This window comes from Zingiber officinale, chromosome 3B (assembly GCF_018446385.1).
Source record: "Zingiber officinale cultivar Zhangliang chromosome 3B, Zo_v1.1, whole genome shotgun sequence".
Classification (NCBI taxonomy): domain Eukaryota; kingdom Viridiplantae; phylum Streptophyta; class Magnoliopsida; order Zingiberales; family Zingiberaceae; genus Zingiber; species Zingiber officinale.
Genome location: NC_055991.1, coordinates 97,339,718 through 97,411,806, shown reverse-complemented (window position 1 = coordinate 97,411,806; position 72,089 = coordinate 97,339,718). Strand labels below are relative to the sequence as shown.

General features: G+C 38.6%; 1 protein-coding gene and 1 non-coding gene across 3 annotated transcripts; both read right to left on the bottom strand.

The window, feature by feature from the left end:
- Positions 1-12,648: 12,648 nt before the first annotated feature.
- Positions 12,649-29,752, bottom strand: LOC121967148 (calcium-dependent protein kinase 18-like). Of its 2 annotated transcripts, XM_042517198.1 has the most exons (12): positions 29,262-29,751; positions 27,778-27,908; positions 26,588-26,629; positions 26,270-26,381; positions 26,070-26,148; positions 25,819-25,988; positions 15,374-15,500; positions 15,041-15,156; positions 14,854-14,961; positions 14,501-14,563; positions 13,449-13,622; positions 12,649-12,955 (listed from the first exon to the last, which is right to left on the bottom strand). In XM_042517198.1, the coding sequence occupies exons 1-12, from the start codon at positions 29,580-29,582 to the stop codon at positions 12,818-12,820; spliced, it is 1,581 nt and encodes a 526-aa protein (XP_042373132.1). In that variant the 5' UTR covers positions 29,583-29,751; the 3' UTR covers positions 12,649-12,817. The 2 variants fall into 2 exon arrangements, with proteins under 2 accessions (XP_042373132.1, XP_042373133.1); XM_042517199.1 differs by lacking the exon at positions 26,588-26,629 and having other exon boundaries at positions 29,262-29,752.
- A 3,633-nt stretch (positions 29,753-33,385) lies between these two features.
- Positions 33,386-33,491, bottom strand: LOC121968764. Its single transcript, XR_006108301.1, has one exon. It is a non-coding gene; the product is annotated as a small nucleolar RNA R71 (small nucleolar RNA).
- Between the last annotated feature and the right edge of the window lie 38,598 nt (positions 33,492-72,089).

Here is a 72,089-nt window from a genome sequence, read left to right as displayed (position 1 = left end):
GCCAAGTGTCCGGTCAATCCCTTTGACCTACTTGGACTTTCCAACACCAGAAGTCCGATCATCCCTGATCCATCTGGATTTTCCCTCGGCTTCACTCACGGGACTTTCACCTGCACTCACCAGGATTTCCACATTGCCTAACATCCCAGTTAGGACTTTCCCACCGGCTTCACTCACGGGACTTTCCACACCCCGGCTTCACTCACGGGACTTTCCACACCGCCTAACATCCAGTTAGGACTTTCTCATTCACCTAGCTTCACTCACTAGGATTTTCACCGGCTCACCAGGATTTTCCACACCGCCTAACATCCCAGTTAGGACTTCCCATTCACCTAGCTTCACTCACTAGGATTTTCACCGCTTCACTCACCACGAATGCCTGGCTTCACTCACCGGGACTTTCACCTTCACCTAGCTTCACTCACTAGGATTTTCACCGGATTCACTCACCAGGATTTCCCATTGCCTGGCTTCACTCACCGGGACTTTCCGTGCCAACTCCTGTTTGGACTTTCCCCGTGCCAAGTCTCCATACTTGGACTTTTCGCGTGCCAAGCTCCCTGCTTGGACTTTTCCGTGCCAAGTCCCCATACTTGGACTTTTCCAGTGCCAAGCTCCCTGCTTGGACTTTTCCGTGCCAAGTCTCCATACTTGGACTTTTCCCGAATCAGGTCAACCAGGTCAACCTTGACCTACGGTTGCACCAATAATCTCCCAAACATCTATTCTTGTCCCACATCAAGAATAGAACTCTCTCACGAGTGTCAAACATCAACATGCAACACAACTAGGTCAACCTTGACCTAAGGTTGCACCGACAATCTTCCCAAGTCAAACATCAAAATACAACTCGAGTCACGTCAACTCGAGTCGGGTCAACCAGGTCAACCTTGACCTAAGGTTGCACCAACACTAATTTCTAAGTAGCTCTGTTGTTCATCATAGCAAGCGTTGCTATCCAACTTTGCTCATTGTCAGAGCTAAAGGCGAGTGCCACCCGCTCTCTTTTTGTCCACACCAAGTAACCCTTTAGTGTTGAACCATGTAACACTGAACCTAGGTCAACCGATCTAATTCTATGAAAGTTTTCTATTGACCACTAGGATAAATCAGGCAGCGCTCACTGCAGGCAACCTAGAAGCCAAGTTAATTTGGACTAATTATGATTAGTTGTATATGTTTGATTGATTTAAGCATTTCGTATCAACAGAACACCTTCGTTGTTTTATCCATCAAAGAAATATTATGAGATAGCAGGATCAAGATTTGATCCATTTCGTGTTATTATGGATATTATTTTGAGTATTTATTTTGATATTATACTTGTAGATTTAAATTCGAGTGGAGCACGGTGATCCGTCAAGACTTTAATATTTTGTTGTATATAAAAATAGATAATTTCGATCCTTTGGCTCTTTATATATTTGCTTGTGAATGAATAAATAGACAAAATGAATTATATATGTTTGTATAATTATTTCTAAAAAAAGGATTAAAATGCTATTTAAAATAATAAAATGAGTTTAAAATAATTATACTACTGGAGGGTAAATAATTGATATTATTTACTATTCACATGTGTGTTCATATTAGGATTAAGATGGGAAAAATTATTTTAAAAATTAAATGGATATTCTAAATTACTCTTTTGTTGGTATTTTAGATTTGCTTGACTTTCCATATTCCAGATTGTATACAATTGATATGTACACCTTTATATTGAATAACTTGCTAATCTTATGATGATACTTTACTGAATTAACATGATTCACCTTTGGATTTGTCATTTAGACTAACCGATAAGATCTAAAAAAAAATTGAATAATTGTGATAAATGAATATAAAGGAATCTTAAAAGTGAAAACTCTAAGCCTAATCTTATACCAGAGTACTAGAACGTCTACATGTTTTGTTGTGGTAGCGTGTTCACTCGTGATCTAAAGTATCTGACCACCCACATGTTGTTGGTGCAATAGACCTCCAAGGTTTTAATGTCAGACAAATATGTTTAAGTATGTTTAAGTATGGAGCTTGATCTAGGGAAGTCCTAGTTGTAGGCTAGGCAAGGGAAATCTCGATATATCATGGAAGCTAGGTGGATAGGTCTGGAGGACCTGATCCCTGGGCAGCCGAATACTGAGGCAAGGGAAATCTCGATATATCATGGAAGTCAGGTGGATAGGTTTGGAGGACATGATCCCTGGGTAGCCGAATACTGAGTCTTGGTAAGTGAAGTCAGGTGGAGAAAACCCTAGGGGGTGATAACCTTAGGTAACGAGAAATCTTGGAGGAGTGAACTCCAAGCAAGGTTGATCGGACCAGCGGATCTCGATAAATCTAGGTTTAGGTTTACCATTGTATTCTGTATTATTATTGATGTTGGCTAATATAGTATTGCAAGAAAGATCTTAGTGGATCAAGTGATCAGACACTGAGCAGGCAAAGTCCAAACATGTCTGGAGGACCATGTTTGGCAAGTAAGTTGAGGTAAACAACTGGAGGAGCGACAGTGAGGTCGGGTTCCTGAAGGAAACAATCTAAGGTCGCTGATCCAACTCAAGAAATTGGGAAGGTTTTCAAGTTGAGATCAAGACAGTTCTACTATCTAATATTACTCATGCATTATATATTACTGTACTAACCTTTGTGTTGCAGGGATAGTTTGCTTAACTCTGTGTTGTAGGTTCGGTCAGATCGGTCGACCGAACGTAGGGATCGGTCGACTGAACCAAGATGACTCAGCACAGTCCAGTTCATCAGCATCAATCAGAAGCAAAAGGAAAAAGAGTTGATCGGTCGACCAAACCCATGGATCGGTCGACCAAACCAATCAACCATTAATGCAGCATTAAAAGAGGATCTCGGCTAATTGCGACGAACAGGGAAAGAGCCTGTTCGGTCGACCGAAAAGAATGATCGATCGACCGAACCCTTAATGAGCAGTTAATGCAAAAGATCGAGCCAGCGTCAGACTCCAGCCAGGAAGGAAGAGAGCTGGTTCGATCGACCGAACAAAGGGATCGGTCGACCAAACCTCAAAGACACTTATAAAAAGGAGGTCAAGTCTGAGGCAGAAGAGACTTACTGAAAATCTGAAAACTCTCCTCTATGCAAGCCGATTGTGCTACAAGTCCTCTACAAGTCTTCAAGTTACTATGTCCGGAAGTACCGACCGAGCTTCAAATTCTATATTTTGTCGGTATATCATTTCTTAGCTTGCATTGTATTATTTTGTTTATAAGATAGTAGGTTGTTACTATCTTATTCATTTGTACGATCTGCTTCTTTCCGAGGATTTCGAAAAGAAGGATTATAGTGGATTGCCCATCGGTGCGGTCAAGGATCGCGAGCCTTGGAGTAGGAGTCGACCTAGGCTCCGAACCAAGTAATTGAATCGAGTCATTTACTTTCCGTTGCTTACTCTACTTGTTTTTTAAATACAAAAAGAAAAGTTTTAAAAAGTGCGATATTCACCCCCCCCCCCCCTCTATCGCACTCATCCGATCCAACACATGTTATGTCGTACCATGTTCGTTTGTGGTCAGTGTTTATTATGCATTCCAATGGTGAGGGAGCTATTATCCCATACGTCAGATATCCAGCTCTTTGAACTAACTAATCCTGGGGGTGACTGGCTCAGCCCCACGGAAGTTTTCTATCGACCACTAGGGTAATTTGAAGGCGCTCATAGAGGTCCATCCATATGACCAGCGTTCTTAGCCCGCTTCTCACTAGAGGAAAAATATTCCGTAGTGTGCTATAGTTGAGATTCGAACATTAGATCTCTTGATTATTATATTGGCTCTAATCGTTCACTTTTTAATTGTTTTATCAAATTTGCTTATGACATTTACCCATGTTGGTATTATATTATGGATCACCAATATACTCGCTGTTTAAATAATAAGACCCAAGAATTAATCTTAATTCATGATAATAAATGACGATAAAGTTGAAATTCCATTGATACTCATGTGCTTATGACATTTACCCATGTTGGTATTATATTATGGATCATCAATATACCTGTTGTTTAAATAATAAGACCCAAGAATTAATCTTAATTCATGATAACAAATGATGATAAAGTTGAAATTCCAATATAAAAATATTATATGATTATAGATGATGATAATCGAAGATGACTACATATATATATATGGAAAATGTTAGGTAATTAAAGTTGTAATTGTTAGGGTCGCGCTTCATTTGCTTACTTCAGTGTTGTTGATATGCAGCGGAAAGAACTCGAAACAAGACTCACAACGCTAACACGTAGATTTACTTGGTATCCACCTCAAGAAGAAGTAACTAATCCAAGGATCCACACGTGACACACACTCCATTAATAAAAACACTCCTTCTCGGTAACTACCGAAGGCGGAGAAGCCTTGTACAACCTCTCAATGCAGGAAGAAAGAAAAACAAGCTTATACAGTAACAAATCTTACAAGATTAACAATGAGGAAACCCTAGCTTGCTTCTCCTTCTTGTGTGGAATGCCTCTTGACCTTGGAAGTATAGCAACACCTTGCTCTAAAAAGCTTCAAGAACTAGCGTAAACCTGTGAGAATCGTGAGAGAAGAGAGCGTGGAGATGATCCGAGTCGCTGCAAGGAAGACGACTTTAAACTCGACACTTCCTTCTCAACGGTCACATCCCAATCGATTGACCAATCGATTGGAGAGACTTGAATCAATCAGTCGATCGATTTAGAGCGCCTCTATGCTCTGCTGGAGAAGGTATGAATCAATCGCCCGATCGATTCAGTCTTCATCGCTTATCGATTGGGAAGATTTATGTGCGCGTGATATAAGCTCCCAATTGATCGACCAATCAATTGGGATGTTGTTTATCGTAGCACTCTCCCAATCGGATAGGTTGATTGATTGGACTTTGGTTCAATCGATCGGCTGATCGATTGACCACCCTTGACTTGCTTAACTCAAGCTCAAGGGCCCCTAATTCCAACATCCGGTCAACCGTGATCTGTTGGAACTCCTCATGCCTAGCATCCGTCAACCTTGACCTACCGAGACTTCTTCACCAAGTGTCCGGTCAACCTTGACCCACTTGGACTTACCGCCTCCTGCCAAGTGTCCGGTCCTCCATGACCCACTTGGTCTCCCTTCCACCAGATGCCCAAACACCCTTGACCCATCTGGATTTCCTTGTGCTAAGTATCCGGTCAATCCTTTGACCTACTTCGGCTTCCCAACACCTGGTATTCGGTTAACCTTGACTCACTTGGATCTCCACATGTCTGGTTTCACTCACCAGATCTTTTCATCTGCCTAGCTTCACTCACTAGGACTTTTCATTTGCCTGACTTCGCTCACCAGGACTTTCCATCTGCCTGGCTTCACTCATCAGGACTTTCTATCTACCTGGCTTCACTCACGAGGACTTTCATCTAGCTCCACTCACTAAGATTTTCCCATTGCCTGGCTTCACTCACCGAGACTTTCACTTGCCTAGCTTCACTCACTAAGTCTTTCACCTGGCTTCACTCACCAGGATTTTCCAATTGCCTACCTTCACTCACTAGGTCTTTCATCTAGCTTCACTCACCAGGATTTCTAACTATCTAGCTTCAATCACTAGGTCTTTCACCTGGCTTCACTCACCAGGACTTTCCCTTGCCTAACCTCCAGTTAGGACTTTCCCAGTCAAGTATCCAGTCAACCTTTTGACCTACTTGACTCTTCTTCACATCAGGCTGGTCAAACCTTGACCAGAGGGAAATTGCTCCAACAATCTCTCCAATCAGGTGATCGCTCCTGCAATCTCCATATATTGTCAAACATCGAAACTCAAACATCAAGACTCAAGCTTGAGCTAACTCAAACTTAGTCAACCTGGTTAACCTGACCCAAGGGATATTGCACCAACAATCTCCCCCTTTTTGATATTTGACAATACCTTTAAGTTAGGCTAATCCCATAGCCTTAACTTTTTCTTCATGTCAATGCATGAATGAGGGTTTCCTTCATTCTCTCCCTTTCCTAGAGGGCAAACTCCCCCTTTGGATAATGAAGGCATAATTTAGATCCTACATTCTCCCTCAAACTTTCTTAAAGGGGCAATGAAGGCCTAACTTAAACCCTACATTCTCCCTCTATTGGCGCACATCAAAAACTTTTCCCCTGAAGAGTTACTCAATGTTGTTCACAACCTACCATGTTAGTCACAACACTATAATAAAGGTCTCATACCCTTCATTGTATTCAATGCTCACCCTTGAGCATTAAACCTCTTCATAATGCTCATCTTAGAGCATTCATCATTCCAACAATGAAGGTCTCATACCCTTCATTGTACCTTCATTGTAGCCAATGCTCATCCTTGAGCATTAATCCACTTCATAATGTTCATCCTTGAGCATTTGCAACTTAACAATGAAGATATCATCTCTCCATTATTTTTCAATGTTTAACCTTGAGCATTTACTCTAAAGAAGGTTAAACCACCTTCCATGGTTTTTGAAAAAATTAATTTTCATGTCCTTAAAAAGTAACTCCCCTTAAAGACATGCTCCAAACTTCTATCATTGCACCAACAATGATATGGAATCCCTAAACCTTTAGAAAATCCAAAAACTTGAAGTTTTGATGTTTAATAGATTCAATATTGAAACCAACCTAATACTAAACTTCAATCTAGTGTCCCTTAACCATTTCTCCTTGTTTTCATTATGAAAGCTACCCTTAAATGTATATAAATATATTCCAAGGGGTTTAGGAGTGGTTAAAGAGACTAAAAGTTGATTATAGTGCTGAAATCAGGCTTTCCCAGCCAAAATCAGTATTTTCAATCGATTGGGTTGGGACTCAATCGATGGCCACTCATTTTAATCGATCCACTAATCAATTCCGCAAGCTTCTACTTGCAGAAAACCTGCTTGAATTGATCGACTGATCGATCCAGCAGAGTTGAATCGATTGGTTGATCGATTCAACGAGCTTCTGCTCACGATAATACTCTTTCTCAACCGATCGCCCGATCGATTGAGACACTCCAATTGATCGGCTAATTGATTGGAGGTCTGATTTCCTGAAATTCAATTTCAGCGAAATTCAGAAATGTCTTAAAAATTCTACAAAATTCTAAAAAATCATGAAACTTCTTGTAGACATTATTTAAGGTATATACTATCATGGAAAAATAATTTTATAGGAAAATACATCTTATTTTCAAAGACTGGCACAAACTTAAAAACTCTTGAAAACTTCAATATTTTCTTCTAATTTGTATCCAACTTTTCAATGATGATTACTATCAAAAGATAGCCTTCACCAAGGTTTTCCAAAGTATATTTAAAATAATTTTTAAAACTAATTTCCAACCATGTTCTTTGGGCTCAATGCACATGGCTTGTACATTAGCTTTCCCAATGATTGGAGTACACATAACTATGTATTTTGATGAAATCAAAACTCAAATAGATGCACTAAATCAACATCTTGAGTCTTGTTCATCATTCTAACATCTCACTTGTATTTAATGTATAATAAAATACATACAAGTCACCTTATAGTCTTTGTAAGATGTAGATTTTGGTTTTGTCCTAAACTAGGGATCATGCATATCTATCTAGGCATTTTAGGAATTATGAACATCCACCTAGGATGCCACTTATTAGTAAATGTCATTGTCCTTAATTACAAGGAAACTAAAACGATGCATGATGAGTTGTGGCATACATCAAAAAGAAATAATTTTCAAAAGAAAACATAATATAGCTACATGATGTATGTATGACATGACATGACATTTTTGTTGTATTTTTTATAATAAGCATGAATGTAAAATATGATGTCATAACATATGATGAGCAAATAAAGCATGACAATTTAGCATAAATAAAATATACCTAGATAATTTATCTAAGTACCCTTAATCCTTAGCTAAACTTAGAATTAAATCTAATCCTAGATTGCCCACATTTCCTCAAGAGAATGTCAAAACCCAACTTGACATTTCTTTTGCCCCTTGATTTGTTGTGCCAATTAAAATTAAGTCCAATTCTCAAATTTTGGTACATTTTACTCTTCCAAAGAGTAAGAAATTAATTCTTTTCATTTTCAAAGGTTAACAAAAACCTTGAAAATATCTCCAAGTGTTAACTTTATCAGGGTTGGGTTAACCACCCTACCCATTTAGAGTTGATACTCTCTAAACTCATCTAAGGCATAGAGAATATGCTCCTCGGAACTCAAAACCTATGGTGCTCCTTGGATGCTCTAAGTACTCACTAGGGATGACTTCTCTAGATACCTTCCTAATAACCTTTTTAGGCTTTGTAGAAGCCTTGGTCACTTCCTCTAGGTCAACTCTAGGGATAGCTTCCCTTGTGACCTTCTTGGTGACTTTCTTTGACTTCTTAGAAGTCTTAGTCACATTGGTTTTGGCAAAAATACTTCTAGGGATAACTTTCCTTGTATCTTTGACTTGACCCTTAGACCTAGGGTTAGTTCCATAATTATATGGAATCCTGTGGTATGAAGCCACATCCTTTTTAGCCTTAGGTTTGTATTCCAAACCTCTATAACTATAGGATGTCTCTTGTTTATCTAAACTTAGGTTTTGCTCATTTTGATCCTTAAAAATATTTTCCATTTTTTTAGGGTCTTTTCTAATGTATCAAGCCTTGACCTCAAGGCTTGGTTTTCCAACCTTAAATCCTTAGATTTTGATTTTTCTTGATTCCTATGAGCATTTTTATTTTTAGGCCTATATCTAAAATCCTTAAGAGTTATTGCCTAATTTGTTATCTATTTTTCTAACCTTAGATTGAGTAGTTTTAGCATGATAAGCCACGTGTTTTTCTTTAATTCTATCATGCCTTTTATTTTTTATGATAAATAGCATTAAAATGATATAAACTATTCCTAGCATGCTTTTTATCATTACTTAAAGGAATAAGCTAAATAAATGATACCTTGGGTTTGCTCTTGAGAGCTCTCCCTTGACTTGTACTTCCTCCTTTGACTTTGGTTGGCTTCTTCCCTTTAGGACATTGACTCCTATAATGTCCTCTTTGATTGTAAGAGAAGCACACAATGTGCTCCTTGCCCTTGCGTTCCACGGGACCGACTCTCTTGGGCTTCTCCTTGCCCTTGGGTGCCACTTGGCCCTTCTTCTTGGCCAATTTTAGACACTTGCTCTTATAGTGTCCATGTTCCCTACGCTCAAAGCAAATGATATGATCGTTATTATTTAAACTTGAAATTATTATACCTTTGCTTGTAGGGGTGTCACATGATCCTCCATTTGATCTTTCTTGATTTGTGGAGGTGGCACCATCTTCTTCTTCTTCATTTGACTTGGAAGTGGAAGCCTCTTCTTGTTCCGGTGTCAATACATGACACTCCCCTTCAATCCTAGAGGTGGAGGAGGCTTCTTCATCTTCATCCTCTTGCTCATTGAACAAAGAGTATGCTCCCTCATTGCCCTTTTTGTTGCATTCCATTGAGAATGAAGCTTCTTGTTCTTCTCCTTCAGAAGTTGAGCATCTCTTAACTTCAAAGTCCTCTTCCTCTTAATCTTGATCCAATGAGTCACCCTCTTTGGATTCTTCTTGGTTTGGTACAGTGGAGGGGACCTCATGGAGTTTAGCCAATTTGCTTCATAGCTCCTTGGCATCTTCAAATTTTCTTATTTTCTTCAAAATGTTGCTCGGCAATATGTGGACCAATACTTTGGTCACTTTGTCATTAGCCTCACTTTTTTGAATTTTCTCTTGGCTACACTTGTTCTTCTTGAGAATTTTACCTTTTGAATTTGTTGGAGCTTGAAAACCTTCCATTAGAGCAAACCATTGCTCTATGTCCACCATAAAGAAATTTTCGATCCTTGATTTCCAAATATCGAAACTTGTTGATGTGTATGGTGGAGGCACCCTCATGTCGAATCCGAATCTATCTCAGAATTTCATTTGAAGTTAAGCCTTTGATGAAGTCTTTGAATTTGTTGAACTTTGCTTCAACTTCTTCTCCCTCTAGCTCGTTGCCCTTTCCGGTGGTGATTCCGGTGAAGAGCGACCTCGCTCTAATACCACTTATTAGAGCTTATTGATGCTAGGGGGGAGGGGGTGAATAGCTCGTCGCGCTCCGTTTGCTTTCTTTAGTGTTGTTGATATGCAGCGGAAAGAACTCAAAACAAGACTCGTAATGCTAACACGTAGATTTACTTGGTATTCACCTCAAAAAGAGGTGATTAATCCAAGAATCCACATGCGACACACACTCCACTAATAAAAACACTCCTTCTCGATAACTACCGAAGAAGGAGAAGCCTTGTACAACCTCTCAATACAAGAAGAAAGAAAAACACACTTATACAGTAACAAATCTTACAAGATTTATAATGAGGAAACCCTAGCTTGCTTCTCCTTCTTGTATGGAACGCCTCTTGACTTTGGAAGTGCAGCAACACCTTGCTCCAAGAAACTTTAAGAACTAACGTAAACCTGTGAGAATCGTGAGAGAAGAGAGCGTGGAGATGATCCGAGTCGCTACGATGAAGACGACTTTAAACTCAACGTTTCCTTCGTAACAGTCACATCCCAATCGATTGACCAATTGATTGGGGAGGCTTGAATCGATCGGTCGATCGATTCAGAGCGCCTCTGTGCTCTGCTGGAGAAGGCCTAAATCGATCGCTCGATCGATTTAGCCTTCATCGTGTCGCGCGCGATTTCCAGCTGCCAATCAATCTGTGGATCGATTGGCGATGCCCAACCGATCGACTGATCGGTTGGGAAGGCTTCTGTGCGCGCGATATAAGCTCCCAATCGATCGACCAATCGATTGGGCTGCTATTTATCGCACCACCCTCCCAATCGATTGGCTGATCGATTGGGCTTTGGTTCAATTGATCGACTGATCAATTAACCACCCTTGACTTGCTTAACTCAAGCAAGGGTCCATAATTCCAACATTCGGTCAATCGTGACTTGTTGGAACTCCTTATGCTTAGCATCCTGTCGACCTTGACCTGTCGGGATTTCTTCACCAAGTGTTTGGTCAACCCTTTGACCCACTTGGACTTTTTTCCTCGTGTCAAGTGTCCGGTCAACCTTGACCCACTTGGACTTACCGTCTCGTGCTAAGTGTCCGGTCCTCCATGACCCACTTGGACTTCCTTCCACCAGATGTCTGATCTCCCTTGATCCATCTGGATTTCCTTGTGCCAAGTATCTGATCAATCATTTGACCTACTTAGGCTTCCCAACATCATGTGTCCGGTCAACCTTGATCCATCTGGATCTCCACGTGTTTGGCTTCACTCACCATATTTTTCCATCTGTTTAACTACACTCACTAGGACTTTTCATCTGTTTGGTTTCGCTCACCAGGACTTTCCATCTACTTGGCTTCACTCATCAAAACTTTCATCTAGCTTCACTCACTAGGATTTTCCCACTATATGGCTTCACTCGCCGGGACTTTCACCTACCTAGCTTCACTCACTAGGTCTTTACCTGGCTTCACTCACTAGGATTTTCCAACTGCCTAGCTTCACTCACTTGGTCTTTCACCTTGCTTCTTCACTCACTAGGTCTTTCACCTGGCTTCACTCACCAAGATTTCCAACTGCTTAGCTTCACTCACTAGGTCTTTCACCTGGCTTCACTCATCAGGACTTCCCCTTACCTAACCTCCAGTTAGGATTTTCTCAGTCAAGTATCCAATCAACCTTTTGACCTACTTGACTCTTCTTCACATCAGACTGATCAAACCTTGACCATAGAGAAATTGCTCCAATAATCTTCTCAAACGATCACTCCTAAATCTCCATATATTGTCAAATATCGAAACCAAACATCAAGACTTAAGCTTAAACCAACTCAAACTTATTCAACCTGATCAACCTGACCTAAAGGATATTACATCAATAATAATAATAATATATTATGATTTACTTTATTTCTTTAACTTTTTAAATAATATTAAATTCATATACATCTTGATTACCTACTTAGCCGTTTGATATTATGTCTTTCTTTGGCTTTCACTTTTACATGCACGTATTAATTTCTAGATTGTTTTACTGTTTTTTTCATTGTATTTATGTTTTGTTTCATTTGCTGTTTTATTCATATAGTTTTCCCTAGACATAACGTAAATATTATAACTATATAAATTAAATAAATTTCTTGGTTATCCCAGCTATATAATGTCTAGGTCTCTTTTAAATATATTATCACTAAGTGAGATACCGGAAATGATACCCTCAGAGTGTATCAAAAAATATACACAAATCTTATTTCCTCTAATAAACAAGTTGAAATATCTGCTTCTACCTTTGAAAGAAAAATACTCTCAAGAGGAAGAAGAAATCAAACTTTTAGACTACTGAAAAATGAGTTTACTAATAAATCTTTCATTGTTTTTTTTTTTTTTTTGCAGATCAGAAAAAAGATTATCAGTTTGTGACAAGGGTAGAGTGTGAGGGATTATATTTGACAAATATACACTAATATATTTGCCTCCTAATAAGCACGACCTTGGGTGTGATATGACAATCAACATGTGTGGTAAATCTGAAGAATCAATGGAAAGAAAGATCGCCATCCACATCAAAAAAAAAATATACAATTTGAAGACGGAGCAGGAAACGCCACTTGAAACAGGAATCCCCTACCTGAAATCAAACTTTAGCAGCATTAAAAATACTAGTCGCTCAGTTCAAAACATCATACATACAAAGATGACTTGGCAAACTCTTGCAGTTTGAAGCACATTTAGACGAGGTTCTCGATTCATTTCTATAATGCTCAAGATGACATCTAAGGATCAGGAGTCGTAGATCATTTTGTTGCATCTCGCAGTGGACCCATGCTGGCAGTTTTCAAGAGTTTGCGGAATTCATCCAAGCTGATCTTTCCATCCTTATCGATGTCAACCTCGTCTAGTAGTGGATTAATGGAGCCCTTCAAACCTGTGTGCTGTAAAATTTCCAAAGAAGCTGTCAAAAGTTGTCTGGCTGCCAAGATTCTAAATGCTTAAGCTTAAGAACTGATCCTATTTATGATATTATCATAGGGTAGGACAAAATCAAATAATTCGACTACTCAAGGTCAGGTTGGCCAAGACTTGGACCAAGAGTAGAATAATAAAAACAGACGAAAATTAACATAAATGGTTCAAACTCATAACCATATCATGTTTAAAAAACTAACTAGGCTTAAAAATGAAAAAAAAAAAAAAAAAAAACTGATTGATAAGCACAAAATCTTTAACTTCTATGAAGGAAATCTAGTTTTTATATTTATGAACTCAAGGTCTGTCCAAATAAACGATAAGGATATTATAACTAGTTAAATGCATAAAGTTTCAGGAATTACCAATCTTAATGAGCAAATGAAAACAGTTAAACATTGTTCCATAGAACCAAAAAAGAAAGCATTCACCACCACATTTAGTCCATGAAAATTGTACCATTCGAAGTTCTTCAGGTGTAATATATCCATCTCTGTCCATATCAAACTTTTCAAAAGCGGCCTGAGAAAGTAAGCGCCATTTTTCAGAGTCATGCTCCACCAACTGGTGCACATGTAAAGCGGCTGCCACAAATTCTTCAAAGTCAATGCATCCATCGGTATTGGTGTCCATCTGTTCCAAAAGGAAGAACATTATGAACTTGAAATACAAAGTTGAATTATCGAAAAATAGTTGTGAATACTTAGGTAAATGTCAACAATCAGAAAGCCAACATGTAAAGGGTGTTATAATTGTTACGTTCCCAATGATGCATTGCAGACACAAATACAGAATGGCTTGAAAACTACTTTCCAATTTAACTGAATCTAGCATAGTAATAATCTCGAGTTGTCCACAATGTTTCCTTTTTTACTTGGAAGGAAATAGAAGGGAAAAGAAAGGAAAATAAAATCATAAATTTCTATTATTTACTATCAAGTAGAGGACAAAATAATTTAATGTAACCAATTCTTTTATTTTATTTCTACTGAAATCAGGCAGAAATGGAGAGGAAATGAAGGTTAAGGATCCATCGAATAGAAACAAATAATTGTTGTCATTTCTTTCCTTTCAGTTCACTCCAAACATAACAAATAACTTCTTTTCTTATCTCTTTTATTTAAACAAATCCTTTTCCAGTTAGTTCCCTTCCGCCAAGTAAACAAAACATAAAAAAATTGAAGTTTAATAATTTGTGAGTCACTCCAAAATAGAGAAACACAAAAAAAATATCAAAGATTTCCTTGTATTTCTTATCATAAAAGACTCGTGATTTTCCAGCTTTCAAACAATTATTTTCAATGTAGTTAAAGTTCACTTTGTTGTATTCAATATTCTAGCTTCTGGTGGAGAAAGAACATCCTTCAAAATCCTTATTATAAATCAGAAAAAGAAAAATTTTGCAAATTGTAATATATATACAGGGAATTAATAACTGATATCAAAATTCTTGAGTGTTTACATGATTTGGTCATGTCAGAAGAAACAGTTTCAAGAGATATGCAACTTACCGCATTGAGAATCTCCATAACACAAGCATCCTTCAATTTCCAAGGAAGATCTTTAGCAAGAGCCTAGTGTTAGAACCATATTATACACCAGTCAAAATTACATCTTGACGAGAAGATAACTAAATAAAGACTATTATTAAAACTCATAAATAGCCACTAGCTCTTCTGACAATGAAACATCTAAAATTAAATCAGTGAGAGGGAAAATAGTTGTTCAGTAATCCACTAAAAAATGTGAAAAGACGAGTAGGGGGTACAAATCTTAGGAAATAAATCAATCATATGCTGTGTTTGATTAAATGAATCAAAGTTGTGAATAAAAGATTTTTGACAAAGATACAAGTGAATCATACTCGTCTCATTTCTTCAAGACTGATTGCACCATTCTTATCTACGTCAATTGCTTGAAACTGATCTTTGAGATCAGCTAGTTCCACTTCATTAAGGGTGCTTCCTAATGCCTGCATATGCAATGGAATATATTAAGGTCTGAGCATAATCTATAGAAATCTGGTAAAACATGACGACATATTATCTTACCTTTAATGCAAATTGCTTAAACCGGCTATACTTAACAAACTGGCGCATGCTTGATAAGACGGAGATGTCCAAAGGAATCTCAAGTGCATTTCCCCCTTCTCTTACCCATTGATGTGCTAGAACAGAAAGATATACTGTCAGATTGAAATCCACAGTGAGGAAGTAAAAAAAGGATTAGAAGGGATGATGAGTATCATTTTCTATCCAGATCCTGACAACAAGCTAAAGCAAAAACTCTGAAAAAAACAGAACAATAACAGTGATTTCCTCATTGACTATCAGATGCATATAATCAATGATCAATATATCCAGAGAGATCTAACTTAAACATACACAAAGCCTGAGCAGCAGTTAGTCTTGTACGTGGATCCTTAACTAATAACTTTTTAACAAAATCTTTAGCACTGTCACTTATGTTTGGCCATGGCTTCCGTTTAAAGTCTGGCTCAGTTTTTAACACCTGCACTCAAGCATCATGTAGAATAGTATTATTGTTCCTTCAGTGATGCAGAAAATTTAAATAAGAGTAAGAATAGAACATTATACTAATGATTATAAAATGCATCAGAAAAATATATAGCTAAACTGGTTGGTAAGGTATAAGTTGAGTGTAAGGCCTTCTACATCATAATCATCATCATCGCATGCAGAGGCCAAAGTATTACAGTTAAAAGGCTAGTAATCCACAAGCCAAGGGTGAAGTGTGAACTCAGGCTTCAATTAGGCTAAAATAATACAATTATAATATATTACCAAGACAAATATTTGTCAAGACCAAGTAAGAATGAAGTTAATCCACTACGACAATATGAAGAGGTACTAAATACATAGCATGAATGATTGTGGATTAGATGGCAGCATAGCATTGGTTTCAGCTAGTGTTGTAAATGACGGTAGGCGGTGGTGAGGCGATTCAGTGACCATCATGACCGCCTACCACCTTAGCCTCCTAGAAGGTACCTAGGTAGTGTCTAGGCAATTGAATTTTTTATTATTTTTTATACATAATATTATAAATAATCATTATTCTTTATAATATTACTTTTAATAAAATATATTATTAAAAATTAAACAATGAGTCTAAATATTTAAAAATAAAAAATATAATTATATATATATATATATATATATAATAGGATACGCGGGTAAGTTGTAAGTTAGAGTTTAATTAAATAACTTTAGGTTAATAATTTTAATCAACTCCTAACTATAATTGAGATAATTTAAATAGACTTAATTAAAGTCTAATAAAATTATCCTATTATATATATATATAATAGACTTAATTAAAGTCTAATAAAATTATCCTATTATATATATATATATAATAGGATAATTTTATTAGACTTTAATTAAGTCTATTTAAATTATCTCAATCATAGTTAGGAGTTGATTAAAATTATTAACCTAAAGTTATTTAATTAAACTATATATATATATAATAGGATAATTTTATTAGACTTTAATTAAGTCTATTATATATATATATAATAGGATAATTTTATTAGACTTTAATTAAGTCTATTTAAATTATCTCAATCATAGTTAGGAGTTGATTAAAATTATTAACCTAAAGTTATTTAATTAAACTCTAACTTACAACTTACCCGCGTATCCTATTTCGGCCGGGCGATAAGTTTGACGCGTCGTCAGGACCGCGCGACGAGTTTAGACGCATCATCGGGACCGGGTGACGCGTTCAAGACTGGGTGACGTGTTCAGGCCCGTCGCCAGGGTCGGGCGATGCGTTCAAACACATCGTCGGCCTCGGGCTATGTGTTGTAGGGCCGGGCGAGGCGTCCAGACATGTCACAGGGCCAGGCGACGCGTTCGGGCCCGTCGTCAGGCTTAGGCGATGCTTACGGGCTTGCGCGATGTGCTCGAACTAGTCGTCGGGCCAGGACATGTCCGGACGAGTCACGGTGGCAAAACGGGGGCAACGACGGGTGTTCGACCCGCGGTGGTGACAGAAGGGGGTGAGTTACCGCCTCAAGCAAACGTAGAGTTGTTGATGTCCGCCTCCCGCCTAGGCAGTGCCTAGGCAGCCGCCATTTAGAACACTGGTTTCAGCCCATGATTGTATCAATGGCTAAAGATTGGTGAGAATAATCTACTATTTTGTACCACTCAATATGGCTTAGATGAATGACTTTGCTATCTGAAGCCTTAGTCTCTAGAAAGAGGACAAGAATATTGTCACACTAATTTATTCGAGAAATAATATTATAATAAATTTTGAAAAACAAACTAGGATCTACACTACTAGCAGTAACTAGAAGAATATGGAATCGAGAACATGATAAAACAAAAGTAGCAATATGTAGGAAAATCAAATTTCATTGTATTTTAGGTACTTCAGAGTCAGGAAGCAGTGGGTTGTAATATTACATGGCCTACTTAACGTTATCAGATAACTGGAGTTATGAAGTTTAGTTATTATAACTAGTATCTTCCACAAGAGAACAAGGACAGAAGGAAAGGAGTGCAGCTAACAATTCAACTATAATTGTCAGACAAATTAGGAATGGTAAAGTTGTCCAAGTCGTAGCCTAATCAATACCTAAATTTTAGATAAAACAGTTGCCTAGAGCCTTGTTTTCCTATTTGATACACAAAAACAATCAGATACCTAATTTATCTTATCTTTTTTTGTCAATCACTCAAACCACTGCTCACAACCTCTCCCTCTCCCTCTTTACATACCACATGCGTGAACCTGACAGCATCGATGCATTGCCAACCAGTCTTCTCTCGCACTTCCCACACGAACCATTGGTCTAAGCTCCTCTGAATTCCTATGTGTATTGTTGCAAGTATCATCGTGAAGCAACTCCAGAAATCAGCCCTGGGTTTGAAGAGGAGTAATTCTTCCCTCAAAAATGAAAAATCCCTCTCAAGGAGAGAAGTTACACTCCCTTCTAATGTAAACAAAAGATCATAAACCTTAACTCATAAATTTATTCTTTTTTAAATTCTTTCTAGAATTATAATTATTACATTAACTCAACACTTCTTTTCTAAATTGGACTTTATAAAAACTAACAAATAAGCAAATGAAACAAGTAAATTAGGAAACACAACAATTGCAATTAATTGACTAGCCAAAATAATATATAACAAACCAAAGACGACAAATTATTAAATTTAAATTATTTCACAAAGATTGAAATTCAAAACCCGGTCAAATCAAATCCTTCTTAAACTACTCCCATTAAAGTAGCTCAGGAGCAAGGTATTGAAGTTCGTCCTCAAAAATCATCCATCCCTAAAAGTGCTTTCCAATGGACTAGGTTTCTTTGGATATTTATATGAGAGGCTATCACTATTTGAAATATCCATAATACACTCAATCTAAGGAGTGGATTATGTTGTAGACAAGAGCATAAGAACCAAGACTATTAGAATTGTCAGAGTAAACTAATTTTTCTCACGATCTAAAAGGGCCTAGATGGGCAAGCATGAAGTTTAGTGAAGGAGATTAACGAAACGTTCGGGACGGGCACATGGTTCTAGATTGTCCTCCTTAAGTTCACGATGTGCATTAGCTTCAATTTTATAAGCTTCATTACTCCAATTTTCCTCTTGACATCAATATGTGCATCTCTAATGTGCTTAATAAAGCACTTAGCTAACTCAGATGAATGAAAGTGATATGTAAAGGATTAACTCAATAGGTTGACAAGCTATTGACCCATAAGTGACTTTGAGTGGACTGGTTTATTGAATTATTATAAGCAAATTCAGTATGTAGAATTCCAAATACCTATTTTTTCACTCACTAGACAACTAAAGTCACCTAGACTGCTGTTAACAACCTCAGTTTGCCCATCAATTTATGGATGGAATGTATACAAATACTTAAGTTGGTTTCAAATAGCTTCCGTAGGGTTTCCCTAAAAAAACCATCACACTTCATGTCCTTATATGAAACTATAAATGTAGGGAACTCATGCAGTCTAGCAATCTCCCTAGATAATAATTTAGCAATCTATGAAGCATTGTTAGTCTTATCACACATAATGAAATGTGTCATCCTCGAAAATTGGTCCACCACTACTAGGATAGAGTTGTGGCTCTCGTTAGTCCCAGATAAACCTAAAAGGAAGTCCATGCTACAATCTTTTCAAGGTTCATGGGGAATTGAAAGTGACATGTAGAGATATTTTGTCTATTTACCTTAGTTGTTTGACATGAAGGGGAGCCTTGGCGCAACGGTAAAGTTGTTGCCATGTGACCAAAAGGTCACAGGTTCGAATTCTGGAAACAGTCTCTTGCAAAAAGCAGGGTAAGGCTACGTACAATGGATCCTTCCCCGGGACCCCGCATGGCGGGAGCTTCGTGCACCGGGCTGCCTTTTTCTTTTTTTTTTACCTTAGTTGTTTGACATGTGCAACAGTGGAATACAATCTAAGCAACATCTTGTCACAATGAGGGTCAATAGAATTAATCAAAATAAGAACAATGGTCTTCTTTTTTTTTCAGAGTCCAATTAGACCACCCATGGAAATTTCCAAAATAAAAAGTATCTAACTAAAATCTAGGGATGTATACTTTTAAATATGTAACTATTCCTCATCAAAAATCAACCAAAGCATGTTAGTTCCCATCTCGGACATCAAGAAAGATTGTTCCAATGTTAGGGAAGGAACAATATCCCTCCTTCAGTTGGTCAAAGCTTGTCATGCCCATGATGTGGAATGTCGATACAACAAGATTTAATGGATTGATGAATTTGTTATCCACATCAGATCAATATGTTTTAGGATAAAAGTGTACTCTTGGAGAATCTTGACACACTTATCATGTTTGACACAACTTTTTTTTAAGCTAGAATAAAATTCAGTGCCTTGTGGTTAAAGCTGGTTTGGCACGGTATACCCATACCGAAAACTTCGGTATACAGAAAAATCATACCAATACTATATCAAAACTTTGATATACTAATTTCCGTTATGGTATAAATTCTATACTATTTACACTGAAATTCCAGTATCGATACGGTTTACTGAATACTGAACTATTAAATTGCACACGGATACCGTACTGAAACTTTTTGGTACAATATAATACCGTACCAAAATTTTTGGTATATCGGATTTTCGATATAATTCGGTATATTTTAGTACGGTACGTGCGATATACCAAATTTTTCAATATTTTTCCCACCTCTACTTGTGGTCATGCAGAAGCTAAAGTTGTGAGGCAATAGGTAGTATTGTCGATGTGTATAGGCTTAAATGTCTAGCATCATTTTGTTTTTGCTAAGAATACAAATGAATTCCCTTCTTGGTTCAGCGTTCCCCCTATACCTACCCCAATGCATCACAAGACATTATAAATGGTTTATAGTGGTCAAGATGTCTAAAAATGAAGACTTTACTCACTTTTCCTTAATCTCTAAAGGTTGCAAAGGCAAATTTAGATCATTGAATCTTCCCTTTCTTAATGAAATTTATTACAAGTTGATTTATTATAAGTTGATAGAGACCAAGTTCCAGATGTGGACCAAGTGTTGGATCATGGCTGAAACATGTTGGATCATGAGGCAAACAAGCCCAAAACATGGCTTATATATTCCAAGAGGGATAAAACAAGAAGGGGCTTGCACAGAATTAATATATAGTGGCAGTTTATGTTTTAGAGTCAGTTATATCTCTATGACAGTTATGTTAGCATGTTTTAAAGTATGCATGGTTTTAAGTTTGTGGGAAGTTAGAGGGGAGGGTATCTAAGAATTATTGTGAGAAGTAAACATCGGCTTTGACGAAAGGATTGGCTTTGGGCTGGTGGAGAGAGTTTGTTTACCATATTGTTTGTGTTAACCTTAATACAATTTTGTGTTTTGTGTGTTCCTCCATTCTGAATTTTGGGTTCCTAACATTGGTCTAACCTGCCAGCTGTAAGAGAGGTTGTATGCTTAGAAGGAATGCCAAAGATGTCAGATAGGTAAATGTTTTGGAAGAGAGGATGGCGACGCAAGAAGTAGGAAAAAAATCAGAGGTATTATGCAACGATTGATGTCTGAAGTACAACAACATGGTTCTCTTTTATAAGAGATCAGTAAGCAATTAGGAACCAAGGTTGCAGCCACACCATTGAAGGGAGCATCCATTTCTACTAATCAGTCATTTCAATCTGCGCCTTAAGAACATCAAAGTGATCAATTGGAGGAGCACAAGATGTCAGTTAAGAAAGTGGAATTACCAATGTTATATGATTGGGATCCAGTAGTGTGGATTACTAGAGCTGAGATTTATTTCAAAGTCCAGAATACTTCTGATAAAGTTAAGGTCAAGATGGCACATGTAAGTATGAAAGGCACTACAATTCATTTGTTTAATCTTCTTAAGGAGACCGAAGTTAATCTAACTTGGGAAAAACTTAAATGTACTCTTATAGCCCGTTATGGAATGCATAGAAATGAGAATCCTTTTGAAGAATTGACAACATTAAAATATACTTGAAATGTGGAAGAATTTATTGAAACTTTTGAGTTGATTTCTTCACAAGTTCCACGTCTTCTAGAAGAACAATATATTGGCTATTTCATGAGTGGATTACTACCTCATATCATAAGAAGAGTTCGAACGTTGAATCCACTGTCTAGAGGGCAGTTAATTCGTCAATGGCTAGTCAAATGGAAGCCCCAGAGCATGATTGACACAACGTGGGTGGATGATTTCACTCTTAGAACTCAATTTCCTTATCTTAGCCTGCCTTGGGGACAAGGCTAGAGCTGTAGTAGGTGGTAATGATAGGAACCAAGTTCCAGATGTGGACCAAGTGCTGGATCATGGGTGAAACATGTTGGATCATGAGGGAAACAAGTCCAAAAATAGAATTAATTTATAGTGGCAGTTTATGTTTTAGAGTCAGTTATATCTTTGTGGCAGTTATGTTAGCATGTTTTAAAGTATGTGTGGTTATAAGTTTGTGGGAAGTTAGAGGGGAGGGTATTTAAGAATTATTGTGAGAGCATTGGCTTTGATGAAAGGATTGGCTTTGGGCTAGTGGAGAGAGTTTGCTTTACCAAAATTTTGTGTTTTGTGTGTTCCTCCATTCTGAATTTTGGGTTACTAACACAAGTCATAATGGAACTAAAGTAAAGCAATTATAAAAATTTTTAAAGCCATGAAAGATTTGAGCCAGTCCTAGATTATCCAAATTTTTGCTAGATCTATTGAAGAGACCTCCACAAGAAAAAAGAGGAAGAGAACCTAGGATTGTGAGAATAAGCATTTTTTTTTTAAGATTAACAAGCACATTTTCTTTCCTGAGGGTTTGTAAGATAAGGCAAATGTGTTATAGGTGGGGATGGTGTGTCTCCCTTTAGATTGGAGTGTCATCAAAATTTAAAAAAAAAAATTGGGTTACAAGACTTGATTTATCACTCTCATGAAGGTACTAGATGCATTCAAAAGTCCAAAGGCTACATTTAACCATTTGTAAAATCCATCTTGTGTTTTAAAGGTTGTTATTTATTCACCACCGATCCTATTCAATTTGGAGTAAGTAAATATGCATGCAAAACTTAAAAAATCATCGAGCTTCTATCCTTAGGTTAAGCATGTTGTTTAGTTTAGACACTAGACACTTATACTTGCAATGATCTTGTTTGTTCACGATAGGATTATCTACACACATTCTCCATGAGTCATCCCTTTTATATGTCAATAAAGTAGGGGCATCACAAGGACTCATTATTTCCCTAATAAAACCTTTTATTGGAGTTCCTCAACTTGCCTATTTAGTTCAATGCAATCTACAGGTTCATGTAATAACATGGTAGGTTAAACAACTATAATCGTGGTATAAGATCAACAATAGACAATTGTGATGGAGTGCGTGCAGAGGTGGGAGTTCATTAAGAATTCTTTAGTACTTATGTTCTAGATGAATGAATCTAAGATATTTTAACCTCAGGTGATAGGTCTCTCGATGAGTCACTTGGGTTAACAATGAAATCTTATTTCTTCAAATTGAGATTGAGAAGGTGAACGGATTATCTAGATGTTTGGGTGGGGGTCGCCTTTGTTGGTGGCTTGGGTTTGAGTTTGGTCTCACTAGGCTTGATTGGGTACAACCTTATATTTTATCCCTTGTACTTAAAGAAGTAGGTATTTTCTCTTAAATAATGAGATCATAGAGCTAGAGATGACCAAGAATGACATGGGCAATGTTTATGGAAATAACATCACATTATATCTTATCAATGTATGAATCCATCTCAATAGAGATTGTACATCTCTGTTTAACAAGAAGGAAAGTCTAGTTTATCCATGTAACTTTGTAGGGACTTGTGTGCAGCTTGAGTGTGACCTAAATCCTACTGAGGGTTTGTATGGAAACCATTACTTTGTTATAATATTAAGATTTTAAAATTAAGGGTTGACACATTTATAAAAACTTGTAATTTAGGTGGCGTTGGTTTAGACGTTTGGGAATAAGGGAATGGAATAATAGAAATACAGGGTGTTCGGTTAATGGGTTTAGGAATAAAATTTTGGAAGCATTCCTAAATAATTTGGAATGAACAAAACCCAACTGAACAGGTGGGTTTAGAATTCATTCCCTATTCTTAATCCTTCGTGCGGCAACAGCCTTGTGGCTCCGACGGCGCCAAGGGGCGGTAGCAGCCACCTTGCTGCTCTGGCAGCGCCAAGGGCGACAGCAGCTACCTTGCTGCTCCGGAGCACCAAGGGCGGCAACAACCACCTGTTGCTCCGACAACGCCAAGGGGGAAGAATAGCAGCCACAACCTTTACAGCAGCAGCCTTGGTTGGAAGAAGAACCACCAGCGGCAGCATCACCACCAGCACCAACAGTTGCTGGGGAGGAATAATGCTGGGTGGTGCTTCCTTCGGCCGGAGCAGGAGCATCCCATCGGTATTGGATGGCTGAACCACCATGGGCAGCATCCTTGCTGCTGTGGCCGGAAGTTGGCCGGCAGAGGAAGAGGAGGCTGGCAATTGCTTGGATTGTGACGCAAGGAGATCCTTCTCCTTGGACGATAGTGGAAGGAAACCTTTTCCCTTTGTGAGCGGAATGAACACCCAAATAGAGAATCAGGAGAGAGAATAAAAGGGGAGAGAGAGAAATAAAAAAATTTCAAAATTAAATTCAATTGTCATTCCAGAGGTTATAAACCAAAGTATTGGAATAGCTAAACTCATTCTCATTCCAGTCTACTATCAAATCCATTCCCATTCTTATTCCTGCACTCCAAACCAAACGCCACCTTAGTTGATATATAGTTTTCTAATATGTAGTTATTGGTAGTCGACAGAAATCCATCTTATTAAATGAGTGGGAAAAAGTTTTAATTTTTAGATTCTATGCAGGGATTTAGTTTGGGTAAGTACCTGTTTAATTAAATGGGCATGGTTTAGGTACTAGGGAAAGTCATGGCTACTAAACTCATTATTATCACTAATCATAATGATCGGTCACATCCATGAATATGTTGAGTCTACTACCTATTCAATCGACTTATTTCTTATTCCCATATCACCACCAATGTCATTCCTTATTAGTGCCATTGTATCTTGGACATCTATTAATGCCTAAAATATAAGGTCTTGTTAGTTGGCCACCTTCACTTAGTTCCATTGTCAAGCAACATGTGCTAATTTGCCCTTTTAATGTTAATTTGTTGGGTCTGCTATGGTTAGAAGATTTACTTCTAGCGTTTTTTACGTACATTGAAGGCATAGTAATGTGGAAAAGTCGGAGATAAGGTGGTGTATCATGATGCAATATTGAAATAGAATATAGGCACTCACACAACTTGTGAGATAATGTGGACTAAATTTTTACTTGATGATTTTGGTTTTTGATTACTGAACCAATGAGAAGGGGAGCCTTGGCGCAACGGTAAAGTTGTTGTCATGTGACCAAAAGGTCACGGGTTCGAATCCTAGAAACAGCCTCTTGCAAAAAACAGGGTAAGGCTGCGTACAATGGATCCTTCCCCGACACCCGCATGGCGGAAGCTTCGTGCACTGGGTTGCCCTTTTACTACTGAACCAATGAATTGCATTAGGACAATTAGGCAACCATTTATTGCTGCAAACAATCTCATATTACATGATTGCATTAACCACTCTCCAATGACTATGACTTCATCTGAGATGACAATAGGCCCACAAAGATCAACATCCCATTACACTTCTTTTTGAACAAATTATCAATATGTTTAACAGACCTATTACTACAACTTGATTTATGTTTCTCCATAAGAAGCTAAACACAATAGATGTCTATGTTCCAGATTAAAGCATGTTTGATAAAATAGAAAGAGTAATGAAGTCCATGGCATAACCTAGTCTATTGCCTTAATTCTAGATAAAAATAGCTATGATGAGAGCCTATAAATACATAAGTTGTATTCCTATTTGATATGCAAAAACAATTTGATACCTAACTTGTCTATATTATATTGAATTTTATGGTCCATGAATGTTGGTAGACTATACTAAAAGAAGCTACATAAGCTGGCAAGCTTATTTAATTATTCATGATATTTTCTATATCTGAGCATGTAAGTTGGCATATATGGCAATTCGATAGCAAGAAGCATAATCAAAGGAATGGTTATATGCATACCTCTTTGCATAAACTTGCTAGAAAAATCAGGATACCCAAAAGGAAGGACTTAAAATGGGAATATGGAAACTTATTACAATTTACTGGGAAAATCTTTGAGATCATGATGAATGGAGAACTTCAGCGAAAAAATTCCCAAAAGTCAAATATAATGAAACAGTAATGATTTTTACCTCCTTGAAAATTCCATCTTCAGTTTTATCCCAAAAGGGTCGCCGTCCACAAAGCAAAATGTAGGTGATGACACCTATGCTCCAAACATCTGATTCGGGGCCAGATCTTCGTTTCAACACCTCTGGAGCAACGTAATATGCACTGCCAACAATATCATGAAAGTTCTTACCTGCGATAAGTGGTAACACTATTTAACCAGTTTACTAAACAGGAGCTTCAGATTATATTAATTAACATCAAAGGGATTGACCAGGTCTTATAAAATCTGATAGGCCAAAATCTGTGGCCTTGAGAGGCGAATCATCTTTTGTGGATTTAAAAAGGAAGTTCTGCAATTAACAAAACAGGATTTGTGTGAAGAAAAATCTCGGATTTGATAACTATTAAATAAAAATTATCATACTTCTAAAAGAATTCTTTAGATACACCCATGGAAACTTGAAGTTTTACCTCTGGTTTCATATCTCGATGAACTAGACCATGCAAATGGCACTCAGCAGCAACTTTGAGCATCTGTCTAACAACTACTGCAGCATCTTTCTCAGAATAATGACTATCTTTTCTGTAATGCATTTTTTCAGAGAATAAGTTTAGACTAAATCTCAAATTTTATTAAAGAATTGTTATGTCTGTAAATTAATAGCAGGGAAACACAGATAGAATTCATGTTCTAAATAATTACCAGGATACGAGGTATTTTTTTCCCACATTCAAAATCCAAGTTATTAGTGTATAGGTTCAAGAGATAAAATGGCATAAAGTTCTTACTTGGCCAAAATCCGATCAAGAAGTTCACCACCCTCACATAATCTAACAGAAAAAAAAACAAAAACAAGGCTCATTGTTTAGTAGTTTATTGCTAGAAGAGTAAGAGACGTAAGAACATTGTTGAAACTGAAACTACTGGTGTATCTAGCAGATCACATCCTTACATGTTTTTGAGATAAGGAAACCACATACACATTCATTCGATATTATTGCCTAAGAAAATGGCAAAACATAATGTTCAAGAAGTTCATGAAAATATATACAGTTGTTCCATGTTTCTTTTGGCATAGATATCAACAAACATACACATGTGAACTTCTATGATACCAGAACAAAATATTGTATGTAGAAACTTCTTTACGCCCAAGAGACCAAAAAAAAGCTACCATGAATGCATCACTAACAAGCAAAAGACATATGGTTGATGAAGATTGAAATGTAAGGAACCTATAATCTAGATATGTTGTATGATGCTACTTCTATAGGGACTTATTTACTATCCAAGAAACCAAAATTGCTACCTCAAATCCAGCAGTAACAAGAAAAACCTGTAGTTGATCAATAGTGAAAAAATACTGAACCTAGGATTAAGAAAATGTCATTCTACTTTATAAATCAAAACATCAACTTATGTGCCTACCGGGCCCTTAATTTAAAGGATAGATATGATGGTTGTCACACATCAGTTCTTCAATCATTCAAATCAAATGATTGGTTAATTACACTGTATAATTTTGGATACAAGAATCTCTCCATTTTGTTAAAACAAGAGAGAATGGTTCCTAATTATAAAGATTTATATGTGTAACCAACCCCTTGAATGTAACTGCACATTATTAGCTTAAAGATGCTCATCGGACAGATTTTTGTTAATCTCAGATTCATTTAATATACTGAGCACCTTACTAACCACAATGCATGCTCTGATAATATAGACATCTTGTTTCAAACTAGATATTTTGATGTGGATTTTCTATTTCAATTGGAAAAATTCAGACACAAGAAATAAAAAAAATTACAGACATCAAATTTCCAGAAAATATTTGTCAAATAAGGTTTAGAAAGTGAGCACAAACTAAAATCCTTTTGATGAGAATCAGAAGGTACCATTAAAATCACTTATCATAAATGTGCAAACATGATGTTATTCTAAAAGATCAAGATAACCAAAACAAACTGAAAGAACATACTCCATGACTATGTAGACATAAGTATCATCCTCATAGGCGTTGTAGAAGTGCACAACATTTTCATGACCTTTTAAAGCTTTCAGTATCTTTACTTCACGTTTGACATCCTCAACGGCGATTGGAAGGACCATCTGTAAAGAAATTTATTCAACTTCAATTACTAATACATAATTTGAAAGTTTTATGAAATTCAGAGTCCTATATTTAGAAAATTTGGAGCAAAATTTGTAATAGAGGTGTTAAAGTATCAAATCTCATGTTTGTGGTGTCTAAACTCTGATGATTAGGGTTATACTCTCTTGTCTCTGAAGCTGAAGGTGAAGTTATTATTAAGAACTTCCTTAGCTCATACATATTATATATACCATGTTTGCCTTATTATAGAATGTGGAAACCTTTACATGTTATATCAATTGTGTTATCCTACACAGAGTCTGGCCTAATAAAAGGTACATAATACTAGAGGCTCAAGTCGTATACCACAAACAACTCATGATTTAACAATTTGAGATATCATTTAGTGCATTTATTAGTGGCTGATGATGACAATTCATAGGGCAATTCAGATATCTTCAGTATATAAAAAATTGCAAATACTGAGCATCTCTTGCACGGAGTGGTCTACTATTGGACCCATACTAGTATTCAGAACAAAGAAAAAAAAAACTTGTTAGAAATCTCGAACCATGCCTGTGTCTTTGTCTTTCACTAGAATGATACTAATTAGGTATCATGCCAACATTCTGATGTATGATGCCGGTAGTAAACTAGAGGTAGAAGGAGAAAAGAGATGAAGAAGAAAAAGATAAGATTGAAACAATAACATAGGAGACATTGTCTTAGTGCTGTGTAGTATAGAGTTTCAGTAATTTATTGGAACAATACATTTTGACTGTTTCGCCCTGCAGTGTATGAAATTCAAGCCATAAATGAAAATTTAAAACTAACGTGAAAACTTGCATGTCGAAAATTTTAAGACAATGCAGGGTGGATGTGATGTATAATTCTACCGTGAAATCAGACTTGTTAAAGGTTCAAAGCCTCCCTCCAGTCCTGTGAAGCACTAAGAATCTGGAATGAATGCTGTAAACTTGGGAGTCCTAGTATCCAGCAGTAAAACAATGTTCCAACATTGGAAGAGTAAGAAAATAAGGGGAAAAGGAAACGGTACTCGAGTGTTCGAATATAACTTGCGAGTTTTGATATTTGCATATGATTTGTGTTCAACCTCTGCTGAAGAAAGAAAAAGGGGGGAAATTTGATATTTATCGAGAGTATATTCAAGAAAAAGCGTTAGGACATGATCTCCCCTTTACTGTAGAAAAAGGAGGTTGGGTACGATTCAATGATTCGAATTCAAAGGTATTACAAATTAATCGCGCTATTGGAATTCAAATCGTATCATCGCATCAACACGCAAATTAAGGTTGATGACGGAAAACTACTACCTTTTTTTAAAAAAAAAATCGCAAAAAAAAAAATACCTTATTCTTATCGATTTTTTTAACTGCCAACTGATCACCATTGGCCTTATCCGTGGCTATAAAAGTGTACCCAAATTGACCATGGCCGAGAAGCTTGCCGACCGTGTACTTGCTGGCAAAATCTGTATCGTAACCGAAGTTGGTCCTTTTGCCGCACGGCACCACACGGCCACCCGCCGACTTCTCCTTCTCGCCAGCCTTACCTTTGGGGCGATTCTCTATCTTCTGCTGGTCCTTAGCATCCGTCCGCCCCTGCTGCTTCCCCGCGTTGGCCCCAGTACTGCGGGGGCGTTGGTTGGCGCACGAGAAGCAGGCGCCCATCTCTTTGGATCTGGCCTCCCAAGGGTCTCCCGAATGCGGAGATTACCATCAAAGTTGCAATTGGGAGGAGAGAGAGGAAAAGTGGTGGGATTGAAGGGGAAAGGAGAAGCCGAGAAGGCAAATGAAAATGGTGGATGCGAAGCGAAGACTTTGACGAGGCCTTCCTATTACCAAACCAAACCATCCCTCGCCTACATTAATTATTGTTATTAATAAACAACAGTTTATTGCTATATTTATTTATTTATTTATTTTGGGAATTTATTAATTTGGTTGGCAAAACGTTATTTCCAGCTTTGAGAGCCTGCCAACCAACTAAAACTAAAGGGTAGGGAAGATTAAAAAATAATGATGATTAGTTGTATTTTAGAATTTATTATTCGTCAATTAATTAATGAGGTTAATGCAGTAATTTTAAAGGCTTGGGTGGCCCATGGGGTGGGGTGGGGTGGGGTGGGGTGGGGTGAACTAGTAATATAAAGTTACGTTTGATAGAACGTGATTTGTCTTGTATTGTAATTAAAATTATATTATAATATTAATTATTTTGTTTGTTGTCATTTTAAACTGTAATGTAATGTAATCTAGATTGTAAAATTTAATAAAGTTTTAGAATCTGGATTATAAGGTCAACACCATATAATTTGATTACATTATGAGGTCATCGTTTAATTAAAATTTAAATATCAAATATACCCTAGTTCATTTTCAACATCAACCGATCACTGACGTCGCTTCCGCCAATGGTTGTCTGTCGTCGACCGTCGGGCGCCACCGGCCGACTAGTCGCCGGTTGGCCGCCGATCGCCACCTAGTGCCATCGACCACCATCGCCGGTCATCGATGTTGCTGTGGCCACTGCCGCTGACCACCACCTCCAGGCACCGTCGATCACTGTCGCCTCCGGCAAAGGTGCGGCGCTCGCAGCCACCGCCACCGTTCGTCGCCTCCAACATAGGTCACAGATATTTTTATCATTTTATAATAATCTAAATTACATTCCTTATAAAAATATCAGACATCAAATAAAAGAATGTAATCATCTTTGTAATCAAAGATTACATACATTACATTACAATTTTAATTATATTACAAGCTTGATTACATTACGTTCAACCAAACGTAGCCTAAATTCTTCTCGTTCCAAACCTCTCTCCTCTCAGCATCTGAGCGATAACCCATGCTTAAATTAGTTAGGCGGGATCCTCTAGTCCGCACTTTGCGGACTAGAGGATGGACCATAGAGGTTAATTGGTTAATTTGGATGGACCACTGATGTGCGTAGATTATATACTCTTTTATGCATGTTTTTACGCATATTTACATACTTTGAGCATGCTTGATCTATGCATTTTTATACTTCCAGCTTTCCTTTTAGCATATTTACTCTTTTGGTTCGGAGATCTGCTTTTTGTGCATTTTCTGTACACAGGAGTCGAAATTGGTGAAGATTATGCGTCCTCGGGCAAGCTTGGAAGTAATTGAAGGGAGAGATCATCAGGTCGTGTACCACACATGGCCGTGTAGTCTTAACAGGAAGGGAAGAGGACATGGCCGTGTGAATCTCACACGGTCGTGTCTTGATTTGAAGAAATCAGAGCAGATGCCTTACATGGCCGTGTGGATCTACACGGCCGTGTGAGGTTTCCAGAGGCCAAGCAGGTGGTGGCCGTGTGCATCACACGGCCGTGTGCATCACACGGCCGTGTGAAGTTTCCAGAGACCAAGCAGGACATGGCCGTGTGCACCACACGACCGTGTAGCATTTCCAGAGAGCAGAAGGGTCCTGGCCGTGTGGTGTCACACGGCCGTGCAGCTTTGGCAGAGAAGGAACTGGACATGGCCGTGTGAATCTCACACGGCCGTATCACGGGGCCGTGTGGCGCCCGATTTCCTCCTCTATTTAAACCCTCCTTCATGAATTGAAAGGGGATCTCTCCCCCTTTGGGAGAAGGTAAGATTTGGTGGTTTCCTCCCAATCTTGGGAGGATTTCTGGGCGATTCAAGGGGAGCTCTTGACGATTTCGGCTCCGGAGCGAGGATTGGATCCGAAGACGAAGCTTCTTCGTAGATAAGTTTTCTCTTTCCCCCTTTTCTTGGTTTCTTGGATTGGGGATTTAAGAAATGCTTGTATTCTTTATTTCTTCGGGTTTTCTTCCTCGATTCATGGAGTAGATCTTGTATTCTAGGATGAAGGGAATATTTGTATGATGGATTGATGTAATCTCTTATGGATTTGTCATTTTCTTGTTTCAATGACATTATCTTGCTTGTATCGATTAGATCTTGAATGATTAATGGTGATTCGTGCTTAATTCTCTATATTCTTGATTAATTGTTTGGATTTCTTATGGACTTTGTAAGATAAACTCTCACTCGATCATCCGAGGGATCCACATGACAGGTGCAAGCCCGTGTAAGGACATTTGAGAGATAATCTTGAAGAGGAAATAGGAATATTCAAGAGAGTAGGATGGATTTTGTGATTAGTTTCTTGTATCTTGATAGATTAATAAGTCGTGGGCTTCTACGTTGATATCCGAGGAAGGCATAATAATAGGTGCACTTCTGTGTAAGGACAACATAGGTTCATGTCTAATTAATCCTATTTAGATACATTTCTCAGTCCTTAGCCGGTTGTTTATTGCAAGAGAGAACCGGCAACTTTCTACATGTTTGGCAATTGAGGGATAAGAATTGGTGAACCATTTACATTCGAGAAATCCTACAAAGAAACCGAAACTTCTAGAATCTCCCTTTATCATAACCCAAAACACTAAATTCTTGTTTGTTGATCTTTAAGATTAGATTTGTTTATCTTTACTTTGCTTTTGAAACGATTGGATAGTTGTTTAGCTAATTCGCATTGAGACATTTCTAGTGCTTATTCCAGTCCCTGTGGATACGATAATCTTTTATATTACTTGCGACATTTCCGTACACTTGCGGAGGCGCCGTTACCGGGGACTGCGCTATAACATTAGGAATTATCAATTGAGTTAGACTAAACATAACTTTTCCTTTTTTTCTTTTGATTTGCATAGTTATAACTAATTGTTAGAATTCTGTTTTCGTAAGTTTTTCCTTTCTTGAATAACATTCTTGACAATTCTTTTTGTTGCAATTCTAATTCTAATTCTAACTTTGCATTCTTGATTTCTAGCACTCTAATCTAACTTTTCTCTGTTTTCTCTTTTGATCTTGTTTCTTTCTTCTTTTCTTTTGTAAACATATCTTGCAATTTTTAGCATATGAATTATTCTAGACATTTTTCTTTTTCCTTTTATCTTTTCTTTCTTGTTTTCATTATGCACTTTCTTTCTTGCAATTTAAATTCTGCATTTGCTTTCTTGCTTTTCATATTGCATTTTATTTCTTGTTTTTGATTCTTGATTTTTAATTTTCTTCTTGAATATCCATGAGCACTAACATGTCAAGCAGGCCCATGAGAAATTTTTCTACACCCTTTTCTGCAAGATTTTTATCTCCTATTGTGCAACCTCAAATTGAAGCAGAAAGTTTCCAACTAGACCCAGAGATAATTTTCATGATACAAGGTCACAAATTTGGAGGAGAAGTATCAGAAAGTCCTTATCTGCATCTTGAAACATTTTTAGAGATTTGTGATTTGGTGAAATGTGAAGGAGTATCAGCAAATGCAGTTCGATTGATGACATTTCCTTTCAGTATCAAGGATAAAGCAAGGACTTGGCTATATTCTCTCTGTCCTCAAAGCATCACAAGTTGGGAACAATTGGAGAAGCAATTTCTGAATCATTTTTTCCCTCCAAGTAGAACGGTGTATATGAGGAATTGCATAACAAATTTTTCTCAGGCATATGGAGAATCATTATTTGAAGCATGGGATAGATTCAAGAGTCTTCAAAGATAGTGCCCTCATCATGGTTTTGAAAAATGGTTGATTTTGCACATATTCTATGGGGGAATTTCTTTCTCAGACAAGACTTTATTGGATTCATCAGCTGGAGGTTCTTTTATGGACAAAAGTGTAGATGAAGCTTATTCGTTAATTGATCAAGTGACATTGAACCTCCATGAATGGTCGAACAAAAGTTGGATGGAATTTCCCTCAGATATTCAAGAAGTGCAAGCCATAAATGTAAGAGAGCCTGTCAAACAAAATGAAATTCAACCACCTAAAAATGTTGAAATTCACAAGTCACAGAGTGAGGAGTTCAAACATTTGGGGGCAAAGCTTGATAGTATTGTTTCAAAATGGTTTAAAGAAGATCCCCTCCTACACAGTCAAGATCTAATGAAAAGTGTGATGATGTTGGGTTGAGAAGTGGCAAAAATCATGAAGAACTTCTGAAGAATGACATGTTTAGAATTGAGGAGAAGAATAATAGAAGATCACAAGAACTCAGTTCCATTTCTCTAGGAAGTTCCCAAAGGCCACAAGTACCTTTCCCTCAATGATTAATCACACCAACATTAGATAAGCAAGTTGGACCTCCTCCAAAAGCTCAAAGGGAATTTGGGAAAAAGGGAGTTCAGTCTTTCCCAGGACCTTCACTAAGGGTTCCTTTTCCACAAAGGTTAGTGGGGGTCAATGAAAATAAAGACTTCGGCAAATCCTATGACACTAATATGGTTGAGTGTAGATTTTTAAATATATATGAAGATGAAGATTTTTCAGATGAGGATTTTATTGATAATGTAGTGGTAAATAAGTTTTCAGATCTACCTCAAAATTTTATAAGGTGTTATAGTGACATTGAATTTTCAGATGATGAATGTGATGTGGTAGATCAACTTAAAACTGTAAGTGAAGTTATTGATCCTCTTGTTATTGATTCTCCTATTGAGGACATAGATGTTGGTTTATTTTTTGATGTATGTGTTGATGATGATGATATGGAAGAATGTGTAGGGAGCTGCGTTGTGGAAGCAGCATCTCAAGGATCACCACCTTTGTCAAGACAACCCTTAGAGGTTTTAAGAATTGATCATGTTGTGGAACAATGTGTAGGGACTTATACAGAGCTAGTAGAGTCTCAAGAATCACCATCATTGATATCATCAACACCTAAGCTAGAGCCAGAACCTTCATTTGATTCAGAGGAAGTCACATCTATATGTTTAGAAATTTCAGGTATTTCTCAACAAAGTAAGGATTGTATTTCTTGTGATCTTTTGGAAAACTTTATGGAGGTACCTATAATTGACTTTGTTGGATGTGATTCAGTTTTTATTACTTATTCATCTTATCTTGATATGGTTCTAGCTCTATACTATATAACATGCTTGTGGGAGATTTGTTTTTCTTTTGGATGTGCAGATTTCACATGGGCCAATAATTGGAAGCTCAATCTGAACCGTCTTCGACCACCTGAAAAAATTTCCAAGAAGACGAAGATGGAGAGAGTTATACTTTACTTTGTAGCTCCTTTGATGAAAGCTCCCTCCATAATAAGAGCCCTTGGTAGGAGGGTTCTAAAATATCTTACCCCTCCAAGAGCAAGATTTAGATGAATCTAATGAGGTGGTCGAGCTAATGACCTTAAACAAGCGCTTCTTGGGAGACAACCCAAGTTCATTTTCCTTATTTTCTTTTATGTCTTTAGTTCTCTCTTTATAATAAACATGTATCCTCTACTTAATTTTTCTTGTCTATCTTATTGTTGTAGAATTCAAAGTTGTGGAGGAATGTGAGTATTGGATGGAGGAGTATCTTTAAAAACATGAATGTCAACCATTTGGAGCTCATCACTTGGTAACTTCTCTTAAAATCTCCTCCACATTGTTTTTAGTTTTCATTGGGACAATGAAAAATTTAAGTCTGGGGGGATGCATTAGATGCATTTGATTTGCTTTGTTTGTTTTTGTTTTTGCTTATGTCTTGCATTTTGTTTTGATTTTTTGTGGCATACATCTTGAGAACATTAAAACTTCACTTATATGCTTTCTTGGATTCAAGTGAAATGTTAGCACGATTATTGTCTTGATTCATGATGTTCGAATGATGCTAGTAGTAAACTTTGTGTAGTTCTTTTTCTATCTTGGGAAGCATTAATAAGCTAAGAATCTTATGGTGATGAGTTTTAGTTTTGGTTCAACCTTAAGGATTTTATCTTCACTACACTTGTGCTTGATGCTTGAATAGTTGATGTCATTGAAATAGTCATGATTCATCTTGTTTGCTTAGTACTTGGTTTCCATGGTGATTTCTCAACTTTCATTTTGGTTACTGGATGAGGCTCAAATCATTAAAGCTCATTTGGAAAAATCAAAATATCCCAACATGTGTGCTAAAAGTACATTTGTGAATAAGTTTTGCACAATGCAAACACTTAAAAAAATAAATAAATAAGGGATATAAAAAATAGTTGTCATGAGTGGAATCTAGCAAGTCACCCCTTTGAGACCGAGTTAGGTTACTGGGGAAATGACTGCTTAGCTTCCCTTGAGATTGAGCACACCTTTGAGACCTTGGGTTAGTTGAGAAATATGAACCAAGTGAATGGTGAGTAAGTGCCTATCACTGGTTACTTGTCTTTCACTGGAAACATTAGGAATTCAAATTTGATGACGACTTGACTAGGACATGGATTGAAACTTGAAGGGTGTTGAGTTACTTTTACACTGTGCACAAGATTCTTATGCTTGAACCATACTTTACTTGTTCCCATGATCACGCTTGTTAATGAAACTTTTTGATAGAATTAGGAAAGTGCACTAGGTTTTATGAATGTGTTGTAGAACATATGAATTTAGACTGCAGCATTTTGCTTGAGGACAAGCAAAGGTTTAAGTCTGGTGTTGTGCGTAGATTATATACTCTTTTATGCATGTTTTTACGCACATTTACATACTTTGAGCATGCTTGATCTATGCATTTTTATACTTCCAGCTTTCCTTTTAGCATATTTACTCTTTTGGTTCGGAGATCTGCTTTTTGTGCATTTTCTGTACACAGGAGTCGAAATTGGTGAAGATTATACGTCCTCGGGCAAGCTTGGAAGTAATTGAAGGGAGAGATCATCAGGCCGTGTACCACACATGGCCGTGTAGTCTTAACAGGAAGGGAAGAGGACATGGCCGTGTGAATCTCACACGGCCGTGTCTTGATTTGAAGAAATCAGAGCAGATGCCTTACATGGCCGTGTGGATCTACACGACCGTGTGAGGTTTCCAGAGGCCAAGCAGGTGGTGGCCGTGTGCATCACACGGCCGTGTGAAGTTTCCAGAGACCAAGCAGGACATGGTCGTGTGCACCACACGGCTGTGTAGCATTTCCAGAGAGCAGAAGGGTCCTGGCCGTGTGGTGTCACACGGCCGTGCAACTTTGGCAGAGAAGGAACTGGACATGGCCGTGTGAATCTCACACGGCCGTGTCACGGGGCCGTGTGGCGCCCGATTTCCTCCTCTATTTAAACCCTCCTTCATGAATTGAAAGGGGATCTCTCCCCCTTTGGGAGAAGGCAAGATTTGGTGGTTTCCTCCCAATCTTGGGAGGATTTCTGGGCGATTCAAGGGGAGCTCTTGACGATTTCGGCTCCGGAGCGAGGATTAGATCCGAAGACGAAGCTTCTTCGTAGATAAGTTTTCTCTTTCCCCCCTTTTCTTGGTTTCTTGGATTGGGGATTTAAGAAATGCTTGTATTCTTTATTTTTCGGGTTTTCTTTCTCGATTCATGGAGTAGATCTTGTATTCTAGGATGAAGGGAATATTTGTATGATGGATTGATGTAATCTCTTATGGATTTGCCATTTTCTTGTTTCAATGACATTATCTTGCTTGTATCGATTAGATCTTGAATGATTAATGGTGATTCGTGCTTAATTCTCATTCTTGATTAATTGTTTGGATTTCTTATGGACTTTGTAAGATAAACTCTCACTCGATCATCCGAGGGATCCACGTGACAGGTGCAAGCCCGTGTAAGGACGTTTGAGAGATAATCTTGAAGAGGAAATAGGAATATTCAAGAGAGTAGGATGGATTTTGTGATTAGTTTCTTGTATCTTGATAGATTAATAAGTCGTGGGCTTCTACGTTGATATCCGAGGAAGGCATAGTAATATGTGCACTTCTGTGTAAGGACAACATAGGTTCATGTCTAATTAATCCTATTTAGATACATTTCTCAGTCCTTAGCCGGTTGTCTATTGCAAGAGAGAACCGGCAACTTTCTACATGTTTGGCAATTGAGGGATAAGAATTGGTGAACCATTTACATTCGAGAAATCCTACAAAGAAACCGAAACTCCTAGAATCTCCCTTTATCATAACCCAAAACACTAAATTCTTGTTTGTTGATCTTTAAGATTAGATTTGTTTACCTTTACTTTGCTTTTGAAATGATTGGATAGTTGTTTAGCTAATTCGCATTGAGACATTTCTAGTGCTTATTCCAGTCCCTGTGGATACGATAATCTTTTATATTATTTGCGACATTTCCGTACACTTGCGGAGAGCGAACAACCACACACCTGATAAACAGATGGGATCCATCTAAAACAACCAATCAATGTAGTGGTCTATCCTCTGGACCGTAAAGTGTGGTCCAAAGGATCCACTCTCTATATTAGTTGGTTGCCAATTTACCAAATAATTTAAGTCTGGTTGTTCCCTCGGGGAGATATAGTGGTTAGTATATAAGGTGTTATTTACTTGAGATCTGGAATTTGAATCTCAGCATAGTCTAGGTAAATACCTCGCTCATGCACCAGTCACTATTCTAAGGACTAGTAGCCACCCGTTATTACCTCCTCCGTTTTGGCCCTAGGATGGGTTGCCGGGGGCATTGGGGGCGAGCACAATCATCTTTTGCCAACCTAATTTAAGCATGGGTCCCTTTGATAACTGAATTTACCTTTCTTCATATCCGTAAGATCGGCTCTAAGACAGCCGCTGAAGTGGCGGATCCACCTAATTTAAGCATGGGTCGGGGATAGTGATTGTAGTGGAGTCCGCCTATATTCTTGCCAATTTGGATTCCTATTGAACTGCTTCTCAATGACGTGAGGTAGTCATGAGGGGGCCGCTAATGTGGCAATACCATGTTCTAATTTAAGCATCGATCTAGCCCCTAGTATAGTTGAGGTGATAAGTGGATGGATATTTGTCACTTGAGTTTGAGGGGTCGAAACCTCAGGATTAGCGGAGCGTAAATCTCTACACCCCGTATAATTCACCCTCATCTACTTGTCTCCTCAGTCATCATAATTTACCTCCTCTATGTTAATCCTAGGGCGAGCTGATGGGGGCACTAGGGCTGAGCGCTTCGCCTTTTCTCACTAATTTAGGCATCAATCAAACGTTCTTTTTCTACCTTGTTTTGGGTTGTTTGTCATCTATTTAAAAAACCTTTGAGATGACTCAATTTCGACACACCCAAAGTTTGAGATTGCCCGATAGACATATCGAGATGAATGCTCAAAAGACATATCTCTTTTCCATTTTACCCCTCTAACAAAGCTAACTTTTTCTCTTTCTATTTTTTTCCCTCTGTTCTTTGCCTGTAACAACTTTTCTCTTTTTTTCTCTTTTCTCTTAAATTAAATTAAACTTTCTATTGGTGCAGAGAACTCCATAATCAAACTTATGTTTTGATGTTGTCAAAAATTCAAGTTACGTCTTATTATTATCTGATGAATTGATCAAGTATGTAAGAAGCTCAACTTGGAAAGTCCTAGTAGGTCAGCTGGATCTGATACTAGGAAAGGAAAGTCTCAACAGATCATGGAACTAGGCAGGAAATCCAAATGGGTCAAGTGGACCTGACATCTAACAGGTGGACTCGGTAGGTCTGGAGGACCCGATATCGAGTTAAGTGGAAACCCTGGCAGCCGATCCGATGATGAGCAATTAAGTCGAAACAGTTCTGGAGGACCCGATATCTAGCAGGTAAGTTGAGGTAAACTACTGAGGTAGTGAAGTGAGGTCGTGTCCTATTATGGACAAACCTTGGTACTCATCTGACTAAAAAAAACGACGAAAGTTTCTAAGTTGAAATCAGGACAATCATTGTTGTCTCATTCATGCATACTATATTTACACTAATCTTGCTCTACATATTTATAGTTTAACTCTGTTTTACAGGGTAAATATTATTTTTATTTACTAGCACTATTTTGCAGAAAAAGTTATTCCCAATGGAACAAAGGCGTTCAATTGACGAATCCATGGAATATCGGAATAGCGAGATTTGATTTAGAATACAAAAGGAATTTTCAGTTAAGTTGACGAATAAGGGTGATCAGTCGACGGATCAGTTTATTTCCAGAATTAAACAAGATTCGAATTAGAGTACAAATGACAAAAAGATGTTCAGTCGACATAAAGATCTTGATCCGTCGATGGAACAACAAGATTTCTGCAATTGAACGGATTGGATCAATGCAAATAAGGAAGGAACAGAGGATCAATAGATAGATAGAGTAATCAGCTGATGAATCAGTTTAGTAGACGGAACCTCTGATCAGTCGATGGAACAAGACCTATAAAAGAAACCCTCAAGCTCCAAGCCAAAGGCAACCTCCTGCTTTTCAATTTACTATTGCGCTCATTCTCTACTCGTGCAAGCTACAACTACTATTATGCAGAGAGGTTTTCGACAACCTGCACTACTTCTTAGATTCATCATTGTTCGTATACTTTTACTTGCACTTTGTACTCTCATTTGTAATATCAGTTTATCATTTAGTGGATTACCCAACGAAAGTGATAGATGATCACGGACCTTAGAGTAGGAGTAGGCTGAGCTCCGAACCAAGTAAAAAAGAGACGTGTTTTTTATTTTTATTTTTTTATTTTTTACTTTATTCCGCTGCTTACTTTAAGTGTTTACAAAAGATAAGAAAAGTTTTTAAAGCTACAAGACCCCCCCCCCCCCTTCTCTCGTTCTTTCATGATCCAACAATTGCTAGTAGAGTAAAGCTGCTATGAAAAGACTTAACAGTCTTCCTAATATTTTTTTAATCTTTTCTTTAAAATAATTTTCGAACAAAATTTTTATTATGCCTTTTGTCGATTTTTCATTTATCCATTTCTCAATTAATTCTTTTCTTGTACTCTAATCCCAATACGAAGTCTTGAAAATCTTGGTTAATTTTTCTATTATACAAGAATGGTAAAATCTCACCAAGAAGGCTACAACACTATTTGTCCATCTCTCTTCAATGGAGAAGACTTAAGCTACTAGAAGATGAGGATGGAATGCTTTTTGAAGTCCGACATCGATATATGGTTTAGTATTAAAAAGGAGTATAAACCACCAAGCAAAAATGAAGAACCACTAGATCCAGAAGATTGAGATCAAGAAATAAAGAAGAAGACTCAGATTGACTACTAAGCAATGAACACCCTCCAGTGTAGTTTAACAAAGGAAGAGCTAAATCGAGTCGGCACCTTCGAAAATACTAAAGAACTATGGGACGAATCTTCATCGGAGGAGTTGGATATGGAAGAACCAAAGCAATCAAGTCATCTTACACTTATGACAATGAACGAAGGATCTGAGTCATAGTACGAATTCGAGTCTGAGTCTGAGTCAAGCCATGAATTCATATCCATTTCAAAAGGACCAAAAAAGGTAAATTTATTTTTAGAAGTTCAAATGCGCAAAGTTATTAAGTGTTTATTTAAGAAATTGACTAAATCCGAGGCTCAGAATGATTTACTACTTAAGGAAGTCAACTACCTTAAGGAGAAAGTGAACTTGAATCCCTCAACTGACTATGTTCAAGAGGGAACTTCAACTCAAGTTGTAAAACTTGAGAAAGAAAATTCTAACTTGAAAGGACAAGTAGAAGGACTCGAGAAAATGTTGGAAAAGTTCAACTTGGGCTCAAAGTATTTGAATATGATGCTTGGATCTCAAATAAGATGTGTACAATAAATCTGGATTTAGACTTGAAGTTAACTCAAATAATAAATCCTAAATGTCTCTGTTAAGTTAAAATGTTAGAAACCTAGTCTAAGCATGGATTTTAAAAACTTCTCTAATAAAGCAAGTAAGACCAAACCAATACTATGTACCAAAAATAATATTTATTACTTAAAACATAAAATCGATATTTCTGGGGGAGGCGACAAACTAGTTATCACCTTAATAACTTAACCTACCCGTTTGAGTATTTAGGACTAGTAATATTAGAGAAAATTTTAACTTAGTTCTAGAAGAGATTGAGATGATAGTAGGTCAGGAAAGCTAAGTCGAAAGCATGTCTAGGAGAATTATATATAGGGCTGTAAACAAGTCGAGCCGAGTCGAGCTTTGGGGTGTTCAAGCTTGTTTGATAAGATAACCGAGCCGAGCCGAGCTTAAAATGAACCAAGCTTAAAATGAACCAAGCTTTTGAAATGGGCATTCAAGCTTGGCTTGGTTTATTTTTTATGAGCTTGAACTTGTTTGAAACTTGGCTTGAGCCTGGTTCGTTTAGATGTTATCAAGCTCTCAATTCAAGCTTGGTTGGAGCTTGATTCGAGCTTGGCTTGAGCTTGGCTTGAGCTTGGTTTGAGCTTGGTTCGTTTAGATGTTATCAAGCTCTTAATTCAAGATTGTTTGATTGTTTGAAACTTTTAATTGTTTGATTAATTATTAAGATTGATAATTTAAATTTATTTTATTTTATTTTATTTTATTATTTATTTAGCATATTAAAAGAGTTTTATTAATAAATATGGTTCATGAACAGTGTTCACGAACGTTAACGAACTGAACATATATGTGTTCAAGCTTGTTTGTTTAGCTTAACGAGCTGTTCAAGTTTGTTTGTTTAATTAATCTTATGTATATTGAATGAACATAAACAAACTCTTATCAAGCTGAACACCAAACTTGTTCATGAACGCTTGATTCATTTGTAGCCCTAATTATATGTATTTAATCTAGTACAATCAGCTTAGTGAAATTAACTGAAGTTGCCCCTATCTAGTCTAAACTAGTTGAACTAAGACTTAGTATTAAGTTCTTTGGGTAAGACTATTTCGAGAAGTATTAAAAAAGTGGTCTACCGTGATATTTAAGAAGGTCATATGTCTCGTCACTAACTAAAAACTTATTCTTAAGAACCTTGCTTGATTGACCCAAAGTTAAGTCTGAAATCAACATCAGTTAAAATTATCACTTAACTAAACTAAACTAAATTTTAAAAATAAACTAAACTAAATTTACATTAAACAATTTGAAATTAATTAATTAATAAATTACTTGATCCTAGATTAATTAATCAACCACTTAAATTAATCAATTCGAAACTAATCTTAATTTATCCTTAATGTTTAACTTAAATAATTCAATAATCTGAAGTTAATTATGAAAATAATTTATCAACTTTATTTTAATCCAAAAATTTATTAATAAACAAATTTATTAATAATCCAAAACAACAACTTTAATTTAATCAAAACTTAAAACAATTTAATTTAATTAATAATTCATAATTAGTTTAATTCAAAATCTGATTACGTACATAAAATAAAACTTAATTATCAACTTAACTTTATTGTTTGAAAGTTTAATCTATACTCATAGCCGTAACTTCCATAAGAGTCGTAACTTCCATAAGACCATAGAGGCAACCGCCTCAGGGCCCAGCTCAATGAAGGACCCATTTTTTTTAATTATACTAAAAAAAAATGAGAGACATGGATCTTAAATGGCCGTTAAACCTATTCTCATGGCTCCGAGGCATACACCGTCGTATGACTTTTCTTTGCATGTAATTTCTTCTCCGGTGTTGCTCTTCTTTGCATGCGATTTTTTCTACAACATTCTTTCTACCAAGGCACGGATCTACCGAATAAGAGGTAATCATAATCTTCTTCTTCGACCATCTTCTTCGTCTTGCAACACGTGACACTAATTGTAACCTAATTGTGCAACAATGATCATTTGTGTGACCTAATCGCATTGATTCTCGCAGTGGTTATCTCACTCGACGCGAGCTGATGGTTGTTCTTTGCTCGTGTGACATAATTGCGTAGCACGGGGTTGTCACACGCTATCTCAGTCGCTTGTGGCAACTGTAACGTAATTGCATGGCGGTCACTGCTTATCGTCTTACTACTGTTTACGGCCACTGCATTGCTCTCAGTATTACAGGATACACTAAATGGACTATCAATATTATCGATTGAGGAAGAAAGTGTTCGACAATTAAATTATACAGATTTAATAAATTTTTTTATCTTTAAAACATCTAGACGAGTAGTGTTTATATAATTATTTTAAATATTTATTAACTTTTTATTGATGTAATATATTTATTTTTAGTTTATTTATATATTTAGTATATATGTTATTTGTAAATTAAATTTTATTATTAGTTATCGTAGTAAAAGAGTCACTTTTTAATATGCACTTCAGGCCCCGTCGAACACAGGTACGACTATGTCTATACTCAATTAATTATTAACTATGCAAACTGATCCATTAAGTTTATATTAATCCTAATTAATTTAAAATCTAATAAAATCAACTAAACTAACTTAATTCAATTTAATCAGTTAACCCTTAATTAAACAAATTATTTAAATGTAAAATTAACAATTAAAGTTAAATTTAATTAATTAACTTAATCAATTAATCTAATATAAGTTAATGAATCAATTATTCTTAATTAATAAATTCATAATTAATTACTAATCCTAAATTAATTTGAAATTAATTAAGTTTAACTTAACCAAAGTAATTAAATTAATTAATTTAAAAAAATTAACTTAATTAATTTTAAATTAATCCAAAATTAATTAATTAACTTTAATAATTAACCTTAATAATTCTAAATTAATTAATCTTAAATTCAATATAAATTAAATTAATCCAAAATAAATCAGGAACTAAATAATTCAATAAACACTATTTATTTATTTATTTTGAACAATAACTAAACCATTAATTCTTATTTAATTCAAAATTAATTAACAATGTTAACTTAATTAATCTTAATCTAATCAATTTAACTTTATAAATCTAATTAATCCAAAATTCAAATTAATCAAAATCTAATTCTCAACTTAATCAACTTAATTAATTCAGAAATTATTTAATTTAATACGAAATTAATCCAAGTTAAATGAACTTAATAATTTCAACAAATCTAATTTAACCCAAAATTAACTTAAACTCAATTAATAAATTTAATCCAAAATTACTTTTAACTTAATTAATCCAAAATTAAGTTTAATTTTATCTTGATCTAATTAATTAAGTTTAACTTAAATTAATTCATAATTAATTTTAAATTTTAATTTGAAATCAATTTTGAATTTAATCTTAACAAATTGAGTAACCCAAAATTAATTAACATTTTAATTCAAAAATTAATTGATGAATTCAATCAAAAATCAAATGAAGAATCTTAATAAATAAAATTTCAGAAAATCATTTCACACAATCATAAGGTTAGCATATTTGAAAATCTAGAATAGGTGAGTGATCTTGTTCGAAATCGGTGAAGGCGATGAGCTAGACATATGGCTTTACTGCTGACTCAATGAAGACTATGCGTTGTCGTGCAACACTAGGAGTGTTAGTACCGGATCAGGGAAGGAGTCCCTAGCAATTAACCCACCGATGCTCAAGTTAGTACTCAATTTTAAAAAATGAAGTTGTGAACTGTAGCAAAAGGCGTGTGCAAAAAAGAAGCATCGCATACTTCTGCTTATAGATGGAGACCCCCTTTTATATATAGTGTTACTGTTGCATTATGTACGCATCTCAAAGCATTAGCACATTTCCCAGAGCTTTTCCTAAGAAATGACAAGTCATAAAGTGCCCCTGGCACCTTTCCTTAAACAAACCTGTCAATCTCTGTGACTTGATAGGTTGGAAGCTTCCAAAGGATAATTTGCCATTGGAATATTCTCTGTCTTTTTCGGCATAAACTTCCAAAAGAGTATGATATAACATGTAGCTGGGTCCTGCCGTAGGCCGACCAGCAGCCTCTCAGCCGATAAATCGCCAGCTCGGCTAGGCCATGCAGAATGCAGCTACCGATCTGTTGTTCACTCGACCTTCATGTTGTTAAAGAGGTGCGTTGTGTCAGATCGGCCCTTAGATCTGATTGGTAAGGACGATGGGTCGGGTAAATTAGTACTTAGCTCTAAACTTCATCTGCAAGTTGCGGAGGACGACCTTTTTAGATGGTCTAGCCGACCCTTCATGTTCGACCGGCACTACGAGCTCGCTCGGCCAATCTTGTATGGTCAGCAGTCTCTAGGTCCGTCCGACTCTGTGAATTTGACCATTTGACTTTGACCTCCACATTAACTGGTCCTCGTTGCTTGAACCCGCTTTTCGAGAGCTTATCTTTATCACTATTTCACATGTCTTCCCCTCAAGTCTAGTCGAAGGAGGCTACAACTCCGACAGACTGGACACTTAGCATTTTTTGCAACTCCCCTTTTCGATCGGGCACCTTGCTGTCTGGGCTTCCGCTAAACTTAAACGATTATTACTCTTATTTACAAATCCTAAGGGAACTCTTTTCTTCTCGGTCGGGCGACTCCGAGGTTGATGTCGCTCGGATCAAATGTTAGTGATACTTAGTTGTTTGTTATCTCTTTTCTCCTCTTTTTCCTGTGCTACTTCCCATATTTATAGTGTCTTTTAATTACTACTGATGTCATCCTGAGAATTTGAGTGATTTTTTAGAAATCACTCAAATCCTTTGCCATTAATGCAAAGCATGTCGAGCGTGCTTTATTAGGGTTGCAAGGTTACAAACATAGTCTCACATTGAAAACACATAGGAAAGATCATGGGTTTATAAGAGAAAAGATATTTCCATTGGAATGAGACCTTTTAGGTAGAGCCAAGAGAAAAACCATGAGGGTTTAGGCCCAAAGTGGACAATATCATACCATTATGGAGATATCTAAATTCTTTTCGATCCTGTATTAGAGCCCGGACTGCAGAAGGTTTAACCGCCGACTGTGCACAAGAGCTATGGTCTGATTGAACCATGTGAGTACAATATTGACCTCGAGCAAAGAAAGTGGGAGCTCCTATGTTTGGATCAAGAGAACTAGACACCAAGTAAGAAGTCCTAGTTGCGGCTAGGCAAGGAAATCCTAGCAGGTCGGGTGGATCGAGGGGCAGGAAGATCTGGTGGGTCAAGGATCAGACGTGGAAAGTCTATGGTCCTTTGTTTGAGGGGGGAATTGTTGGGGTTGTAAGGTTGCAAGCATAGTCCCACGTTGAAAACACATGGAAAAGATCATGAGTTTATAAGAGAAAAGATATCTCCATTAGAATGAGACCTTTTGAGTAGAGCCCAAGAGCAAAACAATGAGGCTTAGGCCCAAAGTGGACAATATCATACAATTGTGGAGATATCTAAATTCTTTTCGATCCTACATACTTTTTCATCATGCGCCTGTTGATCATTTCCATTCCTTATTAATGCCACTTATGATTGACTGCCATGTGTCACACTTTCGTACCGCCTAATGTTCGATGTGACAAACGACTATTGGGATTCGATGCGATAGCTATTTTTTAAATTTTGATAGCCCACATTAAGTCTCGTTTTACTAAACCCTTGATTGGATGACTCTAAATAATCGACGACAGATTTTGTAAGGACTTCGTTTCTCCTCGTTCTGTGTTGCCTTCGTCTTCATTTTCGTTTGTTCCTTTGCTCTTTGTTTCTCATCGTCGGTGATTCATGTCCAGTAAGTTCCTTCTCCTTTCCACTTTCAATTTTCGATTTTCATCTTTCGTCTTCTCCTCCGTATAGCGCGCTCTCTTTCTCTGCTTGTTGCCATACTAGGCCTATGGTACACCTTCACCTTGTCGGACTTCAATGGCAACGAGATTGATTAGATAAACCTCATATATCATATTTCCTTCGACCATAAACTTGTCATTTCTTCTGCCTATGACCGTCCCCACACCACTCCTGAGGGTTTCCTAACTTTCTTAAGGACCAACTTTATGTTGGCCTCCGTTTCCCAATCCACCCATTTTTCTCCGAAGTTTGTAGATACTTTCACATTTCGCTACATCAACTAGTACCCAACTCCTTTAGGCTACTGTGCAAAGTGATAATATTATTCTATTTGTATAGGGTTCCTCTTAATTTTTGTATTTTTCACTATTTTTATTACCCTAAGAAATCCGAATCGAGCGTCTTCCTCTTCCAAGCTCAGGTCAACTATTGGAGTTGCAAGGTTGCAAACATAGTCCCATATTGGAAACACATGGAATAGATCATGGGTTTATAAGAGAAAAAGATATCTCCATTGGCATGAGACCTTTTGGGGAGAGCCCAAGAGCAAAGCCTTGAGGGTCTAGGCCCAAAGTGGACAATATCATGCTATTGTGGAGATATCTAAATTCTTTTCGATCCAACAATTGGTATCAGAGCCCGGACTACCAGAAGGTTTAATCGCCGACTGTGTACAAGAGCTATGGTCTGATTGAGTCATGTGGGTACAATATTGACCTCGAACAAAGAAAGTGGGGGATCCTATATTCGGATCAAGAGGACCAGACACCAGGCAGGAAGTCCTAGTTGCGACTAGGCAAGGAAGTCCTAGTAGGTCGGGTGGACCGAGGGGCAGGAAGACCTGGTGGGTCGAGGATCGGACGTGGGAAGCCTATGGTCCTTTGTTTGAGGGGGGGATTGTTGGGGTTGCAAGGTTGCAAACATAGTCCCATATTGGAAACACATGGAATAGATCATGGGTTTATAAGAGAAAAAGATATCTCCATTGGCATGAGGCCTTTTGGGGAGAGCCCAAGAGCAAAGCCATGAGGGTCTAGGCCCAAAGTGGACAATATCATGCTATTGTGGAGATATCTAAATTCTTTTCGATCCAACATCAACATCGTGTATTTTGATAAGATGCCCTTCTCCAACAAGGGCGAGAAACCCCAATATTTCTACATCCAACTTTCTGGCCGGACTGCCTTCCCGACCGCTGACAAATGCAGCTACCCAACTCCCTCTAGTTGGGAAGATATCAGTGGGAGACGACCTACCTCCAAGCAGCGGTGCAGCTAACTGGCCTAAAATATAACATACACAAGCTGCTGCTGGAAGGTGTTTGTATATGTTCGGGCTTAGTCTTGTTCGCACCCAACTGCCCTGCACTTTTGGTGTGCAACTTTTCCTTCCCCTGTTTTTGGATCTAACTAATTTTTTCTTTTCTTTAGTAGCTAAAGTGATATTTAAGACTTTACTCAATGACTCCACTAAGTTAACTGATGGAGAGCCAAAAGCTTGTGGAGTTGCTAAGTTGGAGAGCTATGGACTATTGCCGGTCGGGACCTCGGAAGCATAGACTGGTGAAGGAGAAGCGAGCAGAGTAGCAGGGAGTGACACTGCTACCAACATTAGAGAGCTACCTCCTGAGCGGCCTTCCTTGGTGCCCATAGCGGTGCCTTTAGAGTCAACGACCTTTGCCGAGCCCTTGGTTCAGCGCCAACACTGCAAAAGACTCCGAACGAAAGCTGTTGTCCGCTTGGCAACTTCTGTCCCCCAAACCTCTACCGCCATGTCTACACAATGACCACCATCTGAGCAGGGAGAGAGCTCCACTTCTGCCGCCCCCGAGAGAGCAACTAGTGGACCAACTCCCCCATCCTTCGACCGGACGCCTTCCCTCTCCGAGCTGCCATTCGATGCAATCGTCATACAACCTCTATCTTATCTTCTGCCTATGTCAGCTGGCCCTACGACCCCTTTCTCCACCATCCACTCTACTCTAATGTCAAAATCTAAGGGCAAGGTCAACTCAAATCCAATCGGCTTCAGTTCACACAAGTATATAATAGCCATCCTTACATTGTCAACTGACGAGTGGCGTTACCCCAATCAGAGAAGTCACACGCCCTTGAGCATAAGATAAGGATTCATGGTCCCTTGGCCCAGACCTGGGCGGAAGCCAGAGCCAGGGTGATGACCATTCCCCCTGATGAGTTGGCCAATCGATTCAACCAAAATTCTGTGGGCGTAAGTTCGTGTAATATTTTAAATAATTATATTTTCTACTCAGCTCGGCCTAATCAATGTCTTTATGTACCAGTTTTGGGTGGAAAACATTGCTATCTACCAAAGGCTAACCCAATTAGACCATGAGCTCAAGCAGGCGCAAACCCCAATCGGGGATGTGGGCACTTCCCAGTCCTTGATCGAACGCTTAACTGCAGAGGCTGCCCAATTGAAGGAGGACTTGGAGAAGCAGTCCGACCAGCTCCTTAGTCCCGAGCGGGCATTGATCGTGGAGAAGAAAAAAAAACCATGATCAACTCATCGAGCTGGAGAAGCTAAGGAAACAAGCCCATAATTTTAAAGCAAAGATCAACTCGGCAAACACCTAGAAGGTCAGGGTCATCGAAGACTTGAACATTAAGAACAAGGAGGCTCGGGTCTTAGCAAAGAAATTGGAGGAGACCAAGGCAACTCTGGCCATGGAGCAAGTTGGTCGTACTACAGAGCAGGCGAGCCACGAACTCTTGCTCGGCAAGCGATGAAGGATAATTGACCTAAAAGACACTGAACTGCAAGCATTAAGGGCCGAAGTTGCTAAATTCAAGGAGGAGGAGCCTAGCTGGCTGGAAGCCCACAGGGTGGAGTATCTCTGCTCAAGGGATTTTAATCAGCTACTGACTGACTGAACCATCAAGCTATTTGGCTATGGTATTGATGGAACAACCAAACAGCTAAAGGAGGGTGGTTGTCTCTCCGTTGAGGTTCCTCCAACCTTTATCAAAAGGTAGAAGATTTTGGAGGTGCTCCCAGATGATGTGATTGCAAACCTTGCGTAGTGTTTCATTAAGTTTATTAATAGTTTCTTGCAGCAGTCAAGTAACTCTGTAAAAATCTTCTAAGTTTGATGCGACACATTCTACATTTTAGAGCTCTCAATCCGTGGATGCACTAATTTATAGTTTACTTCTTTTCGTCTCTGAGACTTAGCTTTCTCGATCTACTCAAGCAATACTATAAAGAGCTTCTACCGTAGCAGTCTTTTGGTTTCTAGGAGAGTTTCCACACTTAACAGCGAGAACAAGTTTACTTGTAACTCATCTACTCAGCTTGACTCCCTAAGACTTGGTCATTGAATAGGCTTTTTATGAGATGGACAATCGACTCACTTAAGCATGATAGCATGTTCACTTATAACTCGTCCGAATAGCACAAGAGTCTGGGACACTTGGCGCTAGAGCTAAGTTGGCTTATAATTCAGCCAAAGGGTGCAAGAGTCTGGGACACTTGGCATGAGAGCTAAGCTTGCTTATAACTCGGCTAAATGGCATGAGAGTTTGAGACACTTGGCGTGAGAGCTAAGCTCTCTTATAACACGGCCGAACGACGCGAGAGTCTGGGACACTTGTCTCGAGAGCTAAGCTCGCTTATAACTTGGCCGAATGACACATTAGTTTGGAACACTTAGGCATGAGAGCATGCTCACTTATAACTTGCCCGAACGGTGTGAGAGTCTGGGACACTTTGTGAAAGAGCTAAGTTCACTTATAAATTAGCCAAACGACGTGAGAGTCTGGGACACTTAACATGAGAGCTAAGCTCACTTATAACTCGGTTGAACAGCGTGAGACTCTGGGACACTTGGTGCGAGAGCTAAGCTCACTTATAACTTGGTCGAACGGCGCAAGAGTCTGGGACACTTGGGGCCAGAGCTAAGCTTGCTTGTAACTAAGTCGAACAGCGCAAGAGTCTGAGACACTTGGCACGAGAGCTAAGCTCGCTTATAACTCGGCATAACGACGCGAGAGTTTAGGACACTTAATTATTTTTTACTTAAACATTCCTTCTTTCATAAAATAAATATTTTTATAATTTACATAAATTTAGCGTAAACTTACTTTCTGACTCGATAGAGCTACAGATGGTGTGCGCTCTATGGGCAATCCAGGTTTCTTCCACTTTCATTCTACAAATAATAAGGTCCTGAACTGAGCTTCTGTATCACTTTATATGGTCTGCCCCAATGGAGCCTCTAACTTGTTGACATCATCCACCGGTTTAATTCTCTTCCATATTAAGTCATCGACCTGGAAAGATCTTAGAATAACTCTCCGATTGTAATTTCACTTAATTCTGTACGCTATTGGCCGAGCGGTTGCTTTATCTCTAATTTCTTCTACTAAGTGTTGGGACCTTGATGTCCACTAGAGGGGGTGAATAGCGTCTCACCCAAATCGATCGCTTCCTATAATGTTAGTGCACAGCGGAAATACAAAAACAAATCTAACAAATAGAATGCTAAACCTAGAGGTAATAACCAAGACAACCAAACCTCTAACACGTTTATATAACGTGGTTTGGAGATCACTTACTCCTACTCCATGGTTATCCATAAGGTGGACGATCCCGATCCATCAGTGGATGACTCCCCTGAAAACCTCCTGCAAGCTCAAGCTCCTTGTTGGTGGATAAATCTCGCCACAAACATTTGAATACAAGCACACCGATCACATGTGGGCTTGGAAGACTTTAATAGGCTTTAACCAAGTCTATTTCATCAACCGTAACTAAACTTCCAATGCTTGGTTATATATGCCACGAGTTGAAAAACTTCGCCTACCAGTCGACTGCCAAAATCATCAGTTAACTACCCTCTGTGGAGATTCGACCGTTACAACCCAACGGCTTGATACCAGTCAACTGATACTTCCATCAATCGACTACTCCACACTAACTGAACGAACAGAAATATTCTGTTCACTCCTAGTCGATCGCACCAGTCGACTGATGAAAACACTAGTCGACTGCTATAGTACTGCTACAATAACGCTACAATACTGCTACATTATTACTGCAATAACACAACAGTACTGTTACAGAAACACTACAGTAACCCCCTAATCCTTGGATTTAACCCCCGAGTACAATCACTCAGCACTCGTCCTCGCCCGACCAATCTAGACCTAGCCTTTAGCCTCCTCCATCAACCTTGTGTCCCTCGGATACCTCCCCATCCTTCACGTCTTGCCTTCTGGAGCTTCCATCGGCCTTGTTATTGTTGTCGGGTCATCCTTTGCCAAGAGGTCGTGCCTCCGGGACTTCATCAATTGTCAAGTCACACTTAGACTTATGTTGCCAAGACTACATGTTTGGACTTACACCGCCAAGACTCATCCTTAGACTTTTCCTTTGTCAAGATCACCCTTGGACTTTCCTTGTTGTACCTGTATCCTGCATACTCACAATGCATATTAAATACAACAATAAATTTAACTTAATCCTTTGCCCAAACATCAAAACCTAGGGTACCCAGATTGTTCCAACACTAAGTCCATCCCCATAAGCCGCTGCTCAAAATTTTCTTTGTCATGCAGCTATCTCTAATCGGATTCAATGCCTATTTCCACCGGCACTACTGCTTCTTCTTCATACACCAAGTGGAATGAGGTTATGTCGGTGGCTTCTTGGGGTGTGGTGCGATACACCCATAGCACACTCGGCAGTTCGTCAACCTAACTTCCTCCAAGGTGGTCGAGTCGGGTTCTAAGTCCTCTGATAATCTCTCTGTTGGTGACCTCGACTTAGCCATTGCTCTAGGAATAGGCCACTAAATTGAAGGTCTACAGAATGTCATAGCTGACACACCATTCTTTAAGCCTATGTCTTTGAAATTACCTTCAATTATCAGAAATGAGATTGCGAGGAACACTGAACCGACACACAATATTTTGCTATAAAAACTTGATAATTATTTGCTTGGTTATCTTAGCGAGCGGCTGGGCTTTCACCTACTTGGAGAAGTAATCCATGACAACGAGGAGGACTTTTCTTTGACTAGTTACCATGGGAAAAAATCTCACAATATTCATGCCCCACTGGTCAAACGGGTAAGAGACAATTGATGTTTTCAGTTCTTCAATAGGTCGGTGCGATATGTTTCAGTGTCTTTGACATGATAAGCAAGTAGCCACTGTCCAAGTCGCATCTGCTTGTAGGGTCGACCAAAAATATCTAGCTAACAAGATCTTCCAGGCTAGTGAATGACCGCTTGGATGACTACCACAGAAACCTTGGTGTACTTCTTACAAAATATATTGGACGTCTTCTGATTCGACGCATTTAAGCAATGGCCTAGAAAAGACTCTCTTGTATAAATGATCCCCTATAAGTGTGAATCGACCGACTCACTTTTCATCAACTGAGCTTGTTCCCGATTTGCGGGCGTATTTCCCGATCGGAGGAATTCTATCAAGTGTGTCCTTCAATCACTTTGCGCTTCTACTTCAGCAAGTCTTTCAATGTAAGATACTAATAATACATGCTTAATTGGCTTGTCCAATGCCACCTGGCTTAAAGAACTAGCTAGCTTGGCCAGCTCGTCTGGGTACTGATTGTCCGCCTAAGGAATCTTATGCAATGTTACCTCTTGGAATCTTGTGTTTAGCCAGTTAAATGCCTTAGTATATAATTTCAACCTCGCATTATTTATTTCGAAGTTGCCTAAGAGATGTTAGGCCGCAAGTTGTGAATTAGAGTAGATAAAAATTTGGGTCACTCCCACATGCTTAGCTGCCTGCAGATCGACAATCAGAGCTTCATACTTTGCCTCATTATTGGTGGCTCGATAGTTTAGCCAAATGGATAGCTGCATCCTATCTTTACGTGGTGATATCAAGAGTATCCCCACTCTACTACCCTGTCGAGTGGATAATCCATCCACATAGACTCTCCAAGTTTCCTCTAGCTCGAGGCTATGTATTTCCATCACAAAATCGGCTAAGGCTTGCACTTTAATGGCCGATTTAGGCTAGCACTATATATCAAATTCACTTAATTCTATTGTCCATTTAATTAGCCATCTGGATGTCTCAGGGTTGAGGAGAACTCGACCTAATGTGCTGTTAGTTAATATAATGATAGGATGAGAAAAAAATAAGGACGTAACCTCCAAGCAGCTAAGACCAACCTGCACGCTAACTTCTCGAGATAGGTGTAGTGACATTCAACATCTTTTAATAAATAGCTTAAAAAGTGTTGGATCGATTGCACGTGAGAGAGGGGGGGGGGTGAATCACATGGTTTTCAAAAAACTCATTTTGTCAGTTTTAAAATCACAAGTATGCGCAGCAGAAAGTACGTATGAAATCGAAATTAAAAAACACGAGAAAGACATAAGCAGTTTACTTGGTTCAGAGTCTTCGGCGACTCCTACTCCAAGACCCAGGTCCCACGGACCTATAGATGGGTAATTCACTAAAGACTTCTTCTGGTACCTTTGGAAGAGGAAATCGAGTACAAAGAAAGTTCGAACAAGTGCAACACACTACACTTGTCCTTTTGCAGTAATCAGCTACACAAATGAAATGTTACCGACACTTTCAGAAATAGAATTAGGAGCACTCGTGTGTCGATGTCAGTCTACTGATCATGATCGAAAGTTCTTGGAGTAGTTGTCGGGCACAACAGCTTTGCAGCAGAGTCGTAGCAGAAGCCTGGGATAGCCGGAAGCTCAAAAGGATGCACGGTAGCTCATATATCAGTGTTATTTGAATGCCTTCTCGAGACCGCCTTATATAAGGCATGGAAGGCGCCTTCCATAGCCGTTGAAGGCGCCTCTAATGAGTTAAACTTGATCTTGAATAGCCCGACTCTTATGCGCAGTGAGGCCAAAATTTCACCCTGCGGAAGGCGCCTTCCATAGCCATGGAAGGCGCCTTCTATGTGTTGGAGTGTATACTGGAAGCCTAAGCTTTGTAAACATTCATTATGTATAAAGAATCACATTTGGTCAAATTGTCTACATTTGTTTGTAGTTGTTCATTTAATTTATATTGTAGATAACATAGTATGTGGTGTCACATGCAGAAGATGATGTTATCAGTACCTTATAAATTATAAACAATAGCTCACGACCAAAATAGAAAGGAACAAACCATTAGAAGGTCGTAGTGTAATTAGGTATTAGTTTATCTTGACTATATAATTACACTAGTACACTCAGAGTGTATTGAGTAGAACCATTTGAGGTCGTTTCTTTTATACTGACTTTATAAAGGAACAAAGACCTCGGTTATTATGGAAGTGTGTACTCTTAATCCTAATATAATAACAAGCATATATATTTGATATTTATTTCTTTAATTTATCAATGGGTGAGATTTAGTTCGATGAATCAATAAGCCCGATAAGTTGGGAAATGGTATCACTTATAGTGTGTGTTGTTGATTATAGAAGGAAACTGTGTCCTAGAGATACTAGGTTGATAATGTCCTTAAGAGGAGCTCATAAGGATTGTCATGTTAAACCCTGCAGGTGGACCTAGTCCGACATGACAATAAGGTTGAGTGGTACTACTCTTGGATTTAGATATTAATTAAATGAGTTGTCAGTAACTCACTTAATTAGTGGACATTCGATATCTTAAACACTGGAGACTAACACACTCATAATAAGAAGGAGCCCAAAATGTAATTTGGGATTGGTGCGTAGTTCAATAATAGTTCTCTAGTGGAATGAATTATTATTGATTGTGTTCGGGGCGAACACGGGATGCTTAATTTTATCGGGAGATCAAAACCAATTCCTCCTCTCGGTCCCTATCGTAGCCTCTTATTTATAGAGTACTATACCCACCTATACCCACCTTCTATACCCACCCAAAGGGGGCCGGCCAAGCTAGGGCCGGCCTAGGTATAAATTGGGGTGGCCGGCCCTAGCTTGAACCCAAGCTAGTGGGGGCCGGCCAAATTAAATTAAAAAGAAATTTTAATTTTAATTTTTATTATGTGGAAGAAATAATTTATTAAAGAGAATTAAAATTAAAATATCTCTCTTATAAAAGATCTACAAAAGATTAAAGAAAGAGATTAGATCTCTTTCCTTATTTGTAGATTGGTGAGATATTTTATTTTCTCTTTAAAAATTATTCACATGTTGTAAAATTAAAATTATAGAAATTTCCTTTTATCAACCATGAAGAGATTTTTGAAGAGCAATTTTATTTTTTAAAATTTCCGGAAACAAATTAGGAAGTTTTAATTTGTTGATTAAAACTTGTCTAAATTGTTTCCCCTTTAATGTGGCCGGCCAATATAGATTAAATTGAGAAATTTTATTTTATTTTTCTCAATTAAATCATGTCAAGGAAATTAAGGAAATTTTATTGTAATTAAATTTCCTAATTTGCCTAGGCCAAGGAATATAAAAGAAGGGGTGAGGGTGCCTTCATGAGATACAACCTCTATTATTCTCCCTCTCCTATTCTTTGGTGTGGCCGGCCAACATCTTCTCCCTTTCTTCCTCTTTGTGGTGGCCGAAACTCTCTATTGCTTGGAGCTCTTGTGGAGGCCGGATACTACTTGGAGAAGAAGAAGAAGAAGGAGAGAAAGCTTGCATCTCTTGGAGCTTGGTTGGTGTTTTTCTTATTCCTTGGTGAAGCTTTATTTTTTTGTGGCCGAACCTAGCTAGGAGGAGAAGAAGGTGGTTGGTATTTTCTCATCTCGAAAGATCGTTGCCCACACAACGTCCGAGGTTAGAAGAGGAATACGGTAGAAGATCAAGAGGTTTTTCTACAAGGTATAACTAGTAATTTTTCTTTCCGCATCATACTAGTTATTTATGGAAATAATACCAAATACAAGAGGCTTACGATTCTAGTATTTCGAATATGGTTTTCGATGATGTGTTCTTTTGTTTTATTTTTCCTTGTGATTTGATTGTTCTTTTCGGTTAACCTAAAGTTATTTTAGGAAATTAAATATTAGCTTTCTATAAAAGGTTTTGTCTAGTCGGTGGTGGTTGCTCCCATATCCAAGAAGGCCATGTGCCTTGCCACGTCAGTATTGGGAACCAATTATGGAAATTAATATTTAATGGAATTAATAACTTAAGGAGACTTGGGTCGAACGTGTTAAGTTCCGCAGGAGATCCAAGTCAAAACCTAAAAGAACAAATAGATTAAGTTTTGGATCAAACGTGTTAAGTTCCGCAGGCGATCCAAAATTTAATTTAAAAGAACACATGGTAGCTAGGAAAAGGTTCAGACCTTTGTACAAAATTTTTGTACAGTGGAACCTATAGGTTTTCCGAGTAGCAACCAACACTATGAACAGTACGAAAACACCTTTATTGCTTGAAGGCGCCTTTATACACTATTTATTCGAAGGCCAATATGCTCCTTTTGTCCTACAAAATAATGTTAGTCTAAATAACCTGCAAAATAAATATTACGACAATAATAATTAATAATAAAGAGTAGTAATTTGTTCTTGTCCTCCCAGAACCAGGAACTAGTCAAGGTCTCAATTTAGGGATCTTAAATGAACCTAAACTGGACCGACACCTACTGTCCCTCAATAGGGACGCGTCCTCACAAGGTCACTCTTCTCTAATGACCTACCTTAACTTACTAACTTGCCAGACATCCGGCCATCCCGTCGAGTTATCTGTACTTCATACCAGCTATCCGATCGGCCCGTCGACTTAGTTGGATTTCTTGCCAGATATCCGGTCAGCCTGTCGACCTATTTGGACTTCGTACCAGCTATCCGGTCGGCCCGTTAACCTAGATGGATTTCCTGCAGATAACCGATCAGTCCGTCGACCTATCTGGACTTCTCCTACACACTACAAACCTAACTTAATTTACTTATCATTCATCAAAATCTGAGTTAGACTGTTAGTGCAAATTGCACTAACAAAAAGTACATCGGCTACTGTTTATTGTCGTCCTGTCATACCAATGTCGATTGAATAGTCCGCTCAATAGAAGACAAGTAGATCTAGAGCAGTTCGCCAGCAATGGACTTTTCAAGTCCAGGTAAAGATGATAAATAGCTTTTGAGTACCTCCCGTGCCTTGTCGCATTCAGCATCCCACTAGAACTTGGTGGTTCGACATAGAATTTTAAAGAACGGCAGACTCTAATTAGACGATCTTAAGATAAATCTTGATAGAGCGGTAATTCGCTCGGTCAACCATTGAGCTTCCTTCAAGTTGAGTGGCGATGACATGTTTTGGAGTGCCTTCACCTTGCTGGGATTGACATCTATTCCCCGCTTGATCATGATGTAGCCGAGGAAGTGTCCGCTCTTAGCCCCAAACAACATTTGTTGGAGTTAAGCTTGATTCCATATCTTTTTAAGGTTTAGCATGTTTCCTCGATATATGCACATAAGTCGACAGCTCGAAGGGATTTTATTAATATATCATCGATGTATACCTCCATATTTCTATCGATATATCGTCGGAACACCATGTTCATAAGTCTTTGATATATGACCCCCAACATTCTTCAAACCAAACTGTATGATATTGTAATAGTAAGTATTATCTACCATGATGAAGCTGACTTTTTCTTGATTTTCCTTGATAAGAGGGACTTGGTGATATCCTTGATATGCGTCCAACATACATATCAACTCACATATGGCTGTAGAGTTCACTACTTGGTTGATACGTGGTAGAGGGTAATAATCTTTTGAGCATGCTTTGTTCAAACCTCTGAAATTGATGCAGACCCACCACTTATTTTCTGGTTTGGATACCAACACTAGGTTGGCAAGCCAGGTAGGGAATTGTACTTCTTGAATATGTTTTGCCTTGAGTAGCTTCTCTACCTCTGCTCAGATGATCTGATTTTGCTCTGAGATGAAGTGCCTTTTCTTTTGTTTCACTGGTTGAGCATCCTGTTGGACATGCAACTCGTGTTACATTATTACCGGAGAGAATCCCGGGAGCTCAGATCAACCGTAATGTATGTGGTGGCCTCCCATCGGCTGGGGTGGACTTAGACTTACTCCTTTTCTTGATAAACCAAAGTGGGAGGTGCCTCCTAAATTGCATTGACCTCGAGTCATTAAGCCTTCTGAGTGCCTTGAGATTCGGCTTTGACCACCTCCATGTAGCATTTGCACGCCACAATCTAATCACCTTTAACCTCGCTGATCGAGTCGTCTACTGGAAACTTGATCTTTTAGCAGAATATTGAGACGAGCTCGAAACTCATTTAGCTCCGGTCGGCTAAGTATCACGTTGTAAGCCGAAGGTGCATCCACCACAATGAAATTTGTGCGGCAAGTCCTCATGAGTGGCTCTTCTCTAAGAGATGGCCAACCGAACATGACTTATTAGCAGAACCTCATTGCCAGTGAAACCGTGTAATGGAGTTGGCATGGGCTGGAGCTTGCTTTTTTCTATTTATAGCTAGTCGAATGCCTTCTTAAATATGATGTTGACCAAATTGTCGGTGTCAATAAAAATTCGGTGAATATTATACTTGGTGATTACCGTCTTAATGATTAAGGCGTCATTATGAGTGATTTCTACACCCTCCAAGTCTCGAGGGCCGAAACTAATTTCTGGTCCTTGTGCCTTCTTCTTACTACATCTGACCGCGTAGATCTCCAATCTTTGCGCATGTGATTTCCTGGCTTAATTGAAGTCACTGTCGGTCGAGCCACCCGCTATCATTTCGATATCACCTCGGGCGGTATTACCATGAGTCTCCTCCTCTAGTCTGATCGGCGTACTAGCCACTCGGTCGATGTCAGGGCAGGCCTTTGTTTATCTCTTTGTCGGGGCTGTTGTTGGATCCGCTCGGCCGGTATGTTGTCTTGACCTTGGGCTCTCGGTCGACGGTGATGTTAACTGGTTGGAGAGGGAGATCATTGATGATATCCTTTAGGGGCTAGTCGGCGGGGCATCATACTAAAGTGGTAGTAGTTCTTTGTGTTGTGAGACGACGAGGGATGGTAGGAGCAGAACATTAGGGTCCATGGTCGGGGCTCGATGGATCTCATCCGTTCAACTTCCACATGTCGAACTGCATGTGGTCGAGGCTCCTAATGTTACTGTTGAGGGCTCACTCGGGGCCCTTTTGGGGGCACGTTGCTGTTATCCGATCGACGCTCGTGAATAGCAACCAGCTCGAGGATCACCTCTTTCTTTCGAGTTGACTGGGTCTCCTCGACGTTGATGTATTTTATAGCCTATCTAAGCAGATGATCGAAGGGAGGCTTCCTAATAAGGGATCGGAAGAAATCAGTATTTGTAAGTCCTTGTGAAAAGACACTTACTAGAATTCCCTGAGTGGCTGACGGGACATTCATGGCCACTTGGTTGAATCTTTTAATGAAGGCCTGTAATGTCTCCTTAGATTCTTACTTGAGTGAGAACAAATTTACAGTCATCTTCTGATATCGATGGTTGTTGGTGTAATGTTAGAGAAATGTCGCTCAGAAATCCTTGAAGCTACGGATGAATCCAGTTGGCAATCATTTGAACCATCTTTACGCCGAGCCAGATAATGTAGTGAGAAATACTCAGCATTTGACTCCATCGGTGTACTGGTGGAGCGTGACCATGTTATTGACTTAAGTAAATGATCCTCGGGATCAGTCAATCCTCCTTACTCCTCGATTGAAAAGGGTCGAAAGTGAGCGGGCAACCGATCAGCTAGAATTTCTTGAGAAAATTGTAGATTTACCCACTCGAGACAATCTGTTGGCCTCTTTGGAGGTCGGCAAGAGGGGAGGGGTGAATTGCCCTACAAAAATTAAACCAAAAATATTTCTCGGATATTCAACTAATTTAACAGACACTTGTAATAATAAAACTAAGAGACTAAAAGAAAAGAGCAGACACAAGAGATTCACTTGGTTTGCAATAAGGGGATTGCTAATCCCAGGAAAGTAAGCGCACTATCTGATGATCTCCTTCGGGCGGAGTAGTCTCTTTACAGCGTTGACAGCACAAATAAAAGAAATAGAAATGAAAGCATAGAGAAAACTGATTACAAGTGAGAAACTTTGTCTGTGCAGATCAGTGCTATATTTATAGCATTGGTCAGGGCGCCCTGGGGGGATAAAATTTTATTCCTCGACGATCAGATCACGTTTAATGTGATCCTGGTTAAAATCCGGGTCTAGGCGCCCGGAATGGTTCCGGGCGCCCGGACCAGGAAAGTCAACAGAGTTGACTTTTCTCGGTCCGGGACCTCTGTTCCGGTTCAGCTCGTCTCGGTCCGGGTCTTTCGCTCTAGCTTTGCTAGCTTGGGTGATCTCGGCCATCCGGAATAGGGCTCACCAGAACCCAAGTTCCGACCTTCTCCTCGAGCAGCCTTCCTTCCCGGTTTCTCGTTCCTCGAACGTCGTGCACATTCTTCTCGTCCACCGGTGTACTCTTCCGCGGTCACCTCGTCCCTCGGACGCACCGAGCCCATCGGCTCTCTCCCGTGTCGTCCTTCTCGCTAGCCGCGTTTTCTGCTCGACTTCCCGTGTTCCTAAGCTCCTGCACACTTAGACACAAGGGTTAGACAAAGCAGGACCTAACTTAACTTGTTTGATCACATCAAAACACCTTAGGGTTCCAACAATCTCCCCCTTTTTGATGTGAGCAACCCAAGTTAAGTTAGGGTAAAACAAATGCAATAAAAACAGTTAATTTACAAATAAGTCTAAAGATATTTCAATTAAAAAATATATATTACCTCCCCCTAGACTTAACATCCTTCTCCCCCTTTGATCACATAAAAAATAGAGGTTTTTAAACAAGTCTAAGGAAAAAAAAAATTCTATGGCAAATTTTAAAAACAATTTCTAAAATTTTTTTTTCTAATTTTAAAAAATTTCTAAGTCAATTTTCATAAAAAAATAATTTCTAAGGGAAAAAATTTTCTAAATCAATTTCAAATATTTTCTAACACAAATTGAATAACTCTTTTAAAACATTAAGTAAATTAAATTAATACTTTTTCAGTTAGTCAATTAAACTTTTCATTTCGATATTTGGCTTCCAGGTCGTGGCGAGGCACTAGGCTTTCTTGGTTATTAGAGCAACAACCACTTCCTTAGACAAAGCCTCATAAAGAAATTAGTTGTTTAATTTTCTTGCTGAAAATGCTAAGTCTAATTTTAATTTTAAATTAAACAGATTTTTGGAACCCAATAGAGGTTCCTTCCTATAGGGTTAATTTAATATTTTCTAGGTACATAGGTCTTTGATATTTTTCTAATTTGATTTTGTTGAAATCTATAATACCAATTTAGTCCTCTATAATTTCTAAAAGTAGAAATATTTGAACCATTAGACTTTTTCAATCTTTCTATTTCTTCTTTTAGTTTTTCATTTTCAATTTTCAATTTATCTAAATCCTCTATAAGACATAATTTTGCCAAAATTCTTTTTGTTTCTAACATTTTATTTTCTAATTTGGTATTTTTATTTTCTAATTTATACAAGGATTTAGCCATTGCCTTAATACCAAAGTAAAGTTGATCAAGGGGTAAGAGGTATACCTCACTTACCATATCAGACTTGAAGCCTGAATCTCCCCCTGCTTCGCTGCTTTCATCTGAGGTCGCTCCTCCTTCATCGATGCTAGGTTCTGATGTGCTTTGCCCTTCGTAGCTTGCCATCAGCGCTAGCCTGACATATTCTTGAATCTCGGACTTAGATGATGAAGTGTCGTCCCAAGTAGCTTTTAGGTTCTTGTGCTTCTTGAGAATTTTGCCTTTGTCCTTCTTTAGTTCTGGGCAATCCTCTTTTAGGTGTCCTTCCTTTTGACACTGGTAGCAACGCATCCTTCTTCTATTTCTTAGATTCTTTTTATTCTGCATTTCTTTGAATTTATTAGATCTAAAAAACTTTTTAAAGTTCCTTACCATGTATGTTTCCTGATCGTCTTCTGAATATGACTCGGGTTCATCATTCTTGGTTGCGTTTAGTGCGATCATCTGGCTTGATTCCTTTGTTCCTGCACACCTGGTTTCATGCAATTCAAGAGTGGAGAATAGTTCTTTTAAAGTACTTACCTCTAGATCTTTCGAAATAGTAGGCGTCGACGATTGATGTCCATTCTAAAGTTCTGGGAAACGCATTGAGTGCGTAGCATATTGTTTCCCGATTTGTTACTGTTTCTCCGAGGTTCTCGAGACCAGTAATCAGTTCTTTTACCTTCGCATGGAGACTGGCTACCTTCTCACCTTTTTCCAGACGAATGTTCATCAACTTGTTCCGGAGGATGTCTCTTCTAGCGAGCTTCGCTTCGGACGTGCCTTCGTGGAGTTCCAGGAACTTCTCCCAGAGTTCTTTAGCAGATGAATAGCTTCCGATGCGGTTGACATCTTGAGGCGGTAACACGCTTAGCAGGTGATATTCCGCACGACTGTTCGCTACAGACTCATTCTGCTCCTTCTTTGTCCAATGACTCTCTTCTTTTTCTTCTCCATCTTGATTCATCGGAGCTACAAAACCATACTTCATAATAAACTGAATTTCAAAATCAGTTCTTAGGAATACCTCCATACGTCGCTTCCAGTCTGCGAAATCCCCCTCGAATTTTGGTGGAACGATGCTTGATCCGACTATCTTGTTGCTTCGATCGACGGTTAGTCCTCCTGAAGCGCCTCGCTCTGATACCACTTGTTGGTCCCTTTGGAGGCCGGCAAGAGGGGAGGGGTGAATTGCCCTACAAAAATTAAACCAAAAACCTTTCTCGGATATTCAACTAATTTAACAGACGCTTGTAATAATAAAACTAAGAGACTAAAAGAAAAGAGCAGACACAAGAGATTTACTTGGTTTACAATCAGGGGATTGCTAATCCAAGGAAAGTAAGCGCACTATCTAATGATCTCCTTCGGGCGGAGTAGCCTCTTTACAGTGTTGACAGCACAAATAAAAGAAACAGAAATGAAAGCACAGAGAAAACTAATTACAAGTGAGATACTTTAACTGTGCAGATCAGTGCTATATTTATAGCACTGGTCGGGGCGCCCCGAAGGGGTTCCGAGCGCCCTGAGAGGGATAAAATTTTATCCCCCAATGATCAGATCGCGTTTGACGTGATCCTGGCCAAAATCCAGGTCGAGGCGCCCGGACCAGGAAAGTCAACAGAGTTGACTTTTCTCGGTTCGGGACCTCTGCTCCGGTTCAGCTCGTCTCGGTCCGGGTCTTTCGCTCCAGCTCCGCTAGCTTGGGTGATCTCGGCCATCCGGAATAGGGCTCACCCGAACTCAAGTTTCGGCCTTCTCCTCGAGTAGCCTTCCTTCCCGGTTTCTCGTCCCTCGAACGTCGCACACGTTCTTCTCGTCCACCGGTGTACTCTTCCGCGGTCACCTCGTCCCTTGGACGCACCGAGCTCGTCGGCTCTCTCCCGTGCCGTCCTTCTCACTAACCGCGTCTTCCGCTCGACTTTCTGTGTTCCGAAGCTCCTGCACACTTAGACACAAGGGTTAGACAAAGCATGACCTAACTTAACTTGTTTGATCACATCAAAACACCTTGGGGTTCCAACACAATCGTCGGTTCAGAGTGCTTTGGCCTTATGAGCATCTCGAGAGGCCGCATTCTCGGAGGACGATCCCTGTGTCCTTTTTACCCAGCCATGCTCTTATAAGTCATTCTAAATAATGCCCTGTGGTATGAAATTGGCGAATTGGGCGCTAGTGGTAAGTTGGTCGACGGAATGAGTGCCTGGTGGAAAGCGCCCGTCAGCTGCTGGTTCAGCTGACGCTCGGCGTGATCCTCCACTTAGGTCCTATGTTCAGCATGTTGGCCAGTAGCGGACATGGCCGGGTTGTTCAGCACTCGACTACTATTTCCTATTATTGTTGCACCATCTTTGCAGCTGGGGCCTTTATCAGCATCTCTAACTCTTCTTGGGTTAATACCACAGTGGTGAGCCATCCAACGTCCTCTATCTTCATATCTCGGATGTAGGTGAAATTTCCATAGACGGCGCCAAATATGATCTTGTTTGAAATCGATGAAGGCGGTGAGCTAGACACGTGGCTCTGCTACTAACTCAATGAAAACTCCTCGCTGTCCTGCAACATGAGGAGCATTAGTGTCGGGCCAGGGAAGATGTCCTCAGCGTCAGTCCTCCGACGCTCAAGTCAGTGCTCGATTTTAGAGAAGGAAGTAGTGAACTGTAGCAAATGACGTGTGCAAATAAGAAGCATCGCATACCTCCACCTGTAGATGAAGACCCCCTGATAGTGACACTGTTGCATTATGCATGCATCTCAAAACATTAGCATGTTTTCCAAAGTTCTCCTAAGAAAGAATAGACCATAAAGTGTCCTGACATCTTTCCTTAAACAAGCTCGTCAATCTCTGTGACTTGACAGGATGGAAGCTTCTAAAGGATGATTTACCAGTGAGATATTCTCTATCCTTTCTAGCACAAACTTCCAAAAGAGTATGATATGACGGGTAGCTAGGTCCCGTCGTAGGCTGACCAACAACCGTTCAGCCAGTAAATCGCCAACTCGACCAGGCCATGCAGGATGCAACTACCAACCTATTCTTCACATGACCTTCATGTTGTTAGAGAGACACACTGTGTCTGATTGGCCCTTAGATATGATCCGAAAGGATGATGGGCCGGAAATTAGTACTTAGCCCCAAACTTAGTTTGTAAGTTGCGGAGGATGGTCGTTCGGATGGTCTAGCCAACCCTTCACGTCCAAGCGATGCTGCGAGCCCACTCGACCAACCTTGCCTGGTCAACAGTCTCTATGTCCGTCCGACTCTACGACTTTGACTGTTTGACTTTGACCATTTGACATTGACCTTTACGTTAGTCAATCCTCACTGCTTTGACCCACTTTTCAAGGGGGCATCTTTATCACCGTATCAATGAGATTTTAAGAAAAATAAATGGAAAATATTTTTGAAGGATTTTGAAAACTTATAAATTTATTATTAGTTTCAAAATATATATATATATATTCTTAAATCCACATTCAAAATATTTTTGGAGTCTTTCAAAGTTCTTTTCAAAATCAATTTTAATATTATTTTTCAAATACTTTTATCTTAGATATTTTAGCATCTTCAGTGCTTTCAAACTTTATCAAAACTCTAATCTTGATTGATGCTTGTGTTGTAACCCCAGTTTTCGATGTGTGTCAATGGAGGAGAGATGTTAAATTTAAAAGGAATTTAACTTAAGGGAGAGAGTTATGTTTTTTTTATTAATATCATGTTTTTAACTTAACTTTTAAGTAGATTGCCAAATATCAAAAAGGGAAAGATTGTTGGTACATAGAGCACTATAATCAAATTTATATTTTGATGTTTTTTTATTAATATCATGTTTTTAACTTAACTTTTAAGTAGGTTGCCAAATATCAAAAAGGGAAAGATTGTTGGTACATAGAGCACTATAATCGAATTTATATTTTGATGTTGTCAAAAATTCAAGTTAAGTCTTATTGTTATTCGATAAATTGATTAAGTATGTAGCAAGCTTAACTTAAAAAGTCTTAGAAGGTTAGCTGGACCAGATGCTGGGCAAGAAAAGTCTCAACAGAACATGGAATCAGGCAAGAAGTCCATATGTGCCAAGTGAACCTGACATCTAGCAGGTGGACTCAGTAGGTCTGGAGGACCCGATATCGAGTTAAGTGAAAGCCTTGACAGCTGATCTAATGCTGAGTGGTTAAATCTAAATAGGTCTGGAGGACCCAATGTTTGAGAAGTAAATTGATGTAAACTACTGGAGGCAGTGAAGTGAGGTCGTGCCCCATTAGGGGCAAACCTTAGGTACTGATTCGACTAAAGAAACTGACTGAGGTTTCTAAATTGAGGTCAGGATAGTCATTACTGAAGGATCGAGAAAGTACGATAGAGGAGTGGGGGTGAATATCGCTTTTTAAAAAACTCTTTCTTTTGGAACGTTTAAAACACGAGTAGTGCAGCAAAAAGTAAAACACGTTTTGGTTACTTAGTTCGGAGTCTAGGTCAACTCCTACTCCAAGGCCTAAGATCCTTGACCGCATCCTTGGAGAATCCACTAAAACTCTTCTTTCCGAAACCTTCGGAAAGAAGTAATTCGTACAATGAAATGAGCAAGATAGTAACAGCCTACTATCTTTCTTGAAATTAAGTACAAAGTAAGCTAAATAAAATATACCGATACTAGATAGAGAATGAAGCTCGGTCTATACTTCTTGGATGGAGTAGTCGCTTGCTTGGAGATGAGTAGTAGACTAGTCGAACAACAGTTTTGCAAGGGATGAACTCAGAACCGATTCGTTGCACAGCCTCGGACCTCGAGCTCCTTTTTATAAGAATGGTCAATATTCGATCAACTGATCCTCAGGTTCAGTCGACCGAACCCACTCCCTTCCTTCTTCGCTGAGCTTCGATCAAATCTAATCTTCGAGCATTGATGACACTTAATGATTCAGTCGACAGATCCCATTGTTCGATAGACCGAACGGTGAGTTTTCCCCGTTCGTTGAGATTCTTCATTAATGTGTCTTCAATGAGATGATCGTTCGGTCGACTGGTCCTCTGCTTCGGTTGATCGATCTGGCTAGCTTCCATCTTTGATTCTGATTGATCTGTACTGTGCCACATCATCAAGGTTCAGTCGACCGATCGAGCTTCGATCGGAATGTGCTCTGCTTTAGTTTGAACTGATATATGGTTTGAGTCAAGCTGGTTCGGTTGACCGATCCCTACATTCGGTTAAATAGAATATTCTTGCTACACAAAGGTTAGCACAGTAATATGTTAGTTAGAGCCCTAGAGTCAATCATTTGATGATTGTATTATGGACTTGTTGTATCATATTCTTATATAAATAAAGGCATTTGTTTTGGTTATTATACTTACTTGTATTGGTGCCAAATAAACTAAGTATAATAGCGTCCTTGAGTAGAAGGTTCTTACCTATATCAATAGGTTAGTTGAACTGATAGTGAGATGATATAGGGAACACTACTCTTAATCATTCTGAGTCGAGTATTAACATTCAGGGACAATGTTAATGCAATAAGACTAGCATGCAGGTCAACTCGATGACTTGATCTCACAAGTCATGGATATAGAGATATCAAGTTGACACATGGGTATGCATTGGAGAATGTATACTGAATGACCCGCCATGAGAAAGTATCATGGATCGTTATATGAGTGTCATATACTTTCTCATGTGGCTATTAGTATGACTACTAGTCATTGGACCTGAAGTCACCATGGATCCCTACATAAGGAGTTATGTACTTTGATTTCGTCAAACGTCACCCGTAACTGGGTGGACTATAAAGGCGATTACTGGGTATGTAACGAATTATGCAGAGGGATGTGAGTGATGTAGATGAGATCTATCCCTCCTATATGACGGGAGAGACATCAATATTCTTGATAGAGTGAGACCGCGAAGTGTATGGACATGCCCAAATGAGTCAATATGAGATATTGAGCTCATTTGATTTAGTGAGTCTACTTGGAGTTCAAGATTTAGATTGGTCAGAGGATGACACGGTCTATGCCTCACATTGATCAATCTAGATGTCTAGGATAGAAGGATACTTGTCATATATTGTGATGAGTCACAATTAGTAGTCACAAGGTGATGTTGGATCTCAACATTCTTGTAACTTGGGTAGTAATGATGTGTTGCTAGATACCGCTCATTACTTATGCTTCTAAATGAGTTTAGGAGCATTGCCAATGTTACAAGAACCTATAGGGTCACACACAAAGGGCAATTAGATGGAGATTAGGTTCATTTGATGAACCTAAATGATTAGGTTCATATGATGAACCAAATTAGATTAAGAGTAATCCAAAGTAGACTAATTGAGTTGGACTCAATTTGGTTCATGTGTTAAGTGAGTCTAATTTGGACTTAGACTCATTTAATTAATTTAATTCAATGAATAGAGATTCATTAAATTCAAATTGACTTGAACCAATGGTTAGATTTGATCAACCATGGGAGAGAAGTGGTCAAGTTTGACTTGACTTGAGAGGAAGATGAAGGGTCAAGCTTGACTTGACCATTTGCCACCTCATTGGTGAGTTGGCATTAAGTGGGCCAATGATGATGCTCCACATCATCATGGTTGCTTAAGTGGGATGCCACCTCATGGGAGTTACCAAGAGTTGTGACTCTTGGCATCCCATGGAGGTTACAAACCATCCTAAAGTGGTCGGCCACTTTTATTCATGTGGAGGAGTTTCATTTTGTGTGTGTAACTCCATCTTCTTCTTCCTTGGTTCTCTTCTCTCCCTCTCCTCCATGGTTACTGATCTCTAAGGTTGCTAGCACATCCTTAGAGGTTTTTCTCCATCTCTTGCTTGTGTGGATACACATAGAGAAGTGTCTACTTTGACACTTTCGAAATCCGGCGAACCGAGGACAAGCGGGATTGCGAAGGGCTTCACATCAAGGGTATATTCCTTCTCCTTTGTAGATCTACTGTAGATCGAGGTTGAGGTAAACTCGTACTCGTAGTTTTTCGAAAAATTTTATTCTTCGCACGGATCCGTTGGCTAGGGAGATTCGGGGTTTTCGCGACGCGAAAAGCGATTTTCGCGGCTCGAAAATCCCAACAGTGGTATCAGAGCCACGTGCGAAGCTTGTACGAGTTTATTTTTGTTTTTATGAAAAAAATTTAGTACTGTAACATTCTGTAAATTTCTGATTTTTTAGAGTTTTTATGGGTATTTTTCTCATAGAAGCGAAGCACAAGTGTTTCGACACTTGTAGGCTTCGACTACCGAGAAGATTTTTCCGAAACGGCAAGGTTTCGCCCCAAAAATTTTTGGGACAGCGGACTAAGGCACTGTAGGATCGCTTAGGGACACTCGCGATGGTTAGATCGCGGGTAGGGGCGCTGCCCCTGACCCCGCAAGGGGATTCGTTCCACGATTGCGCCCGAAAACCGCTAAACGGGACCGCCGGGAATTTTTACTCATAAAAATTGTAAAAATTTGTATTAAAATTACAGAAAATTATAGAAAATACATAATTTAGAATAATGTATAATTTGTGATAGTCATGACCCAAAAATACCCAATTGAATTGGTATATTTTGTGTTGTAATTCATAATACGACCTGCGTGCCGTCATGTGATTGTGTGTGTTGTATTGTTTGATACGCGACCTGCGCGTCGTGCCTTTCTCTATTTATTCTTGTTGTAAATTAGTTTAGACTCGAATGTAACTCGAGTTTCAAAATCGTAATGTACAAAATTAGAGCCGTGGAAGGTCCACTCGAGACGGAGTTACGAGGAGGGCACGAGCAACACAAGGTGGTCAAAGGGAGGAGCTTAAGAAGCTGTTGACCCTAGGTTGACCATCCGATCTTCTCATTGGCTTGAGAAGATCGTAGTAGGGCCATGACAAATCACAAATTAATTTAATTAATTGCTTATGTATATGTGATGCATGATTAAGTAATTAATTAGTGCCTAACGATTAGATTAGATCTAAGTCGTGCACATGATGCACTCTTTCGATTAGATTAGATCTATCGAGTATATGATATGCATCATCATTTAGATTAGATCTAAATCACGTCAACTCTAATGCCTACCGTGCCATGATACCTATCACTACCTTGATCACATGAGTTGTTGAATCTGCCAAAGCAGAGCACCACATATTATCTTGGTAGGGTATAGAGGGACAATCTTGGTCCTGCTTATCAACGTATGGGTGAATACAAACTCAATTAGATTGAGTATTCCTAGTTTACTCGGTTGGATCGAGTACAACTATAGGCATTCTTCCAATGGTTGGAAAGATAGGACATAAATCACATTTATATTAATTCTTGGGCGTATTAGCCAAAGCTAACTCAAGTTTTAATATAACTGCGGATAATGATCCTATAAATAAGAGTTACATAGAGATGTAATTGGTAAATCGTTACCTATCGATCATACTAAATCTTGGGCGTATTAGCCAAAGCTAACTCAAGGGTTAGTATGATGTGGATCTTGTCCCACATGAATTATAGAATTCAGTGGGAGCATCATTTAGTTAAAGACCTAATTAAATGATTTAAAAGAATATGATATTTATTTTCTGCGTTTTTCTGTTGTAGATAACAATGACGTCGAATACGAATTCTTTCTCCCTGCGTTCTGTCCTTAAGAAGGACAAGCTCAACGGAGCTAATTTCCTGGACTGGTACGGGAATCTGAGAATTATTCTCACACAGGAACGTAAACTGTACGTTCTGGAGCAGCCCATTCTGGAGGCACCTCCTGCCACTGCCACGTGAGCTGACCGAGATGCTTACAAGAAGCATCAAGATGACGCATTAGATGTGTCATGTCTCATGCTCACAACCATGAACTCTGAGCTTCAGAAGCAACACGAGTTGATGGGTGCTTATGATATGGTTGAACATCTTCGTCAACTGTATCAAGGACAAGCAGGGCACTGGAAGAAGAACTGCATAGGATACCTGGAAGATCTTAAGAAGAAGAGAAATAAGATTTCTACTTCAGGTATAAATGTTATAGAAGTCAACCTCTCTATTTCTTCATCGTGGGTATTAGATACCGGATGTGCTTCTCACATTTGTACTAATGTACAAGCGTTGAGAAATAGCAGAGCATTGACGAAGGGCGAGATAGACCTACGAGTAGGCAATGGAGCACGGGTTGTTATAGGAACTTATTATCTATCTCTACCCTCTGGGCTTGTACTAGAATTAGATGAATGTTGTTATGTGCCTGCCTTGACTAAGAACATTATATCAGTTTCTTGTTTGGACAAGAAAGGGTTTTCATTTATTATAAAGAATAAATGTTGTTCGGTTTATTTAAATGAAATGTTCTATTG

Excerpts from the sequence above, each read along its gene's own strand:
- LOC121967148 (XM_042517198.1), bottom strand. The coding sequence starts at position 29,582 with ATGGGCGCCTGCTTCTCGTGCGCCAACCAACGCCCCCGCAGTACTGGG. Across the intron at positions 26,630-27,777 it reads TATGTCTACATAGTCATGGA|ATTATGTGAGGGTGGTGAAC; the intron begins GTATGTTCTTTC and ends TTTTTCTGTTAG. Across the intron at positions 15,501-25,818 it reads AAGATGGAATTTTCAAGGAG|GTGTTAAAAACTGAGCCAGA; the intron begins GTAAAAATCATT and ends GCTTGAGTGCAG.